This window comes from Heterodontus francisci, chromosome 29 (genome assembly GCF_036365525.1).
Source record: "Heterodontus francisci isolate sHetFra1 chromosome 29, sHetFra1.hap1, whole genome shotgun sequence".
In the NCBI taxonomy this organism is placed as follows: domain Eukaryota; kingdom Metazoa; phylum Chordata; class Chondrichthyes; order Heterodontiformes; family Heterodontidae; genus Heterodontus; species Heterodontus francisci.
The window spans coordinates 35097008-35168783 of NC_090399.1; the positions used below are offsets into that span (position 1 = coordinate 35097008).

The 71776-nt window shown below is 46.7% G+C and overlaps 2 protein-coding genes across 2 annotated transcripts; both read left to right on the forward strand.

The window, feature by feature from the left end:
- Positions 1-36085: 36085 nt before the first annotated feature.
- On the forward strand, positions 36086-37774 carry LOC137345748 (probable G-protein coupled receptor 139). Its single transcript, XM_068009007.1, has 3 exons — positions 36086-36161; positions 36585-37438; positions 37595-37774. Exons 1-3 carry the CDS (start codon positions 36086-36088, stop codon positions 37772-37774), a joined length of 1110 nt encoding a protein of 369 aa, XP_067865108.1.
- A 13106-nt stretch (positions 37775-50880) lies between these two features.
- On the forward strand, positions 50881-58954 carry LOC137345749 (probable G-protein coupled receptor 139). Its single transcript, XM_068009008.1, has 5 exons — positions 50881-50954; positions 52052-52063; positions 52999-53120; positions 56685-57529; positions 58931-58954. The coding sequence occupies exons 1-5, from the start codon at positions 50881-50883 to the stop codon at positions 58952-58954; spliced, it is 1077 nt and encodes a 358-aa protein (XP_067865109.1).
- Positions 58955-71776: the final 12822 nt, after the last annotated feature.

Consider the following 71776-nt stretch of genomic DNA (forward strand, 5'->3'; position numbering starts at 1 on the left):
TCTCAGCTTCCTCCTGAGGTCCTCAGCATCACAGATGCCAGTCTTCAGCCAATCTGATTCACTCCATATCATATCAAGAAATGGCTGAAGGAGCTGGATACTGCAAAGGCTATGGGTCCTGACAACATCCCAGCTATAGTACTGAAGACTTGTGTTGCTGAACTCGCTACACCCCAAGCCAAGCTGTTCCAATATAAACAAACAAACTTTCCCCCTCTGTATTGCTTAATGTATCCAATTTTATAAATTACTGCAACTCTCTTAACCTGTGCATTAGGTATCACGTCCAATTGAACATTAAACTGTAACTTCATCCTCCTGCATTACTTATTTGGATCAATCTAACAATTAACTGTGACTTTATTCCATTGTGTATTGGTCACCAAGCCCAATTCAACAACCATGTGTAACTTTATTCCCCGTGAATGAGTTAACAAGCACAATCTAACAATAACTGTAAAATTATTCCATGGTGTACTGATTAGCAAGCTCAATATAACAATTATCTGTAACATTAGTCCCTTTTGTATGAGTTGACAAGCACAATTGTATACCTAGCTGTAACTTTATTCCACTGAGCATCAGTTATCAATGCCAATCAACTAATTTTATTAGGCAGTGTGTTTTTAATATTCAATTTACAATTAGCTGTAACTTTATTCCCTGTCCTGCTGCTTGCATGGTAACATTTAACAATTGCCAGTAACTATATTATTATTTGCTTTAGTTAGTGTGTTAACTTAGTTTTCCTCTATGCATTACATACAATGCTTTATTTTGGAATTAACTGAAACAGTCTACATCTGTGAATTAGTTACCATGCTCATTTTAGCAATTTAGTGTATCAATGTATCCCATGTACTGGTTTTCAAAATCACTTAAACAGTTAACTACTTTTATTAAGCAGTGTATTTGTCATATTCAATTGAACAAATAACTGGTGCATTAGTCTTCTGCCGAATGCTTTTTGGGTCAATTTACTCATTAATAGTAACGTTATTGTGCTTTGTATTGGTGTTTACATCCGTTTAAACTATACCTGCAACTTTATTCCACTGTGCATAAGTTGCCAACCTCTAATAAACAATTGCCAGTAACCTTATTGCCCTGTGTACTGTTATCAAGCCCAACATCACAGTTAATTGTAACTTTATTCCACTACGCATTAGTTCCCAAATGCAATAAACAATTAAACATAAATTGATATACTGTATATTAGTTTTCAGGTCCAATTGAACAATTAACTGTAACATTATTTAGTTGTGCATTTATCATGTCCAATTAAACAATTAACTGTAACATTATTCTCCTGCATACTACTTGTCTGGCAAAATTTAGCAATTAACAGTCAACTATTCCTCTGTGTGTTGATTATGTTTAGTTTAGTTTTAGTTTAGAGATACAGCACTGAAACAGGCCCTTCGGCCCACCGAGTCTGTGCCGACCATCAACCACCCATTTATACTAATCCTACACTAATCCCATATTCCTACCACATCCCCACCTGTCCCTATATTTACCTACCACCTACCTATACTCGGGGCAATTTATAATGGCCAATTTACCTACCAACCTGCAAGTCTTTTGGCTGTGGGAGGAAACCGGAGCACCCAGAGAAAACCCACGCAGACACAGGGAGAACTTGCAAACTCCACACAGGCAGTACCCAGAATTGAACCCGGGTCGCTGGAGCTGTGAGGCTGCGGTGCTAACCACTGCGCCACTGTGCCGCCCAAATTAGCATTTCCAATTTAACCCTAACTGTAAATTAATTCCACAGTGGAGTTGTTATCAGGCCCAAAATAACAATTAACAAAATCTGATTCCCCTGAAACCCTCGGCATCAGGTGGCAGAACCGTATCTCCAATGCAGGAGACCTTGAGGCGGCCAACATCCCCAGCATATACATCCTACTGAGCCAGCAGTGCTTGTGATGGGTTGGCCATGTAATTGGTATCAGACCCACTGGCCGTCCATGTCTCTGCTTCAAAGACGTCTGCAAATGTGACATGAAGTCATGTGACATTGACCACAAGCCGTGGGAGTCAGTTGTCAGTGATTGCTAGAGCTGGCAGGCAGCCATAAAGGCGGGGCTAAAGAGTGGTGAGTCAAAGAGTCTTAGCAGTTGGCAGGAAAAAAGACAGAAGTGCAAGGAGAGAGCCAACTGTGTTGCAGCCCCGACAACCAATTTTATCTGCAGCGCCTGTGGAAGATCCTGTAACTCTAGAATTGGCCTTTATAGCCACTCCAGGCATTGCTCCACAAACCACTGACCACCTCTAGGTGCTTACCCATTGTCTCTCAAGGCAAGGAGGGCAAAGAAAGAAAAAAATAAAGATTCCCCTGTGCATGGTTATAAGTTCAATTTAACAATTAACAGTAACTTATTAGCTGTGCATTAAGTGTCAAACTCAATAGACAATTTATTATGCCCTTATTCCCTTGTTTAGCATGCCCAACCTATCAATTAACTGTACCTTTGCACCCATGTGCACTCATTATAATGAACAATTTAATAATTAACTCATTTTATTTTTAATTGTATCAATAATTAACCAATTAACTGTAACTTTATTTCCCTAAGTATTGTTTATTGTAATCTATTATGACAATTAACTGTAATGTCAGCCGACCCAGGAAAAGAACCCACTCCTGATTGGAAGACTGGACTCTGGACTCTGCAGTCAGATGTTCCAATCACTATTTAGATCAACATCCTTGCAGCCTTTCTTTCTGTTCCACCACTCAGCCATCTATCCTCTCCTTTTCCTTTACCTTTCCACCCATATCCTTCTCCGCTGCCACCCCATCATAGAGTTCAAAGTTTAAAGAAAACTGTCTTTTCCTTTGTTTGTGAGGGGTGGGCATGGCTCTTCGAACTCATGGCCAGCCCTTCATCACCGATGGCGGGGCCTTCTCACATGTATGTTGCTGTGGCTGCTGTGGCTGCTTCAGCTACTGCAGCTGCACCTGTTGCGCCGTCACCATTCGAACTAATAACATCAAAGCATGGGGTCAAGAGACACGTCCACCTGAATATGTCAATAGAGACATATGTAAAAATAATGGACGAGGTTGTCAGCCCCTCAGTCATTGTTGCTGCCTCTAAAATGTATGGGAAGGCTGTATTTTTCCTGAAGACTGAGCGGGCAGTACCCTTGGACCTGAGCAAGGGGCTCACCGTGGGCAGGACCTTTCTGCCAATCGACCCCCTGAAGGCCACTGCACAGTAGGTCACTCTGTTGAATGTCCTGACCTTCATTCCTGGTGAGCTCCTCCTCCCCCCATCTGCACCATCTTGGTGAGGTAAAGAGAGGGCTCACCCCCGACCTGCTCGGTCTTCAGGAGAATGGTCTCTGGAATGTATACTCCTTCCGCTGACAGCTCTTTATGTATTGGGAGGAGGTATTGGAGGGCCACTTTAATGTGAAGTTCTGGGAGTGGTCTTTTGCATCTTCTGGACCTTGGATGGGGTGTGTGCCATGCCCGTTCGGGGGTCAGGGATGTATGGAGGAGCTGCCCAACATACAGGTTGCCAACGCCACCTCAGGCGGTTCTGGAGGCCATGATTTTGACGGAAGGGGACACCTGTCCATGTGGAAGGACGGTGCAGTGCAAGTCAAAACACTCGAAGGCGCGCCCCCTGGATGCGAGAAAATGTCCTGAGCCTAAGTGAAGCCCTGTGCCAGACCCTGGGGAACCCACCTGCCCCACAGCTGAGCTCTGGTCAAAGGAATCTGGGTAGGTGGGTACGGAGGTAGAACTACTGAGATGGAGGTCTCTGAGTCTCCATGCACCTCCCAGAATAGGAGGAGGAGGCACCCTTCCTCTGAAGAGGGCCATGAGTCACAGGGTCTGTCTCCTGCTGAGGGGGGGGGCGGGGGGTGGGAGTGTCCTGGAGCTTCCCCACCACTGGCACCATCAGGGCCTCGTGCCCTGAGCGGGCTCCCACTATTCCTCAAGATGGAGTTGGGAAGGGACCCACCTGTGATGGGGGAGCTTGTGGACCCCCCAGGGCAAATCATTCCATCTGCCAGTGGGTCGGCTTTCCCAGCTGGAGGTGAGGGCGGGGTCTGTGAGGGTCAATTCTCCCAGCCACCTGTTACTGCCGCCTGGGATGTAACCGAACCAAAAGGCGTTTTGAGCACTGTGACGAGTGTAAATAGTGCCCCTTGCACTGGTAAGGCTGGAGATGACTTTCTCTCACCCCCTCCGGTCCCATCTCCGGCTGGATTTCCAGAGACGGGGAAACTGCCTCCCCTGGCTGCTCACTGGCCCAGGGACAGAGATGGAGGAGGACCACTGGCATTCATAGCCTCAGCATCCAAAGAAGAACCCATAGAGGACTCCTCTGCCATCGATCCTGGCGGTGGGATCGAGATGGAGGCAAGACCAGCTAATGTGACCGGGTTGTCCATCCCACAGTGTGTGATGGGTGTGTCAGCTGCTGGCAATGGCGACCCGGAGGAGGATGGGGGCTCGGTGTGGGGCATGGTGGGCAATCTTAAATCCATTGTCAGTGAGGCGGTGGAATCTCTCGCAAGTCCTACCGAGTCTCCTCTCATCCCCACCGCGGAACTCCAAGACTTGCTTGCTGCCTGCAGAGGTTGCTGCAATAAAGTTCAACTGGCCCTCGACCAGTGGTTCAATCTGGCGTTGATCATCCAGTCCGTCCGTGCAGCCCTCAAGAAGTGAGGGAAGTGAAGAGGAACCATTTCAATGCGTTTCTCAATGGGTTGCTGGGGGAGTGGAAGGCGAGATGCACTTCCACTCCTCCCCTCTCAGTGAGGTGATGGTGATGGGATCAAAGTACTTTTGACATGAAGATAACCATAGTCAGCTCAACATCAACAGCAGCAGCAGCAGGGGGTCGCTCCATAGATTTCACAATCTCTCATTCCTCAGGAAAGCTTTCTGCAGGAATCACACACTGTTCTGGGAGACGAAGTCAACTGGCTCCTGGAGTGGCAGTGTGGGGGTCCACATGAGTCATTTCACCCATATTTCTAGTGGAGTGGCTATCTTGGTGGTCCCAACATTTCAGCCAGAAATCTTGGGGGTCAAGGAGCTTGTGCCGGGCCGTTTGCTCCACCTTAACGTTCGCCTGGGTGAAGTTTCGTTCCACTTGTGAACGGAAACGCGCCCAGGCCCAGCACGTTGCAAGCGCACTTCTTTAAAGAAGTTCCTGTTCTCTTGAGCTCTATTGATAGCGGCGAGTGCATCATCCTCGGGGGAGCTTAGAACTGTACCATCAAGGTGAGGAGTCACTCTGGTCCCCAGTGTGGCCAAGCATCGGTGAAGAGGTTGAGGGAACTGATCAGCTCCCCTGAGTTGGGAGACGTCTGGTGGAATCTCCATCCCAACTTGGGCGCTTTCACCTGGAGGATGGAGGAGGAGGGTCCCGAATCGATCACCTCTATTTTTCGCAGGCGTACATCCCCTGTGTCTTGGCAGCTTCCATGTGGCTGGTGCCAAGCTCAGACCACCACCTGGTGTGGGCAGCATTCACTTCATTCTGTACCCGGTCGGGATCCGCGTACAGGCACTTTAACAACTGGCTGCTGGAGCATGAACTATTCAGAGACTTATTCCGTCGATTCTGGGCTGACTTCTGGCAACAAAACGAGCTGCCCTTTCTGGCTCGTACCATCCTGACTTGGAACTATATCACTGTCGCTGGGTCAAAATCCTGGAACTCCCTTCCTAACAGCACTGTGGGTGCACCTACCCCACATGGACTGCAGCGGTTCAAGAAGGCAGCTCACCACCACCTTCTCAAGGGCAATTAGGGATGGACAATAAATGCTGGCCTGGCCAGCGACGCCCACATCCCATGAATGAATAAGAAAAAATCTGCAGCCTTTCCTTTACAGATTGTTTTTCAGCCTCTAGCTTTTCCTTTGCAAGCTTCTCAATTTTCAGTTGTTCGCAGACCGCCTTCAATTGATCCTTTGCACTTGTTAGGTCGCGATCACATTTGGCTTGTCGCATAATCTCATTGCGCTGCCGAATCTGTCCCATTCCGGCTAGGGACCATTGGGTCCGTTCTTTATCCTTTAAACGGGTTGTTTTTCCCCACACTCTCTTTATATCTTCTCGGGACCACTGTCCTGTGGAGGCGCCATATTTTTGCCCAATTTCAGTGTACGTTTTAGCCAGATTAAACTGTTGCTCTATATATTCTTTCAACTGCCGAAGTATTTCATCTTCGGGAACGTCAGGTGGGGCCCACCCCCCTTTGACGGTAGTTGGTAACTGTCGGTTGCCTTCGTCTGTCATTTTATCCATTCAGGTAGGGAAGTAGGTCTCGAGCCGTCAGGCTTTTCCACCAAGTAGGTATTTCGTCAAATGCTGCCAAGTTAGACGTCTAGAAAGGGGGTCTCGAGCCGCACAAGAAAGGGTATTTCCGTCAAATACCGCCAAGTTCGGGATCGCATGGCAGGGAACCGAAATTTAGACAACGACCAAGGACATTTAACATAAAGAGGAGTCCTTACCTCTGGGGCGCCTATATAGGTCCGATGTCTGTGACTTCGGTCTTAATTCTCCAGCGATCCTGCCGACTACGTCAAGTTGTTGGATCCCATTAGTTACACAAAGAGAGACGAAGTCCGACTGTAGCTTTAAGAAACTTTATTGCAGTATGAAATGGTTACATCATCAGCAAAGGAAACAACAACAACACCTGGGCTCTTCTCTCCTCTCCTTCTCTCTCCTGCCCTCTGCTGCCTGAGCAGGGAAATTAAGACTTTTCTTATAGTTCTTCATGCACATCAGTGACACCCCCTTTATGTTGACAATTGGTGAACACACTTTGCAGTTTCTTGGTGTCTGGGCCTGATTGGGGTACTGCCTTGTCACCTTCCCCTCGAGCAGTTTCTCATCCCCCCGATCTCCTTGGATCGTTAGGCTGATTGCTATACAATAGGCTACTATGAAGCAGCTTGCAGCTGTCCTGTTAGTTTTTGCTTGTTAGTCTACTTCTTTTGATAAGCTGTCTCTGCAGCTCCGAGGTTAGTTTGTTAGTAGTACATGATTCATTAATTATTTCACCTGAAATGTCCCCATATTATTCTGTCCCCACAGTAAAGAACAAGAACAAAGAACAGTACAGCACAGGAATAGGCCATTCGGCCCTCGATGCCTGCGCCAAACTTGATGCCTGCCTAAACTAACACCTTCTGCACTTCCGGGGACCGTATCCCTCTATTCTCATCCTATTCATGTATTGTCAAGATGCCTCTTAAACGTCATTATTGTACCTGATTCCACCATCTCCCCCGGCAGCAAGTTCCAGGCACTCACCACCCTCTGTGTAAAGAACTTGCCTCGCACATCCCCTCTAAACTTTGCCCCTCTCACCTTAAATCTATCTCCCCTAGTAACTGAATCTTCCACCCTGGGAAAAAGCTTCTGACTATCCACTCTGTCCATGCCGCTCATAACTTTGAAAACCTCTATCATGTCGCCCCTCCACCTCCGTCGTTCCAGTGAAAACAATCTGAGTTTATCCAACCTCTCCTCATAGTTAATGCCCTCCAGACCAGGCAACATCCTGGTAAAACTCTTCTGTCTGTCTCCAAAGCCTCCACGTCCTTCTGGTAGTGTGGCGACCAGAATTGCATGCAATATTCTAAGTGTGGCCTAACTAAAGTTCTGTACAGCAGCAGCATGACTTGCCAAATTTTATATTCTATGCCCGACCGATGAAGGCAAGCATGCCGTATGCCTTCTTGACTACCTTATCCACCTGCGTTGCCACTTTCAGTGACCTGTGGACCTGTACACCCAGATCTCTCTGCCTGTCAATACTCCTAAGGGTTCTGCCATTTACTGTATAATTCCCACCTGTATTAGACCTTCCAAAATGCATTACCTCACATTTGTCCGGATTAAACTCCATCTGCCATTTCTCCGCCCAAGTCTCCAACCGATCTATATCCTGCTGTATCCTCTGACAATCCTCATTATTGGCCGCAACTCCACCAACCTTTGTGTCGTCCGCAAACTTATTAATCAGACCAGCTACATTTTCCTCTAAATCATTTATATTTACTACAAACAGCAAAAGATCCAGCACTGATCCCTGTAGAACACTACTAGTCACATCCCTCCATTCAGAAAAGCACCCTTCCACTGCTACCCTCTGTCTTCTGTGACTGAGCCAGTTCTGTATCCATCTTGCCAGCTCGCCTCTGATCCCGTGTGACTTCACCTTTTGTACCAGTCTGCCATGAGGGACCTTGTCAAAGGCTTCACTGAAGTCCATAAGGATAACATCCACTGCCCTTCCTTCATCAATCATCTTTGTCACTTCCTCAAAAAACTCAATCAAATTAGTGAGACACGACCTCCCCTTCACAAAACCATGCTGCCTCTCGCTAATAAGTTTGTTTGTTTCCAAATGGGAGTAAATCCTGTCCCGAAGAATCCTCTCTAATAATTTCCCTCCCACTGACGTAAGGCTCACTGGCCTATAATTTCCTGGATTATCCTTGCTACCCTTCTTAAACAAAGGAACAACATTGGCTATTCTCCAGTCCTCTGGGACCTCACCTGTAGCCAATGAGGATGCAAAGATTTCTGTCAAGGCCCCAGCAATTTGTTCCCTTGCCTCCCTCAGTATTCTGGGGTAGATCCCATCAGGCCCCGGGACTTATCTACCTTAATGCTTTGCAAGACACCCAACACCTCCTCCTTTTTGATAATGAGATGACTGAGACTATCGACACTCCCTTCCCTCGGCTCATCATCCACCACGTCCTTCTCTTTGGTGAATACTGATGCAAAGTGCTCATTTAGTACCTCACCCATTTCCTCTGGCTCCACACATAGATTCCCTTCTCTATCCTTGAGTGGGCCAACCCTTTCCCTAGTTACCCTCTTGCTCTTTATATATGTATAAAAATCCTTGGGATTTTCCTTAATCTTGTTTGACAATGACTTTTCATGACCCCTTTTAGCCCTCCTGACTCCTTGCTTAAGTTCCTTCCTACTGTCTTTATATCCCTCAAGGGATTTCTCTGTTCCTAGTCTTCTAGCCCTTACGAATGCTTCCTTTTTCTTTTTGACTAGGCTCACAATATCCCGCGTTTTCCAAGGTTTCCGAAACTTGCCAAACTTATCCTTCTTCCTCACAGGAACATGCTGGTCCTGGATTCTAATCAACTGACATTTAAAAGACTCCCAAATGTCAGATGTTGATTTACCCTCAAACAGCCGCCCCCAATCTAAATTCTTCAGTTCCTGCCTAATATTATTATAATTAGTCTTCCCCCAATTTATTACCTTCACCCGAGGACTACTCTTATCCTTATCCACAAGTACCTTAAAACTAATGGAATTATGGTCACTGTTCCCGAAATACTCCCCGACTGAAACGTCAACCACCTGGCCGGGCTCATTCCCCAATACCAGGTCCAGAATGGCCCCATCCCTAGTTGGACTATCTACATATTGTTTCAAGAAGCCCTCCTGGATGCTTCTTACAAATTCTGCCCCATCCAAGCCCCAAGCACTAAGTGAGCCCCAGTCAATATTGGGGAAGTTAAAATCACCCACCACTACAACCCTGTTACCTTTACATCTTTCCAAAATCTGCCCACATATCTGCTCCTCTATCTCCCACTGGCTGTTGGGAGGCCTGCAGAGAACCCCCAACATCGTGACTGCACCCTTCCTATTCCTGAGCTCCACCCATATTGCCTCGCTGCATGACCCATCCAAGGTGTCCTCCCGCAGTACAGCTGTGATATTCTCCTTAACAAATAATGCAACTCCCCCACCCCTTTTACATCTCCCTCTATCCCGCCTGAAGCTTCTAAATCCTGGAACATTTAGCTGACAATCTTGTCCTTCCCTCAACCAACTCTCTGTAATAGCAACAACATCATAGTTCCAAGTACTAATCCAAGCTCTATGTTCATCTGCCTTACCTGTTATACTGCTCACATTGAAACAAATGCACTTCAGACCACCAGTCCCGCTGTGCTCCACAACATCTCCCTGCCTGCTCTTCCTCTCAGTTTTACTGGCCTTATTTACTAGTTCCCCCTCATTTATTTCATTTGCTGTCCTACTGCTCTGGTTCCCACCCCCCTGCCACACTAGTTTAAACCCTCCCGAGTGACACTAGCAAACTTCGCAGCCAGGATATTTGTGCCCCTCCAGTTTAGATGCAACCCGTCCTTCTTGTACAGGTCCCATCTGTCCCTGAAGAGATCCCAATGGTCCAGATATCTGAAACCCTCCCCTCTACACCAGCTGTTCAGCCACGTGTTTAGCTGCACTATCTTCCTATTTCTAGCCTCACTGGCATGTGGCACAGGGAGTAATCCCAAGATTACAACCCGAGAGGCCCTGTCTTTTAACTTTCTACCTAACTTCCTAAACTCCCCCTGGAGGACCTCGTCACTCTTCCTGCTTACGTCCTTGGTCCCGATGTGTACCACGTCTGGCTGTTCACCCTCCCCCTTCAGAATGCCCCCTGTCTGTTCAGAGACTCCCTTGACCCTGGCACCAGGGAGGCAACATACCATTCTGGAGTCTCTTTCACATCCACAAAAGCGCCTATCTGTGCCCCGACTATAGAGTCCCCTATAACTATTGCTCTTCTGCGCTTTGTCCCTCCCTGCTGAACAACAGTGCCAACTGTGGTGCCACTGCTCTGGCTGCTGCTGTTTTCCCCTGATAGGCCATCCCCCCCAACAGTATCCAAAATGGTATAATTGTTAGAGAGGGGGATAGCCACAGGGGATTCCTGCACTGAATGCCTGCCCCTTTTAGCGGTCACCCATCCATCTGCCTGCACCTTGGGGGTAACCACTTCTCTAAAACTCCTGTCTATGACGCTTTCCTCCACCTGCATGCTCCTAAGTGCATCCAGTTGCCGCTCCAACCGATCCATGCGGTCTGTGAGGAGCTGCAACTGGGTACACTTCCTGCAGATGTAGTCGCCCGGAACGCTGGAAGCGTCACGGACCTCCCACATCTCACAGGTAAAGCACTTCACCTCTCTTACTGACATTTCTAGCACTAATTAAATTAATTTAAGATAAATAAATACTTATTAAATCCTTACTAAATTGTTATAATAACTGTCTGGTCCCTAGTGCTAGATTCCCACTATAAATATTAAATACTAACTAAATACAGTAATCTCCTCCCTCTGGTTTAGTTACTCTACTTATTAATTAGTTAATTAGGGTTTTAATCAATTTTTATCAATGTTGTATTTTCAAATTCGGTGCCCCAGAGCCCAGAGGTGGTCTCTCCATGTAGGGGTCCTCCCCCTTTACATCAGGGAACTGGGGTGGAGGGTGCTGTACAGGGCAGGTAGGTTCACTGACTCCCAGGCCGCCTGTAATTTCTGCAGCCTGGACAAGTCCGTGTTCCATGTATATATGGAGTCTGTGAGGTTGCAGCTGCTCTTTGAGTATTTAAGAGGGCTGCTTCTCAAGTTTTGGTTGCACTTCAGCCCCACACTCCTGATCTTTGAGCACCCGGTGCAGTGGGGGGTGGGCCAGGAGGAGGATCTCCTCGTCGGTCTACTCCTGGACCAGGCCATGGTGACAGTTCACAAGTCCAGGCTGCGGGCTGTCAAGGGGTCCATCCACCCTGATTTCCTGCCCCTCTTCCAAGGTTACATTCACGTCCGGGTGTCCTTGGAGAAGGAGCATGCTGTGTCCGGCAATTCGCTTGAGGCCTTCTGTCGCCAGTGGGCACTGCAGGGGCTGAAGTGCATCATAGATGCTGAAAATTGCATTTTACATCTATGTTCTGCCCCAGGTGATATTGAAAGGTTACAAGGTTTACCGTGGATAGTAATCTGTACGGCGGGACTGTGACCATCAACATGGGGAAGTTATTCCTCATTGCAGGTGCTGTGGGACTGTGAGACCGTGCATGGAGTGAGAGTTTTCATAATTCGTCCAGTGCACGTGTGGGTTTGGTGATTCTGAAGACATTCTCTGCTCGAAGGAGAACAATCCCAGCTTCTCCAGTCTCTCCACATTAACTGAACTCCCTCATCCCTGGTCCCATTCGAGTAAATCTCCTCTGCACCCTCTCCAAGGCCCTGACATCCTTCCTAAAGTGTGGAGCCCACAATTGGACACAATGCTCCAGTTGGGGTCTAACCAGTGTTTTATTAAGGTTTTGTATAATTTCCATGCTTTTGTAGGATTCACCTCAATTCTTAAATCCCAGAATCCAGTGCACATTTCGAATCATCCCTCTCGATCTGTCCTGCCACCTCCAAAGCATTGTGTCCAAACATCCCCGGTTTCAAATTTATTGACAGAGGGTCAGTGCTCAGGGAGTGCTGCACGGTCGGAGAGTCAGTACTGAGGGAGTGCTGCCCTGTCAGAGTGTCAGTACTGAGGGTGTGCTGCACTGTCAGAGGGTCAGTACTGAGGGAGCGCTGCACTGTCAGATGGTCAGTAACAAGGGAGTGCTGCACTGTCAGAGGGGCAGTAATGAGGGAGTGCTGCACTGTCAGAGGGGCAGCACTGAGGGAGTGCTGCACTGTCGGAGGGTCAGTACTGAGGGAGTGCTGCCCTGTCAGAGTGTCAGTACTGAGGGTGTGCTGCACTGTCAGAGGGTCAGTACTGAGGGAGCGCTGCGATATCGGAGGGTCAGTAATGAGGGAGTGCTGCACTGTCAGAGGGTCAGTAACAAGGGAGTGCTGCACTGTCAGAGGGGCAGTAATGAGGGAGTGCTGCACTGTCAGAGGGGCAGCACTGAGGGAGTGCTGCACTGTCAGAGGGTTAGTACTGAGGGAGCGCTGCAATGTCGGAGGGTCAGTAATGAGGGAGTGCTGCACTGTCAGATGGTCAGTAACAAGGGAGTGCTGCACTGTCAGAGGGGCAGTAATGAGGGAGTGCTGCACTGTCAGAGGGGCAGCACTGAGGGAGTGCTGCACTGTCGGAGGGTCAGTACTGAGGGAGTGCTGCCCTGTCAGAGTGTCAGTACTGAGGGTGTGCTGCACTGTCAGAGGGTCAGTACTGAGGGAGCGCTGCGATGTCGGAGGGTCAGTAATGAGGGAGTGCTGCACTGTCAGAGGGTCAGTAACAAGGGAGTGCTGCACTGTCGGAGGGTCAGTACTGAGGGAGTGCTGCACTGTCAGAGGGGCAGTAATGAGGGAGTGCTGCACTGTCAGAGGGGCAGCACTGAGGGAGTGCTGCACTGTCAGAGGGTCAGTAACAAGGGAGTGCTGCACTGTCAGAGGGGCAGTAATGAGGGAGTGCTGCACTGTCAGAGGGGCAGCACTGAGGGAGTGCTGCACTGTCGGAGGGTCAGTACTGAGGGAGCGCTGCAATGTCGGAGGGTCAGTAATGAGGGAGTGCTGCACTGTCAGATGGTCAGTAACAAGGGAGTGCTGCACTGTCAGAGGGGCAGTAATGAGGGAGTGCTGCACTGTCAGAGGGGCAGCACTGAGGGAGTGCTGCACTGTCGGAGGGTCAGTACTGAGGGAGTGCTGCCCTGTCAGAGTGTCAGTACTGAGGGTGTGCTGCACTGTCAGAGGGTCAGTACTGAGGGAGCGCTGCGATGTCGGAGGGTCAGTAATGAGGGAGTGCTGCACTGTCAGAGGGTCAGTAACAAGGGAGTGCTGCACTGTCAGAGGGGCAGTAATGAGGGAGTGCTGCACTGTCAGAGGGGCAGCACTGAGGGAGTGCTGCACTGTCGGAGGGTCAGTACTGAGGGAGTGCTGCACAGTCAGAGGGGCAGTACTGAGGGAGTGCTGCACTGTCAGAGCGGCAGTACTGAGGGAGTGCTACACTGTCAGAGGGGCATTACTGAGGGAGTGCTACACTGTCAGAGAGTCAGTAATGAGGGAGTGCTGCACTGTCAGAGTGTCAGTACTGAGGGTGTGCTGCACTGTCAGAGGGTCAATACTGAGGGAGCGCTGCGATGTCGGAGGGTCAGTAATGAGGGAGTGCTGCACTGTCAGAGGGTCAGTAACAAGGGAGTGCTGCACTGTCGGAGGGTCAGTACTGAGGGAGTGCTGCACTGTCAGAGGGGCAGTAATGAGGGAGTGCTGCACTGTCAGAGGGGCAGCACTGAGGGAGTGCTGCACTGTCAGAGGGTCAGTAACAAGGGAGTGCTGCACTGTCAGAGGGGCAGTAATGAGGGAGTGCTGCACTGTCAGAGGGGCAGCACTGAGGGAGTGCTGCACTGTCGGAGGGTCAGTACTGAGGGAGCGCTGCAATGTCGGAGGGTCAGTAATGAGGGAGTGCTGCACTGTCAGATGGTCAGTAACAAGGGAGTGCTGCACTGTCAGAGGGGCAGTAATGAGGGAGTGCTGCACTGTCAGAGGGGCAGCACTGAGGGAGTGCTGCACTGTCGGAGGGTCAGTACTGAGGGAGTGCTGCCCTGTCAGAGTGTCAGTACTGAGGGTGTGCTGCACTGTCAGAGGGTCAGTACTGAGGGAGCGCTGCGATGTCGGAGGGTCAGTAATGAGGGAGTGCTGCACTGTCAGAGGGTCAGTAACAAGGGAGTGCTGCACTGTCAGAGGGGCAGTAATGAGGGAGTGCTGCACTGTCAGAGGGGCAGCACTGAGGGAGTGCTGCACTGTCGGAGGGTCAGTACTGAGGGAGTGCTGCACTGTCAGAGGGGCAGTACTGAGGGAGTGCTGCACTGTCAGAGCGGCAGTACTGAGGGAGTGCTACACTGTCAGAGGGGCATTACTGAGGGAGTGCTACACTGTCAGAGAGTCAGTAATGAGGGAGTGCTGCACTGTCAGAGGGTCAGTACTGAGGGAGCGCTGCACTGTCAGAGGGGCAGTAGTGAGGGAGTGCTGCATTGTCAGACGGTCAGTACTGAGTGAGTGCTGCACTGTCAGTGGGGCAGTGCTGAAGGAGTGCTGCACTGTCGGAGGTGCCGTTATTTGTAAGAGACACCTACTGTCTCAGATGGAGGGAAAAGATTCCACGGCCCCGCCTCCCAGCTGACAGACCCTCTGTCAGTTTAAAACTCTCATCTATTCCCCAATTTCCTGTAGGCACACCCAAAACCTCCATTAAAAATCAGAACATGCTTGAGGGGCTGAATAGCCTCCTCCTGTTCCTGTTTATCAGGCTCGAGGGGCTGAATGGCCTCCTACTGTTCCTCTATTTACTCTGATTGGTCAGCCATGGTGTGGGGCAGTGAATCTCTCTCTGGTTAACCCTGTCCTTGTCCTGTGTCTCCTCCCCACTCTCCCCTCCCCAGGAACAGCTGAAGACGCTTGCCAGTGAGATGGTGAAGGACTCCCCAGAGTTTCAATGCCTGCAGTCCCAGTTCTCTGTGCTTTACAATGAGAGCCTGCAGCTCAAGGCCCAGATGGACAATGGCCGCAATCTGCTCTTCACCACCCGAACCACAGTCGAGTGAAGGACATCACTGAAACAACATGAGATCTAGAGATGGGACTGATGGTGTTTGAAAGAACAACCTCATTGCTGGGAGAATACAGCTTCCAATTTTCATGAGTTAATTAATGTGATCAGAATTGTCCAGTCTTTGGAGTTTTCCAATTCAATCTCAGAAATTAATATATTCTATCACAACACGAACGAAACTCGATGTTGTAATCTCTTTGTTCAATTTAAAAACAGTTTGAACAATGTTGCAACCTCAATATCCCCGTGGAGATCCCACAGGGTATAAATTACAGGCTCTGGCAATGTGTCACCTCAGAGTTTAATACAGAGAGATTACCTGCGGTACGAAGGGACACATCACTTCACACAGAAAATGCATCTTCCAATCGACAGTGTCTTGAAAATATATTACCCAATCCTCTCTGTCATTGGTGTTCCTGGTAAGTGACTATAAGCATTGAAGTTGTGTAAATCTGTGTGTGAGCTGGTCTCTTGTTTACTCTGTGACTGATAATGTTAAATGCTGATCTAGTGGTCACTGTTATACAGACACCCGATCAGTGATATCATTTCCTTACATCAAATATCCTGAATTAACTCTGCAGTTTTGTACCATTCTCTCAGCTGATAATAATCCTCTGTTTGCAACTAACAGGCTCTCTGAATTATCAAGTTATTGCATTTAGTGGAATATTGTGTCATGCAGAATTAGACCTCAGTGAAGGCAACTCTCTGAGTGAAGGTATTAGTGGGAGCATCAGTCAGTGTAAAATCAAATTGACTGTGGGTCACTAACCGAAGTGGAACACCTGATCCCAGTGACCATTGTTACGACCAGGTGAGAAACGTGTCTGGGGGTCTGTTATTATCCTCACCTGGTCATATTGTAACACGGTTGAATTTTATTAAACCTTAAACTTAAACTCTAATACGGCTAACGCCTCAGGATATACGATGCGTCCACGCTAGCATGCACATGTGATACACACATGCAAATACGGAGACAGAAAAGAGCAGAAGAAACAATAAAGTAAAATGTTTGAGGCAATCTCTGGATAAGGGTATTTACTGTGCTTCGAGATCACTGGAATGCTTGATTGTAGGTAGTCTTGCCTTTGGTTGGGGCCCAGTATTCTTCTTAAATCCTGTTCACTGACGAGACTTTTCTCAATATACTGTTCATATGTCTTCAATGGCTTATGATGCTGGTGTGAGTGCGATGAGAGCAGACAGAAGGTAAATCTTATCAGTCCAGGAGAAAAGTACGTTCTGATTTCAAGTACTGTTTTCTCAAATTTAAAACTCTCAATTCAAACCTCTGCAAGAACCAGTTAGTCATGTGACTATAACCAGTCTGACCACTTCTTCTGTGTCGTGAGACAGTAACAACTGGATCCCCTTTGTTCCAACACTGTCTGTTACTATGCAAATATATTTCCAGTCAGGGGCTTGCAATTTTTAACTTTTAATGTTCATGTGGTGAAATAATATGCGCCTCAGTCTTGGCAGGTGGAGGGTTTGCCTGACATCTCCAGACCCAGGGAAATGAAATGCAATTTGAGGAAAACCGGTGCATTTTATTACAAGGTTTGTGAGAAATATAAGATACAGAAAGAAATAACATGCATTTCTCTCATTCATTTCCATTCATTCACCAATCATAAAGCCTATTAAAAATGGTCCACTCTGGACTGTTTTAATTTCCCCCTCTTTTTCCTCAGGGGAGTTGGTCGTGGGCGGGTCAGTTCTGAGCCCTCTGAGCCATGCAAAGGCTTCTGAATTGAGGGGATGGGTGGTTCCCTTTTCCTCGGACTGTGGGGGAGGAGTCTTTGTTAAACTCCCCTTTGTTCTCTGGGGCACTCCTACCTGTAGGTATTTGTGCAGACTTGGCTGAACAATTCAACTAGGTGAGGCATCACTCTCGTGGTTTATCTGCCCCCTAGAGGTCTCTCTTTGTCTCTACATGTTCCTGAAAATGCTGTAAACAACTCTGGTGGGGTGTTTCTAGAGTCTGCATTTACATAGGAGGATGTGGGGTCTAACTTTTCACATTTTTCGGGGTTAGTTGACCAGACAGTAGGGGTTTTCATCTGGGATTCTTCCCGGACTTCCTCTAATGTGTCCTCTTGGTCATTTTTTCCAGCCATGTGCCTGCCTGTCCTCTTTGTTCTATTTATTTATTTATTTAGAGATACAGCACTGAAACAGGCCCTTCGGCCCACCGAGTCTGTGCCAACCAACAACCACCCATTTATACTAACCCTACAGTAATCCCATATTCCCTACCACCTACCTACACTAGGGGCAATTTACAACAGCCAATTTACATATCACCTGCAAGTCTTTGGCAGTGGGAGGAAACCGGAGCACCCGGAGAAAACCCACATGGTCACAGGGAGAACTTGCAAACTCCGCACAGGCAGTACCCAGAATCGAACTTTGGTCCCTGGAGCTGTGAGGCTGCGGTGCTAACCACTGCGTCACTGTGCCGCCCTTGGCGGGTATCCCTTACAGTTCAGCAACCCTCTGCTGGAGGGTCTTCCTAACACTGGTAAAGAACTTAGGGGTGCAGGTTTCATTGCAGGTTGGGGTTTCCCCTCAATGTGGCACATGTGACAACTTCTGCTGTACTCCACCACACTTTTGTGGCTTTTTGGCCAGTCAAACTGCTGATTTATGTGGGCTTTGGTCTTTCATATACTGGTATGTACAGCTATTGTATTCTCGTGGACCCTTCTTAATATTTCTTCCCAGTACCTCTGTGGCACCACTAACTGGTGAACTACTGTCCACTATTTGCCCTCAGGTCTGTGAGGAGAACTCCATTTCCTCATCAGTACCACATTCTTTAAATAGTAGTAATCAGGGACTCCCTCTGCTTCACTTTCAGACTGGGCAGCCTGTGCTAACTCTCGCTATACTGTGTCGACTCGTTGAGCCTCACCTAGGTAAAATCCATTAAATTAATTCCTTGGGTCTCTAAACTTTCCAAAGAAAGTCTCGGACAGGCAGACCTCATGGTTATTTACCTACAGTGCCAATGCATTCTCCTCTGGGGGAGGTGGTTTGATCATGGCCAGATCCATGGGAATCCATTCAGGGACACATTCAGAGAAACTGCAGGGGACTGTCTCCTGCTTCCGCCCTGTCCCTCTGACCTCCTGCAGTCTTTCTTTCACTACTGGGGGTCTACCACCTTCATCCCCACCAGATCATCACCTAGGAGCAGGTCAACCCCATCCACAGACAAACTAGGGACAATCCCTACCGTCACTGGTTCCAAAACCACGGCGCGCTCTAGGTGCACCGGGTATACAGGTACAGGCATACACTGCCCTTCAATACCTTTCACCACCATTTTGGTTTCACTGCACTCTCCGGGGGAAAGGTCAGGCCTTTTCCCAGTAAAAGGGATCTGGTGGTCCCTGTGTCCCTGAGAATTACTATGGGATTGCTTGCCCCACTCAAGGGATATCGGGTTACTTTCCCTTCAAATACAAAATGCTGATAACCTTCAGGAATTCTATTAACTTTTCCTGCACTGACCGTAGTAAGCTTCCTGGGTTGAACTCTTATTGCAGTTAAAGCTACAGCTTGTTCTGTGTGTTCCATCAGGGTCCCATCTGCACTGAGCGGGTGTGCCAAGATTAACCCTACCGGTGTTCCCTTTAGTTTCCAGCAGTCAGCTTTTAAATGCCCTGCCTTATTACAATGGAAGCACACAGGTCTCTGGGTCTCGCTATTGCTCACAGCACCTTCCTCTTTGGCTGGAAGAGGGCTCCCTGTGTCTCCTGCTTTCCTTTCTCTTCCAGGTCTGCCTGGGCAGATATCACCTTCCCGCCCGTTGTCTTTTTCGGATTGGTGGGGATGATTAGGAAAGGTTCTCCCCTGGGAAACCGATTTATAAATTAAAGCAAACTCATCAGCCAGAATGGCCGCTTGCCGGGCTCCCTGAATCCACTGCTTCTCTCACATGGGTCTTTATTGAAAAAGGGAGAGAGTTTTTAAATTCCTCTAACAGGATTACTTCTCTGAGAGTCTCATAGCTGAGCTGTATTTTTAAAGCCCTCACTCACTGGTCAAAAGCCAGCTGCTTGCTTCTTTCTAACTCCAGATAAGTTTGATGGGTTTGCTTTTTGAGGGTTCTAAACATTTGGCGATAGACTTCGGGTACTAATTCATATGCCCCGAGGATAGAATTTTTGGTCAGTTCACAATTTGATGAACTCTCATCTGGCAACAAGAAATAAACCTCATGGGCTTTTCCGGCTCGTTTGTTTTGCAATAAGAGACACCATGTCTCAGCTGGCCATTTTAGCTGCCTTGCCAGTTTCTCAAATGACACAAAAACGTTTCCACATCTTCCTCATTGAATTTTGGAATTAATTGAGCGACTTTTAGCAAACACGTTTCCAGCCCTGAATTGCACTCCTCAATATTGGCCATGCTTTCACTGGGGTTACTCTGTCGTCCCCTAGTTAACTCGAGCCACCTCAGCTCTCTCTCTTTGGATTCTTTCCAGAATATTATTTCTCTCTCTCTCTCCTGCCTTTCTTTCTCTTCAAGTTCCTTTTGGAAGGCTCTCTCTTTCTCCCTCTCCTGCCTCTCTCTCTCCTTTTACCCTGTCTCTCTTTCTCTTTTTCCTCTAATTCAAGTTTCCTTTGCTCCAATTGTAACTTTGGTAGCAGTACCCTGTCAGGGTCTGCTTCTAACACTGCTTCTGCTTCTTCAGATTAAAGGGAAAAATGGTTGGCCACAAGCTTTAGGAGTTCAGACTTCCTAGCTCACCTACAGTGATCCCACACTGCTCAGCCATTTTCCTCAACTCCTCCACAGACAGTGCTTTTAACTTATTCCCAAGTTACTTCACCCTGGCTTGAAGAGCTGCTCGTTTCAGTTGCAGACATGTTAGTAATAAATCATACACAACCACAAGAAGGCCTGTATTAAAACCTTGCTCTTTTTGATTGGGAACAAGTTGGCTTCCCACTTCCAATTTCACTCGCTTGTCTGTGGGTAAAATTCCAGGCACAAGCATCCAAATTTCTGTTATGAACATGTGAGAAAGATGTCTAGGGGTCTTTTGCTATCTTCACCTGGTCTTATTGTAACACGCTTTAATTTTAAATACACTGGGTTTTGAGCTCCCCTTTTGTGAATCCTGGTTCACAGCTTTCCAATTATAAGACAAAGAAATGAGCATAAACAGGCTTTCTTCCATTTAGAGAAGAAAAATGAAATTTATTAAACCTTAAACTTAAACTCTCATACGGTTAACGCCTACGGATATACGACGTGCCCACGCTAGCATGCACACACAATACACGTATGTAAATATGGAGACAGAAAAGCGAAGAATAAATAAAGTAAAAAGTTTGAGGCAATCTCTGAAGAGGGGTTTTTACTGGGCTTCGAGCTCGCTGTAATACTTGCTGAAAGGTAGTCTTGCTTTTGATTGGGCCCTGTATTCTTCTTAAATCCTGTTCACTGAGGAGACTTTTCTCTCTTAGTGTTCATATGTCTTCAATGGCTTCTGATGCTGGTGTGGGTGAGATGAGAACAGACAGGAGGGAGGTCTTATCAGTCCAGGAGAAAAGTGCTTTCTGATTTCAAGTACTGTTTTCTCAAATTTAATACCCTCAATTCAGACCTCTGCAAGAACCAGTTAGTCATGTGACTAAAACTGATCTGACCACTTCTCCTGTGTACTGGGGAAGCAACAACTGGGTCCCCATTGTTCCAACACTGCCTGTTACTATGCAAATGTCTCTCCAGTCAGGGGCTTGCAATTTTTAAGTTTTAATGTTCATGTGGCAAAATCATGTGTGCCTCAGTCTTGCCAGGTGGAGGGTTTGCCTGACACCATGTATTACTGGGAGTATCTGTCACTGTGGAATTGTACTGATGTGGGTCACTAACCGGAGTGGAACATCTGTTTCAGTGACCATGTATTACTGGGAGGATCTGTCACTGTGGAATTGTATTGCATGCAATTGTACAACCCAGTTCAATTTTGAAATCATTGTTTCAGGTATTTGATCTCTCCACTGCATGAAGTTACCTCTGTGTTTTAAAAATGTAATTGATTGCGAAGTGTTTTTTGCTGATGTTTGGTAATAAGTGGATAAAGTGAAATGTTTTGATATTGCTCTGTCTCCTATTGAACTGCTCCAACAGAAACAGATGTTAACTACTTGCTGACAGTTAGGGACAACACTGTTACAGCATCTTAATCTCTGTATAATGACATTTCTTACACTTAACTAGCCTCAGAACATAATGTCTATCTCTTCCCTTCGTTTTATAGTTTGTCTGGATGCAATGCATCCAAACCAGAGAGTTTACCATCTCTTTTATTCTCAAATATCTCCCCACTTTCTGACTTAAATGTCTGTTACTGACAGGATTGAGAGAGAACTGAAACCCCAGTTCACTTCCCTTTACTTTCGTAATCAGTGTGTTTTTGGCAAGGAAGTTTCTGTGTTTCTTAACCCTCTAGTGTATGGCCAACTTGAATAATCAGTAGCACGCTTTTTGTAGGTTCAGATAAACAGGATTAATTTTATTCACATGTGCATCCAGAAACTCCAACGCAATGTCACTCACTCACCGCCCACACACCCGAGAAAGAAAGTCATTAAAGAGGATAATGCACTTTTACAAATTGCCAACAAAGAAATAGTTTGTAAGTCATGTGATTTGTCTCCTCTTGGGGAAAAGGGGTGCGTTATGGTCCTGGTGATGAAGGCGTTGTTAATCCTGAAATGCAGTTATGTGGATTTGATAGCCGGAGTAGTAAATCAAAGTTATTGCCGGATTTTCTCAATGAGGTGGATTTTCAACAGGTCATGAAGTTAGTTGCTTGTAGTCTCATCACTCAGAGGTCAGTTTTCTGGACTGGTGAACTTGAAAAGTGACAGGCTTGGAGACCTTAGGATGTTTTAAGTGAAAGGGGATCTGCCTTTGTTGTTGTCTCTCCAACTGTTGTTCGCAGAATGACCAGTTTCTCCCTGGTGCTTGGAGTAATAAGATTCATTATTTGTGATGAGTTTCAGTCAGGCGGCCACCTGATCAATGTTTCTATTGTCCACCCAGAATGATTTGAAGGTCGAAGCCATTTCTACACAATGGGGATGGACGGTGACCATTCACAACTACTTATGATTTAACTGTTTTCTTATCGCTCTCTTTGTTAAGTTTTGAGCTCGGAGACAGTAAGTTCATAGATATTGAGTTTTGGGTCAGACCTCAAACAATCGGAGGTGTGAATTCCACAAATGGTTTTGTCTTTTTTATGTCCATTAAAGGGAGGCACTCTACCCATGGCCATTCAATTAGGAACTTTCTGGAGGATGGATATAACTCCGAGTCCGGGCTGAAATTGCAAAAGTCACCTGACCCTTGGCAGCCATCTTGTGTAGCCTTTTTATGTCCATTGTGGTTCATTGAAAAGAAAATTCAGTTCCAGAAGGTTCTATGTGGAATCCAGTTCATGTTTAAATGTATGAATAGGCCATACCTTTACTGGACATGACATACCTCTGCCACATGAAAAAACAATGGACACTGTTTTCCCAATAAAACAAGAGAAATATGAACACACTTTCTGTACACACATTACAACATCCACACCATGAACTGTCAGTGAGGAACATCTCGGTTGGTCACTAGACACTTCTTTAAACTCCCTGTGCAGGCTGGTTATATCTTCCTTCTGGTCGTCAGATAAATAGGTCATCATGGTGTTTAAACCATCCAAAATATTGTCTTTTCCAGTCTTACCGTCGGGGGTTTTAACCTGTGAGTTTTCTCCTCCCTATTCCTCGTCTATCCGTCCTTGCTGACACTGCTGTCCTCTCCTATCTCGACCTTCTGACAAACACTGACTGGTTGGCTGGGTTCTCAGCTATAATATCTTTATAACATGTACAGGTGGTATAACGAGTGTTTTTATCTTCCGTCTGGGGTATGAATCAGATAATTTACCTCATTGATCCTTTTGATCACACCATCCAGGACACTAAATTTTGCACCAAGACCTGATCTCCTGGCTGGAGAGTTTCAGTCTCAGTCTGTCTGCTTACCTGCTTCTTCATGATTTGCTGTGAATCTTTTAAATGCTCTTTGGCCACAGACAGGCGTTAAAGAGCCAATCACGAAATGTGGACAGGTATCTAATAGTGAGGCTTCCTCTCGTAGCTCCAGAAATTTATCTTTTACTGGCTTCAGGGGGCCTCGCACTTCATGTCTATAAATTAATTTGAATGGGCTGAAGCCTGTGGATTCATTAGGTGAATCTCTCGTGGTGAACAGCAAGAATCCTAATCCCTTATCCCAGTCATGAGGGTATTCAAGGCAGTATGTTCAGATCATGGTTCTGAGGGTCTGATGATACCGTTCTAACACTCCTTGGGCCTGTGGGTGGAAGGCTGTGGATTTTAACTATATTATACCTCGGCAGTGGACAACCTCCTGGAACACATGGGACATGAAATTCATTCCCTGGTCCGATTGGATCTCTCTTGACAGGCCATACAGGGTAAAGAACTGAATCAGACCCTCAGTCACGTGTTTGGTTGTGATTTTTTTGAAGGTGGGAGGTGGCCTCAGGGTATCAGGTGACCAGGTCCATTATACTGAGGAGGGATTGATAACCCGACCTGGTTCTGGGTGAGGGTGCTAAACAGTTTATCAGGATTCTGTTAAAGGGTTCAGTAAACACCAGTGTGGGTTTGATTGGGGCAGGTTTAATTGTGGACTGTGACTTTCTCGCAGACTAACAAGTGTGACAGGTCTTGCAGAATTCGGCCACATCAGATCGTAACTGAGGCCAGTAAAAATGGCTGCTTATTCGGGCTGGGGTCTTGTGCCCCCTTGCCCAACCCCCTTGTCCAGTCATTAGAAGGACATGGGCAATTTGATAGATTTCCTTACAGTACTCTGGAGGCACAACAATCTGGTCACCACTGTCCACTCCTCTTCTACCAGTCTCCAAGGGAATCTTCACTTCTGCATTACTATCCCATCTCTCAGGTACCTGGGACCTGGATGGATTCTGCCTCAGAGCAGGCAGTCTGCGCTATATACTTTAGGGTGGGGTCTGTCTGCTGAGTCTTAGCTAAGGAGGCCCGGCTGAGCAGCTCCTCTCCTTCATTCAGGTTCCCAAAGAAGCTCTCAGACAGCCAGACCTCTGGCTCATCTAACTGAGGTCCTGGCTTCTCATTATTTAAACTTGCCTGCCTGGTTTGGTATTGGCTCACTACACAGTCTAGGAAGATCCCCAGGACTTCCTCCTGTAACTGCTCTGTTTCTCTCTTCTCACTTGGCTGGTCTAGGATTATGGGGGATGTTACCACCTTACTGCCAGCCAAATTATTACGCAGCAGGAAATCTATCCCAGCCACCGACAGCTCAGGGACAATCCCTACAGTGACTGGTCTAGAGACTAGGTCACATTGAAAGTGAAACCAATAGAGGGGAATGGACATGTATCCACCTCCAATCCCATTGATTAGGGTCTTGACATTCACGGAGCTTTCTGGGAGAAGTGTCAGGTCTTTACCCAACATCAGGAAGTGAGTGTCCCTGGTATCCCTGAGCAGTACGATGGACGTGTTCATTTCCATAGGGGGATATGGGGATACTGTTCCCTGGAGGACAAAACTCCAGTAACTTTCAGGGATTTTGTTCAGTTCTACCATGCACAGGGCGGTACTGATAGAGGGGTCAATTTCAGGAGGTAGGGCCATGGTCTGATCTGCTACACCACCCACAGGGGTATCCTTCTCAGGGCTGCTTTTGTGGATCCCTATTAAGCTGACGGGCTTCCCCTTGAGTTTCCAGCAGTCTGACCTTGTGTATCCTGTTTTACTGCAATGGAACACACAGGTCTTCAGGTGTCATTCCTGCTCCCTGTGCCTTCTCTTCTGGCTTGGGCGGGATACATCTCACACCCTCATTCCTAGCTTCTTTCTCCTGGCTCTGCCATCTCCTATCGTATTCCCCTTTTCTGTCTTTTCTGAATTTCTGGGGGTTATTAGGTAAAGGTTTGCCTGTGCTCCTGGGTCTATGTGTGAGCTCAGAGTCATCAGTGAGGGTTGCAGTATTCCTGGTTGTTCGAACCCTCTGCTTTTCCACATGAGTCTTCAGGCTGTACGGAAGATAGATTTTGGAATCCTCTAACAGGATTTTTTTTTACTCGTTCATGGGTGTGGGCGTCGCTGGCTAGGCCAGCATATATTACCCATCCCTATTTGCCCTTGAACTGAGTGTCTTGCAACACCATCTCAGAGGGCATTTAAGAGTCAACCACATTGCTGTGGATCTGCAGTGATGTGTAGGCCAGACCAGGTTACCTATTTTAATCCCTTGTGGTTAATTTTGAACTCTCGCACCCACTGCTAACTTTTGGTGATATGCTTCTGGTGTTAATTCATAAACTCTCAGGATAGTATTTTTCATTTGCAGCTGATCAAAGCTTCTATTGTCCACCCAGAATGATTTGAAGGTCTACGTCATTGCTACAAAATGGGGATGGATGGTAACCATTCACACCTACTGATGATTTAACTGTTTTCTTACAGCTCTCTTTGTTACGTTTCGAGCTCGGAGACAGTGGGAGACATTGGGCTGCATTTTACCAGCTCACCGCCGATCTTGAGTGCTGCGGCTCAATAACATATGCATGATGTGCAGCCCCTTCCCCCCACCCCCCAACACACCAAGAGACGTGGAGGGGGTGGGATTTCCAGTGCTGTGATTGGTGTTGGGTTATATGATAAACAGGTGCTGGGGCCTATTTAAAGGGCAGCCAGTCCTGCCATAGTTTGAAAACCTAAAAAAAGAACCTTGCCGCCAGAAGTTCGAGCAGTTACATTGCGGAATAACCTGTGCATTTAAAGGACCAGACAAAAATACAAAGATGGCAGAGGGGCGCTCCAGGGTGGTCCCACAGTTCAGCGAAGTCTCCCTGCTCACTCTCCTCCAGGCTGTGCGGGCAAGGTGGGAGGTCCTTTTCCCCAGCGATGGTAAGAAGAGGCCCTCCCGCCCGATCAAGGCCGCCTGGCTGGAGGTGGCAGAGGAGGTCAGTAGCCATGAGGTCATCCGGTGTGACTGGTTTCAGTGTCAATAGAGGATCAACGATCATCTCCACTCCGCACAAGTAAGTGGCACTTTGTATCATGCCTCCACTGAACCTGGGTGTCCCCCTCACAAAGTGACACATGTGTGTCACTGCCATGCCGAAGACAGTGAGTTTGGGCAGGGAGGAATGACGTGATATAAATGGATGAATGTATTGTCATTCCTGCCCCCACCTGCCAAGAAAGGGGCACATTGATTTTGTCAGGAACATTGATTTTAAACTGTTACTGGAGTTTAAAGAGGACTTGTTGAGCAGATCAGTCGTGGCTGGAAAATATATTTGCATATTAACAGACAGTGTTTGAAAGGACAAAGCAGCCATTTTCTGACATTCAACCCACAATGGTCTTTTGATCACAAGACGTTGAAGGTGGGCAAGCTCGCATTCCAGGTTGACTGCAAAGATGACCGAATACACAAACAAACATGCTCAAACCAGCTAGTCACATGACTAACCTGCTGGGCAACCTGAGATTTTTGAATTTTTACAAAGGGTTTGGACAGAAAGCTGTTTGCTCCTGGACTGAGAGTTCTCTCTCCTGTCTGCTCCCATCTCTTTCTCACAAGCCTCTCAATCCACTGACGACACATGAACCCCAAGAGAGAAAAGCCTCCAATGGAGAACAAGGTTTAAGGAGAATACTGGACCCCAATGAAAAGCCAGATCTATCTACATTCAAGGACTCGACAGTGAGCTTGAAAAACCGCAACAACTCTTCAGATATCGCATCAAAGTTTTCCAGTTTAATTTTCTTCTGCTCTTTTCTGTCTCTATTTGCATGTGTGTATTGCGTACGCATGCTAGTGTGGTGCTCGGCATGTATCCATAGGTGTTAACCGAATTATAGTTTAAGTTTAATAAATTTCAACTTTTCTTCTTTAAACCTAAGAAAGCCTGTTTGTGCTGGTTTCTTTGCCTTATAATTGGAAAGCGGTGAACAAGGATTCACCAAGGGGGAGCTAAAAACACGGTATGTTTTAAATTAAACCCTGTTACATCAAGACCAGGTGAAGGCTGAAAGGGAACCCTAGACCTCTTTCTCACCTGATCGTAACAAAAATTTGGGTGCCATTGTCCGGAATTGACCCACAGGCAAAGGAGTGAAATTGGAAGTGGGAAGTCAAATTGTTCCCAATCAAAAAAGAGCATGATTTTAGTACTGGTTTTCTTGTGTTTGTGTGTGCTTGAATACTAACATGTCTGTGATTGAAGCTAGTAGCTCTCCAAGCCAGGGTGAAGTAACTTGGGATAAGTTCAAAGCACTGTCTATGGCTGAGTTAAGGAAAATGGCTGAGCAAAGTGGGATCACTGTACGTGGCAAAGCTAGGAAGTCTGAAATCCTAAGGCTAGTGGTAAACCATTTCTCCCTTGAATCTGAAGAAGCAGAAACAGTGTTAGAAGCAGACCCAGACAGGGTACTGCCAGGAAAGATAAAACTGGAACAAAATAAATTTGTATCAGAAGACAGGGAAAGAGAAAGAGAGAGAGACAGGAGAGGGAGAAAGAGAGACCTTTCCAAAAGGAACGTGAAGAAAAAGAGAGAAAAGAAAGAAAGACAGGAGAAGGAATGAGAGAGACAGGAGGGAGAGAGTGAAAGAATATTCCAGAAAGAATGTGAAGAAAGAGAGCTGAGGTGGCTTGAGTTAACTTGGGGGTGTCAGAGTAACCCCAGTGAAAGCATGGCCAAGATGGTGGAGTGCAATTCAGGGCAGGGGACAGAATTGTTAAAACTAGCTCAATTAATTCCAAAATTCAATGAGGAAGATGTAGAAAAATTTTGGGGTCCTTTGGGAAACTAGCAAGGCAGTTAAAATGACCAGCTGAGACCTGGCCTCTTTTACTGCAAAGCAAGCTAACTGAAAAAGCCCATGAGGTTCATTCCCTGTATCTAGATGAGAGTTCACCAAATTATGAACTGACAAAAAAAGTACCCGAAGATATCGCCAAAAGCAAACTAATCAAACTTATCTGGAGTTTGAAAGAAGTAAGCAGCTGGCTACTGACCAGTGGCTGATCGTTCTTAACATACAGCTCAGCTACGAGAATCTCAGAGAATTAGTTCTGTTAGAGGAATTTAAACACTCTCGCACTCTCGATAAAGACCTATGTAGAGGAGCGGCGGGTTCAGAGAGCCCGGCAAGTGGCTGTTCTGGCCGTTGCATTTGCTTTAATTTATAAGTTCTTTTCACCCCCACAAATCCGAAAGGACAAAGGGTGGGAAGATGATATTTGTCCAAGCAGTCCTGGGAGAGAAAGGAAAGCAGGAGACACAGGGGCCACTCCTCTAGCCAAAAAGGAAGTGCTGTAAGCAAGAGTGAGACCCGGAGACCTGTGTGCTTCCATTGTAATAAAGCAGGGCATTTAAAAGCTGACTGCTGGAAACTAAAGGGAAAACCTGTAGGATTAATCAGGGCACACCACTCAGTGCTGATGGAACCCTGATGGAAAGCACAGCAGAACAAGCTGTGGCTTTAACTACAGTAAGAGGGAGTCACAGGAAGGTTAGGGCTGCAAGTGCAGGAACATTTAATAGGATTCCTGAAGGTTAAGAGGGTTTTGTGTCTGAAAGGAAAGTAACCCCATATCCCTCGAGTAGGGCAAGCAAGCACATAGTGATTCTCAGGGTCACAGGGGTCACTAGATCCCTTTTACTGGGAAAAGGCCTGACCTTTCCCCCAGAGAGTGCAGTGGACACTAAAATGGTAGTGAATGGTATTGGAGAACAGTGTATGCCTGTACTGGTACACTGTGTACACCGAGAGTGCGACCTAGTTTTGGGACCAGCGACCGTAGGGATTGTCCTTAGTTTGCCTGTGGATGGGGTTGACTTGCTCCTAGGTAATGATCTGATGGGTGTGAAGGTGGTAGCCCACCAGTAGTGAAAAAAAGAACACAGCACGTCAGAGAGACAGGGCAGTGGCAGGAGACGGACCCCTGCAGTTTCCCTGAATGTGTAGTGGATCTGGCCTTGATCCAAGCAGCTCTGCCAGAGGAGACTGAATTAGCACTGTAGACAGATGACCATGAGGTCTGCCTGTCCGTGGCTTTCTTTGGAAAGTTAGGAGACCCAGGGAATGAATGAAATGGATTTTCCCTAGCTGAGGCTCAGCGAGCTGACCCAGTATTGTAAGAGTTAGCACAGGCTGCCCAGTCTGAAAGTGAAGCAGAGGGAGTCCCTGATGGCTACTATTTAAAGAATAAGGTACTGATGAGGAAATGGAGTTCTCCTCACAGATCTGAGCGCAAGCAGTGGGCAGTACTTCACCAGTAAGTGGTACCAGAGAGAAATATTAAGAAGGGCCCATGAGACTACAGAGGCTGCACATGCCAGTATATTCAAGACCAAAGCCCGTATAAGACAACAGTTTGACTGGCCAAAGCTCCACAAAGATGTGGTGAAGTACTGCAGAAGTTGCCACATGTGCCAAGTTGAGGGAAAACGCCAACCAACAGTGAAACCTGCAGTCCTAAGTTCTGATGAACGGTCACTGACCTGAAACATTAAATCTGCTTCTCTCTCCACAAATGCTGCCAGACTTGCTGAGTATTTCCAGCATTTCTTGGTCTTATTTCCCCTAAATCCTGTACCGGTGTTAGGAGGACCGTCCAGCAGAGGGCTAGTGAACTGTAAGGGACCCCCGCAGAGAACAAAAATGAACAGGCAGGCACAAGGCTGGCAAGCGGTTAGACAGAGAAGGGGGAAAAAGTGACCAAGAGGAAATCCAGGAGGAATCCCAGATGAAAACCCCTACTGTCTGGTCAGCCAAATCCGGAAAATGTGGAAAATTAGACCTCACATCCTCCTACGTAAATGCAGACACTAGAAGCATCCCACCAGAGTTGCTAACAGCATTTACAGGATGCTGCAGAGACAAAGAAAGACCTCTGTGGGGGGGGCGGGGGGCGCAGAGAAACAATGAGGATGATGCCTCGCCTAGTCCAAGTGCCACAAATACCTGTAGGCAGGAGTGTCCTGTGGGACAAAGGGGAGATTAGCAAAGAATCCTCCCCACAGTCAGAAAAAAAGCCAACCACTCATCTCCTGAAGTCAAAAGCCTTTACATGACTCAGCAAAACACTGAAAGAGAGTTCAGGATAGAACCACCCTCTCTTTAGAAATAAAATTACCTTAGCAGGAACAAAGACCCGAGGCAGACATGGAAATGGGCAAATGGAAGAGAAACTTCTCAAAAATAAAAGAACCACATGTTTATTGGGATGCCAAAAAGGGGACAATAGCATTGACATCAAGAGAAGACAGTTTTAATAAGTTTTAGGATTTATGAATGAATGGGAATGAATGAGAGAAATGTATGGGTTTTTCTGTATCTTACATTTCTCGACCCTTTTAATGAAATGTGCTTTTCTCAAATTGCATTTCATTCCACTGGGTGTGGAGTTGTTGTGCTCGGCCCCCATCTGCCAAGAACAGGGCACATTGATTTTGTTATGAACATTGATTTTAAACTGTTACTGGAGTTAAGCAGTACTTGTTGAACAGATCAACCATGGCTGGAAAAGACATTTGCATATTATCAAATGGTGTCTGGAAAGACAAACCATTCCCTGACATTCAACCCACAATGGTCTTTTGATCACCAGACGTTGAAGGTGGGGGAGCTCGCATTCCAAGTTGACTGCTAAGATGGCAGAATACACAAACGGACATGGTTAAACCAGCTAGTCACATGACTAACCTGCTGGGCAACCTGAGTTTTTTGAATTTGTAAAATGGTTTGGGGAGAAAGCTGATTGTTTCTGGACTGAGAGATCTCTCTCCTGTCTGCTCCCATCTCTTTCTCACAAGCCTCTGAATCCACTTAAGACACATGAAACCCAAGAGAGAAAAGTCTCCGACAGCGAACAAGATTTAAGAAGAATACTGGTCTCCAATGAAAAGCCAGATCTACCTACAATCAAGGACTCTACAGTGAGCTCGAAGAAACGTAACAACAACTCTTCAGATATTGCCTCAAACCTTTCTACTATTTTACTTCTGTTCTCTTCCGTCTCTATTTGCATGTGTGATCACGTATTCATGCTAGTGTGGGGCGCAGCATGTATCCATAGGTGTTAACCGGATTAGAGTTTAAGTTTATGTTTAATAAATTTCAACTTTTCTTCTTTAAACCTAAGAAAGCCTGTTTGTGCTGGTTTCTTTACCTTATAACTGGAAAGCAGTGAACAGGGATTCACCAAAGGGGAGCTAAAAACACGGTGTGTTTAAAATTAAACCCTGTTACAGTAAGACCAGGTGAAGGCTGAAAGGGAACCCTGGACCTTTTTCCCACCTGGTTGTAACAGAATGAAAGAACTCACCCCTGTCTGCTGCTCAGAGCATGGCATCTACATGGGTGGTTCACTCAGTAGTACACACCGAGCATCAGCCATGTGACATGTGTCATCTTGTTGATCTATCATTCTTAATATCTACCTCCTTGCTCCACCAGGCAAAGAGATCCCACAATGCTCGGGAGGCGAGTCGGATTGGTGGAGGAGTGCCGGATCTGCGGACGCTGACACAGGCTGAGGAGGAGGCCCTGGAACTGGCAGTGATACGTGTGAACTGTGCAGTCGGTGACATTGAGCTCAGGGTCCTGTGTGAACACACAGCCATTTGATAGACACAATGATCACTGTGAAAATCATACTGATTGAGACAATGCAGTCATAATAGTTAGATAAGCACCATAAAGAATAACAGTGTACTATTCTCATTGTATTGTGCAGGTCATCGCCTTGGTGGCCCAGGACATCTCCTGTACCTCAGAGGAAGAGACACCCTCTGAGGAAGCAGCATCCCATGACACTCCTGCACCTTCCACCAGCGCAGATACTGTCACCTAGTCTGGGTCACAAGCTGGTGCATACACGCCTATGTAGCTGACTGAGGCTGAGAAAGCCGAGGCCCCTGACAGTCGGAGGGCTGTGAGTGGTCGGGCCCATGCTGAGCCCCAGGTTACTGATGACCCTCTGTTGTGGACAGCACAGGGCATCCTGGAGCTGCAGCAGCAGTCGTGGCAACATCTGGTGGAGATGTCACAGGTCGTGCGCAGTCTTGAGCGCATGATGGGGAAGTCCATCCAGACCATGACAGCTGCCATGTCCCAGGCATTTGAGCACATGGCATCATCCATGGAGAGGACGATGGCCCTCCTGGAGAACCAGATTCCATTGATTCACACTGACCTGCTATCCCTTGCCAAGGACATCAGATCCTCAAATCAGTGGCAAGATGAGAGGTGGAGCAGGGTCATGGAGACTGTCCCTGTCCCTGGTCCTTCCCAGGAGAGCAGAGGGGTTCAAACAAGCCCTGAGATGGAGGAGGCGAACCTGCACACCATATCTGGGGTCCCCCCTCAAGGTGATTCCAATGTGGACACCGGCCCATCTGCCCCTCCGCTGGTGAGTCAAGCTCCAGCAGCCACAATGTCTGAGGGGTGTTCTGCACGGACACAGGATTCTCCCAGCCAGCTGGGGCCCTCCAGGCCTCGTGCACACAAAGAACGATCACCAAAGTCATCCACAGCCAAAGGGCAATCAGATCAGCTGCCTTCCTCCAGTCAGGCTGTCAGTGCAGAGATGGCACCGCGAAGGAGTACCCACAAATGTTTAAAAAAACACACAATGGCGCAAATGGGTGAGACTACACTGTAAAAAGTTCAGTCACTAAATGTTCTTCACTAATGTGTGTCATTTTTACTGTGTGCATGAAGTGTGCCAGCATGTACCGATCATGTCTCCTCCCTTTACATCATTGGCCTTTCAGAACTGCCAATGTATAGAATAACATCATTGCCATGTCAGTATTACTCATGTGTGTCTCCACAGATGCAGTAACATTGACAATAGCTCAGTCTGCTGCTGCCAGTAATGGTGGAGACAAAGATGTTGCAGATGTTGATTACTGCACAACAGGTGAAGGAGGGTGCTGTGTGGCTTACAGAGCACATGGTGGTCTTTATGGGGTGGAGAACCTTTAATCAATAAGGCATTGCCGTACATCCCATGCTCTCTGCTCGTCCTGCATACAGCACCTGGATGCTCTCTGTCCTCCCAGGCACCTTTCCTGCTGTAAGTCTTCAGTGTCCTCATCGTCCGAGAATGAGTCCTGCTGACATCTCTCCTCATCCTGCAAGGCCTCCCCGCTACTGAATGTGTAGCTGTGCAGAGCGAAGAAAACTCCAATCCGCAAGACTAACCTTCACAGGCTCTGAGCACTGCAACTTCTGTCCCGCCGGTTTTTATCAGTTGGGAATGGGACGGTAAGCGAGAGACACCCGTTTGCTGGAATTTGCAAAATTGTTGACAAAGAGGTAGCTGGATGCAGAATGCACCAGGGTAAGCAACGCTTTGAATATTGAAATTAGGCTCCCGTCGCCGAGCGGCGCGGGCACCTGCCTGAGGCCTCACCACTGCTGGTAATATAGGCCCAGGCCTTCCCAGCATCGGGGACTGTGCCTGGCTAATCCCAGAGGAATTTTCCAGGATCACCCCCACTGCCAGTGAGTCTAGGAGTCCATAGGGTCAGACCACAAACAATAGGAGGTGTGAATTCCACAAATAGTTTCCTCTTGGTTTTGTCTCTTCAGGTGAAGCACTTCACTCATGGTCATTCAATTAGGAACTTTCCAAAGGTGTGAGATAATTCTGAGTCCGGGCCAAAATTGCGAAAGTCACCTGAACGTCAGCAGCCATCATATGGAGCCTTTTTATGTCCATTGTGGTTCATTTAAAAAGAAAATTCAGTTCCAGAAGATTCTGAATACAGTCTATGTTTAAAGTTATGAACAGGACAGAACCTTACTGGACATGGCAGTCTTGAAGTTTTTCATTGAATTTATTCATTATTATTTGACAGTTTAGTTCCTCCCCTCAGAGATCTCACTCTCCCTTCTTCAGGATCTGAATCCTCATCCACTGGGTCATTCTGGCCCCGACTGTCCCACAACACACAAGACTTCCTTCCTTCTGAGCTTGGAGCTGTGCTGCAGAATTCCATTTACATTTCTGTCCATGTCAGTCTGATCCTCTCTGCTCCAAAGTCCAGTAAACCCGAGCTCTCCTTAAACTCACAGTGGATGGGATCTTGTCTGACAGACACCATGAGGCCAGTTTCCTTCCACCATCTCCTGCTGGGATGTTCCGAGGGCCCCATTTGGAATTGAGTAATTTTTTTTCATTCACTCGCTATTCCCGCTGGAACTCCTCTCTTCCTCACTGGCTCTGGTCTGGGAATGAAAACCCTCACAGATTGCTGATCCTGATCCCTGTGCAGGGATCCTGTTGTAAAGTATTGGTGTGAGGACCTCAGGTGTAAACATTGGGATATTCCACACTCTAATGTTGTCACTATGGGAGCTGTGTGGGTCCTAGCTATGCTGCCTTTGTGTAGGACACATGGACCATTCTTTGTTTCAATCCTATTCAGCTCCCCTCCTTCACATACTTTTCCGATACTTTGATGACTGTGCTGGTGTCATTTCCTTCTTTTGCCTTGAACTGGAAAATTACATCAACTTTGCTTCTAATTTCCACCCCTCTCTCGTCGTCACATGGTCCATCTCTGACACTTCCCTTCCCTTCCTTGACTTCTCTATCTCCACTTCAGGGGATTGGCTGTCCACCAATATCTACTATAATCCCACCGACTCCCACAGTTACCTTGATTATACTTCCTCCCACCCAGCTTCCTGGAAAGACTCTGTTCCATTCTCCCAGTTTCTCCACCTCCGTTCCATCTGTTCTGATGATGCTACCTTCCATGTCAGTGCTTCTGAAATGTCTTCATTATTCCTCAGCCAAGGATTCCCCTCCACTGTGGTTAACAGGGCCCTCGACCGTGTCCATCCCATTTCCCATGTTACTGCCTTCACCCCTTCCCTCCCTGCCAGAACCATGATAATGTTCCCCGAGTCCTCACCTTCCATCCCACCAGCCTCCACACTCAACACATCATCCTCCAACAGTTCTGCCACATCTAGCTAAGTCCAACACAGTGACGCAGTGGTTAGCACCATAGCCTCACAGCTCCAGTGACCCGGGTTCAATTCTGGGTACTGCCTGTGTGGAGTTTGCAAGTTCTCCCTGTGTCTGCGTGGGTTTCCTCCGGGTGCTCCGGTTTCCTCCCACATGCCAAAGACTTGCAGGTTGGTAGGTTAATTGGCTATTATAAATTGCCCCTAGTATAGGTAGGTGGTAGGGAAATATAGGGACAGGTGGGGATGTGGTAAGAATATGGAATTAGTGTAGGATTAGTATAAATGGGTGGTTGATGATCGGCACAGACTCAGTGGGCCGAAGGGCCTGTTTCAGTGCTGTATAACTGAAACTAAACTAAAACATATATTCTGCTCCCCTCCCTTCCCCCCACTCATTGTGACACCGTGATTCGCTCCTCAATCACCCTCAACATCAGCTCCTCTTCCCCAGGAATCTTACCGTGCAAGCACAGGAGATGTAACACTTGCCCATTTACCTCCTCCCTTCCCACTGTCCAAGGCCCCAAACACTCCTTCCACATGAAACAGTGATTTACTTGGACTTCTTTCAATTGATTAACAGTATTCGCTGCTCACAATGGAATTTCCTGGACGTTGGGAGAGGAGCAAACACAGATTGAGTGATTGCTTTGCTGAACTCCTCCATTCAGTCGGCAAGTGTGACCCTGAACTTCTGATCACTTGTCATATTAATTCTACATCCCACTCCCAGTCTGACCTCTCTATATCCGACCTCCAACACTCTTCCACTGAAGTTCAATAAGGAACAGCACTGGATTGTTCAATTCAGCATTTCATTACCTCTCAGACTCAACACTGAGATTAAAAGCTTCGATTATAACCATTGCTCCCACTTTCTGGTTGTCTGTCCGTCCCCTTTCCCGACTTCGTTAAACCAGGAAGTAGGCAGGTCAGAGGTCAGCTGGGGTCAGGGTTGAGATTTTTACAAGTTAACCTCTGACCCACCCTCAACTCCCCTGTTTTTGGTGCTAAATTCCTGCCCTTACTGTCTGAGTCAGACACGGAAAATGTTTGATCAGTAATTTCCAGTCTCCTTTCCCTTCACTCTCTTACAGTTAATTTACTGGCGATTGTGATCCTGTCCCGGGGAAAGTGCGGCCTCTCCACCTGCACCACTCGTTACCTGGTGGCCATGGCAACGGCAGATCTACTGGTTATTATCACTGAGGTCATACTGCTCAATATCAATCATTATTATTTCCCAGTGTGCTTCCTGGACATCACGCCTGTGTGTAGTGTTATCAATGTCCTGATTCGTGCAGCCATAGACTGTTCTGTCTGGTTCACCGTCATTTTCACCTTTGATCGATTTGTGGCCATTTGTTGCCAGAAGCTGAAAACTAAATATTGCACCAAGAAAACTGCTGCTGTGGTTCTAGCAACAACCTGCATTCTGCTCTGTTCAAAAAACATCCCCATCTACTTTAGATATGAACCTGGAGAGATAATCGACAATGTACCGTGGCGCTGTTACATAAAGCGAAGCTATTATACTGAGCCCGGATGGGTGGGATTTCGCAAGTTTGATAAGGTTTTAACCCCAGTGATCCCATTTGCTTTAATCCTGTTGCTCAATGTTCTGACAGTCAGACACATTTTAGTGACCAGTCGAGTCCGTAAGGGACTGAGGGGTCAGAGCAAGGGAGAGAATCGCAGTGACCCAGAGATGGAGAGTAGAAGGAAGTCTGTGATTTTACTCTTCACCATATCTGGCAACTTCATACTTCTGTGGTTGGTGTATGTTTTATATTACTTTCGAGTCGCATATCACTTTGATTCTGATTCTAATTATACATTTAAAGAAGTCGGATGGATGCTTTCGAATTTAAGTTGCTGCACAAATACATTTATTTATGTGGTGACTCAGTCCAAGTTCAGAGAGCAGGTCAAGAGTGCGGTGAAATATCCGGTTACATCAATTATTCAATTGATAAATAAACAAAACAACTGAGAGCAGCCCAGAGGCGGGTCCCAGTGTTTCCAGTCCATGAATGGAATATTTATCCCCAGACTTCCATCAACTGAATAACAGCAGGAATCACTGGGAATGTGAAAATACCCCCAGTGGTGGGAGTCGGGGCTGGAAGAGACTAACACCACCCCCTGCAGGACAGGAGGTGAAAAAGCAGCCACAGTCTCTCCTCCACCTCCACTGGTTCGATTCTCAGCTCCTCACATCTGCTCAGAAAACAAAAATGCTCTTACGAAAGCCAAAACGCTGAAGATGCAGGAAATCTTCTCATGAGAATTCATTTTTTTCTGGAGACACTTTATTGAGTCCGTCTCCCTTCCATTCCCCCGCCTGGTCACTGCCTTCTCTCTTTCTCCCTCTCTCTCCGAGTCAGCCGACCTTGTGATCGGGGGTATTTCCGTCAGGAAAAGCCCAGCTAAGGGACTAGAATAGGGATTCAGGACCCGGGGTGAGCGAACGGTGTCAGGCTGGGCACAGGAGTCGGCAGCCCCGGGGACTCAGCTTCACGGTGCTCAGATAGACGGAGCTGAGTCCCTTCCAGGCTCCCATGTTAGCTGATATTGTTAACGGTTCCCTCTCGTCAGGTTCTGTCCATCTTTCTTTCAAATATTCAGTTATCACTCTTCCCCTGGAAAAAAAACCTTGACTCGCTCCCTCCTTTTAAACTAACACCCCATCTCCAAACTCCTTTTCCTCTTCAAAGTCCTTGAACTTGTCATCTCCCAAATCCATGGTCATCTTTCCCAGAACACCATGTTTGAATCCTCCAATCAGGTTTTCACCCTGTCACCGTACTGAAACAGCTCTTATCAAAGTCACAAATGACATCCTATGTCACTGTGACAAAGGTAAACTTTCCCTCCTCGTCCTTCTCGACCTGTCTGCAGCCTTTGACATGGTTGACCACACCATCCTCCTCCAACACCTCTGCACTGTCGTCCAGCTGGGTGGGACTGCTCTCACCTGGTTCCATGTTTATCTATCTAATTGTAGTCAGAGAAACACTTGCAATGTCTTCTCTTCCTGCTCTCACACCGTTACCTCTGGTGTCCCCCAAGGATCTATCCTTGACCCCCTCCTATTTCTCATCTACATGCTGCCCCTCAGTCACATCATCTGAAAACACACTGTTAATTTTCACATGTACACTGACAACATCCAGCTCTACCTCACCACCACCTCTCTCAACTCCTCCACTGTTGATAAATTATTAAACTGTTTATCTGACATCCAGCACTGGGAGGGCAGAAATTTCCTCCATTTAAGTATCGGGAAGGCAGAAGCCATTCTCTTCGGCACTGCTACAAGCTCTGTTCTCGAGCCACTGACTCCATCCATCTCCCTGGCAACTGTTTGAGGCTCAACCAGACTGTTCACAACTGAGATGAGCTTCCGAGCACATATTCACTCCATCACTAAGACCGTCTATTTCAACCTCTGTAACATCTCCCGACTCCACCCCTGCCTCAGCTCAGCTGCTGCTGAAACCCTCATCCATTCCTTTGTTACCTCTAGATTCGACTATTCTAATGCATTCCTGGCTGGTCTCCCACATTCTACCCTCCTCAAACTTGAGGTCATTGACAACTCTGCTGCCCATGTCTTAACTTGCACCAAACCCCATTCACCCATCACCCCCTGTGTTCACTGCTGTACATTGGCTCCCGGTCCAGCAACGCCTCGATTTTAAAATTCTCAGCCTTGTTTTTAAATTCCTCCATTGCCTCACGTCTCCCGATCTCTAAAACCTCCTCGAATGCCCACATCCCTCCATATCTCTGTAACCTTCTTCAGCCCTACACGCCTCTCTATCTCTGTACCCTCCTCCAGCCCCTGCACCTCCTCAATCCCAGTATTGATCCACTGAACCTCTCCAAATACTTCTACACCATCTCTAATCTGGAAATCCAGGTGCGGTGATTGTTCCTCTCTGTCTCCCTTTCCCTGCCTCTGCCTTGTTGTCTCTCTCTTCGTCTCTCTCTCTCTCTTTCTGTCTTTAGCTCTCACTTTCTCTTTCAGTCTTACTGTTACTCTCAATCTCTCATTTCTCAACTCCCTCTACCCTCCCAACATCTCTCCAACACTCTTTCTCTCTCCCCCTCCCCTCTGTCTAAACCTCTCTCTCTCCCCCTCCCTTCTCTCCAACCCTCTCTGTCGCCCACTCTCCTCTCTCAGTTATACTCTCACTTGCCTTTTCTGTCACCCTCTTTCTCTCTGTTTGTCTCTCTACCCCCTCTCCAGACTCTCTCTCTCCCCCTCCCCTCTCCCGCCCACACCCTCTCCCCATCTTCCCATCCCTCTCCCCTTTCTCGCCTCCCTCCCCTCTCTCTCCGACTTCCTCACACCCTCCAGCCTCAATCCCCCAGTCCCTCTCCCCCAGTCTCCCTCTATCTCACCCTCTACCTCCTCTTACTCTACTCAATCCATCTCTCACCCTCACTCACCACCCTCCCTCACCATCTCCCCCATCCCAATCCCTGTCCCACTCACTCTCTCTCCCCCTCCCATTCCCTCTGCCTCCCTCCCTCTCTCACCCCTCCCTCTCTGTCTGTCCGTCCCTCCTCACTGTTATTGTCAGGAAAGTGTACAAGGAGCTCTCTTTTTGTTTTTATTTTGTTGTACCTGTGCTGGGAATGTTTGATCAGAGATTGCACAGGGAGCTTCAATCTGTGTCTGACCTTTGTTTTATGTGTCGAGGAGGCCTTTATTCCCCTGGCCTCAGTTATCTGTATTTTAAATAACCAACTTTATTATAACAGGGAAAAATAAACAACACTTAAATTACAACCCTATTATCCACATTGATAATGGTCTCCAGCCCCTGTGATGCTCATCAATCGGGGAAGGTCTCGAGTGATTTTATCAGTCTATTAAGAGCAACATATTTTAATTTTGTGAAGGTACCACATTGTAAACTCATGATTGAAGTCATAACATGTGGAATGAGGGGGAAAGCAGCAGAATGGATCACAAGTTGACAAAGAAACATTCAACAGAGAGTAGAGGTTAAAGGCAGTTAGACTGGCAAAAGGTGGGAAGTGATGTTCCACAAAGATTGATGTTGGGTCACTGCCGGGCAAGATAAAGGAAAATCCTAATGCATTTTATAAGTCTATTAATGGCAAGAAGATAACCAGGGAAAGAGTAGGGCCCATTCGGGACCAAAGTGGCACTCTGCGTGTGGAGCCTGAGGATATAGGTGAGGTTTTAAATGACTCATTTGCATCGGCATTCACTACGGAGAAGGATGATGTAGGTGTAGAGATCAGGGAGGGGGATTGTGATACACTTTGACATATTAATATTGAAAGGAAGGAAGTATTAGCTGTCTTAGCGAGCTTAAAAGTGGATAAATCCCCAAGCCCAGATGAGATTTTTCCCAGGCTGTTATGTGAGGCAAGGGAGGAGATAGCAGGGGCTCTGACACAAATTTTCAAATCCTCTCTGGTCTCAGGAGAGGTGCCAGAGGACTGGAGGACAGCAAATGTAGCACCATCATTCAAGAAGAGCAGCAGGGATAAACCAGGTAATTACAGGCCGGTGAATCTATCATCAGTGGTTGGGAAACAATTGGAAAAAATTCTGAGGGACAGGATTAATCTCCACTTGGAGAGACAGGGATTAATCAGGGATAGTCAGCATGGCTTTGTCAGGAGGAGATCGTGTCTAACAAACTTGATTGAATTTTACAAGGAGGTAATTAGATGTGTAGATGAGGGTAAGGCAGCTGATGTAGTCTACATGGACTTCAGTAAGGCTTTAGATACGGTCCTGCATGGGAGATTGGTTGAAAAGGTTAGAGCCCATGGGATCCAGGGCAATTTGGCAAATTGGATCCAAAATTAGCTTAGTGGCAGGAGGCAGAGGGTGATGGTCGAGGGTTGTTTCTGCGAGGGGAAACCTGTGACCAGTGTTGTTCCACAGGGATCGGTGCTGGGACCCTTGCTTTTTGTAGTGTACATTAATGATTTAGACATGAATATAGGAGGTATGATCAGTAAGTTTGCAGACGACAGGAAAATGGGTGGTGTCATAAATAGTGAGGAGGAAAGCCTTAGATTACAGGATGATATAGATGGGCTGGTAAGATGAGTGGAGCAGTGGCAAAGGGTATTTAATACTGAGAAGTGTGAGGTTATGCAGTTTGGGAGGACGAACAAGGCAAGGGAATATACAATGGATGCTAGGACCCTCGGAAATACAGAAGGTTAGAGGGACCTTGGTGTACTTATCCACAGCTCATTGAAGGCAGCAACACAGATAGATAAGGTGGTTAGGAAGGCATATGGGATACTTGCCTTTATTAGCCGAGGCATAGAATATAAGAGCAGGGAGGTTATGATGGAGCTGTATGAAATGCTAGTTAGGCCACAGCTGGAGTACTGTGGACAATTCTGGTCACCACACTATAGGACGGATGTGATTGCACTGGAGAAGGTGCAGAGGAGATTGACCAGGATGTTGCCTGGGCTGGAGCATTTCTCTATGAAGAGAGACTGAGAAGGCTAGGTTTGTTTTCCTTTGAGCAAAGAAGGGACATTTATTTATTTAGAGATACAGCACTGAAACAGGCCCTTCGGCCCACCAAGTCTGTGCTGACCAACAACCACCCATTTATACTAATCCTACATTAGCCCCATATTCCCAACCACATCCCGACCATTTTCCTTCCACCAACCTACACTAGGGGCAATTTACAATGGCCAATTTACCTATCAACCTACAAGTCTTTGGCTGTGGGAGGAAACCGGAGCACCGGCGGAAACCCACGCAGTCACAGGAAGAACTTGCAAACTCCGCACAGGCAGTACCCAGAACTGAACCCAGGTCGCTGGAGCTGTGAGGCTGCAGTGCTAACCACTGCGCCACTGTGCCGCCCCATTTTTGAGGGATACAAAATTATGAGGGGCAGTGAAGACAAGAAACGTTTTCCCTTAGCGGACGGGTCAATAACCGAGGGGCATAGATTTAAGGTAAGGGTCAGGAAGTTTGGAGGGGATTTAAGGAAAAATGTTTTCACCCAGAGGGTGGCTGGAATCTGGAATGCACTGTCTGTCGAGGTGGTAGAGGCAGGAACCCTCACAAAATTTAAGAAGTATTTAGATGAGCATTTGAAACGCCATAGCATACAAAGCTATTAGTCAGGTGCTGGAAAATGGGATTAGAATAGTTAGATGCTTGATAGCCGGCACAGACACAATGGGCCGAAGGGCCTGTTTCTGTGTTGTATGACTCTTTGACTATGACACTGTCAGAGGGTCAGTACTGAGGGAGTGCTGCACTGTCGGAAGATCAGTTCTGAGGGAGTGCTGCACTGGTGGAGGGTCATACTGGGGGAGTATTGCACTGTCAGAGGGTCAGTACTGAGGGAGTGTTGCACTGTCAGAGGGTCAGTACTGAGGGAGTGTTGCACTGACAGAGAGTCAGTTCTGAGGGAGTGTTGCACTGTTGGCGAGTCAGTACTGAGGGAGTGTTGCACTGTCAGAGAGTCAGTACTGAGGGAGTGTTGCACTGTTGGCGAGTCAGTTCTGAGGGAGTGTTGCACTGTTGGCGAGTCAGTACTGAGGGAGTGTTGCACTGTTGGCGAGTCAGTTCTGAGGGAGTGTTGCACTGTCGGCGAGTCAGTACTGAGGGAGTGTTGCACTGTTGGCGAGTCAGTACTGAGGGAGTGTTGCACTGTTGGCGAGTCAGTACTGAGGGAGTGTTGCACTGTCAGAGAGTCAGTACTGAGGGAGTGTTGCACTGTTGGCGAGTCAGTTCTGAGGGAGTGTTGCACTGTTGGCGAGTCAGTACTGAGGGAGTGTTGCACTGTTGGCGAGTCAGTACTGAGGGAGTGTTGCACTGTCAGAGAGTCAGTACTGAGGGAGTGTTGCACTGTTGGCGAGTCAGTTCTGAGGGAGTGTTGCACTGTCAGAGAGTCAGTACTGAGGGAGTGTTGCACTGTTGGCGAGTCAGTTCTGAGGGAGTGTTGCACTGTTGGCGAGTCAGTACTGAGGGAGTGTTGCACTGTTGGCGAGTCAGTACTGAGGGAGTGTTGCACTGTCAGAGGGTCAGTACTGAGGGAGTGTTGCACTGTCAGAGGGTCATACTGGGGGAGTGTTGCACTGTCAGAGGGTCATACTGGGGGAGTGTTGCACTGTCAGAGGGTCATACTGGGGGAGTGTTGCACTGTCAGAAGGTCAGTACTGCGGGAGCACTGCACTGTCAGAGGGTCAGTACTGAGGGAGTGTTGCACTGTCAGAGGGTCAGTTCTGAGAGAGTGTTGCACTGTCAGAGAGTCAGTTCTGAGGGAGTGTTGCACTGTCAGAGAGTCAGTTCTGAGGGAGTGTTGCACTGTTGGCGAGTCAGTACTGAGGGAGTGTTGCACTGTCAGAGAGTCAGTACTGAGGGAGTGTTGCACTGTTGGCGAGTCAGTTCTGAGGGAGTGTTGCACTGTTGGCGAGTCAGTACTGAGGGAGTGTTGCACTGTTGGCGAGTCAGTTCTGAGGGAGTGTTGCACTGTCGGCGAGTCAGTACTGAGGGAGTGTTGCACTGTTGGCGAGTCAGTACTGAGGGAGTGTTGCACTGTTGGCGAGTCAGTACTGAGGGAGTGTTGCACTGTCAGAGAGTCAGTACTGAGGGAGTGTTGCACTGTTGGCGAGTCAGTTCTGAGGGAGTGTTGCACTGTTGGCGAGTCAGTACTGAGGGAGTGTTGCACTGTTGGCGAGTCAGTACTGAGGGAGTGTTGCACTGTCAGAGAGTCAGTACTGAGGGAGTGTTGCACTGTTGGCGAGTCAGTTCTGAGGGAGTGTTGCACTGTTGGCGAGTCAGTACTGAGGGAGTGTTGCACTGTTGGCGAGTCAGTTCTGAGGGAGTGTTGCACTGTTGGCGAGTCAGTACTGAGGGAGTGTTGCACTGTCAGAGAGTCAGTACTGAGGGAGTGTTGCACTGTTGGCGAGTCAGTACTGAGGGAGTGTTGCACTGTCAGAGAGTCAGTACTGAGGGAGTGTTGCACTGTTGGCGAGTCAGTTCTGAGGGAGTGTTGCACTGTCAGAGAGTCAGTACTGAGGGAGTGTTGCACTGTTGGCGAGTCAGTTCTGAGGGAGTGTTGCACTGTCAGAGAGTCAGTACTGAGGGAGTGTTGCACTGTTGGAGGGTCGGTACTGAGGGAGTGTTGCACTGTCAGAGGGTCAATACTGAGGGAGTGTTGCACTGTCAGAGAGTCAGTTCTGAGGGAGTGTTGCACTGTCAGAGACTCAGTACTGAGGGAATGTTGCACTGTCAGAGAGTCAATACTGAGGGAGTGTTGCACTGTTGGAGGGTCAGTACTGAGGGAGTGTTGCACTGTCAGATGGTCAATACTGAGCGAGTGTTGCACTGTTGGAGGGTCAGTACTGAGGGAGTGTTGCACTGTCAGAGAGTCAGTTCTGAGGGAATGTTGCACTGTCAGAGAGTCAGTACTGAGGGAGTGTTGCACTGTCAGAGAGTCAGTACTGAGGGAGTGTTGCACTGTTGGCGAGTCAGTTCTGAGGGAGTGTTGCACTGTCAGAGAGTCAGTACTGAGGGAGTGTTGCACTGTTGGAGGGTCAGTACTGAGGGAGTGTTGCACTGTCAGAGGGTCAATACTGAGGGAGTGTTGCACTGTCAGAGAGTCAGTTCTGAGGGAGTGTTGCACTGTCAGAGAGTCAGTACTGAGGGAGTGTTGCACTGTCAGAGGGTCAATACTGCGGGAGTGTTGCACTGTCAGAGAGTCAGTTCTGAGGGAGTGTTGCACTGTTGGAGAGTCAGTACTGAGGTAGTGGTGCACTTTCAGAGGGTCAGGATGGAGGGAATTCTGGAGCTTCGGACCCAGTCAGCTGAAGGTCCAGTTCCCACATGTTCCTGCTCCATTATCGCACTCCCGGTCAGTGTGGGGCTTTTTGGTCACTCTCTGTTCACACCTACACATGTTCCTCACTCACTCCCCTTTCACTCATACACCTGTTCCCCAACCAGTGAGGGACGAAGGAGTTTGAGGGGAATGGTTCGATCCCGATACAGAAATGGCCCTGGGTCAGCAGGTCACAGGTCAGAGAGTATAGGTCATTATTACGGTCACTGGTGACAGTCTCAGGGAGGCCTGGAGAGGGAAACAGAAACACAAAAAGTTAGAGAGACGTCTGATTAACAATCTTTATTAATAAACACACTAATACAACCCATCACATGGAGTGTTCATGGGATCCACCTCACTCAAACTCACAAACAATGATCTCATTGGGGATTCACATGCTGCATCCTCTGGGTGTTCACACCAGCTCAAGGTGAGACCAGGTCGAGTTACTAAAGTGCTCATGTAAGGTGAGTGTGAGGTTAGTGTGTAAGTACGTTCCCACTACGTGTGATTAATGTGTAAGTGAGCAGGGTTAATACGTAAGGGGGTCAGTAATCACATAGACCCCTCCCCCACTGCCCATTTGTGTCACTCTCTGTTTCCTGATCTCGGGACATTCCACACACAGCAATGACCACAGATATCCCTCACAATCTTCACTTCCTGATCTGCTTCAGATATTTATTACACAGAGGCTTATTCTCCTTTCACCCTGCCCAGCTGTTCCCCAGATGTTCATCCAGCTGTTAACATTCCATTCACACATCAGTCTCCACCTCACTGCTACCTCTGGATCTGTGTGTGTGTCCGAGTGAGATTTCATCACATTTAACCCAAACGACTATTCTAACCTCACCCTCTACATCATGTCAGCAATTCCACCTTGTTCACTGACTCTGACATTACACTGAGAGAGGCTTCAAAATCCTGAAGGGTTTTGATGGAGTAAATAAGGAGAAAGTGTTTCCAGTGGCAGGAGGGTCAGTGACCAGAGGACACAGATTGAAGAGAATTAGTAAAGACCCAGAGGGGGAGAGGAGGAGAATTTTATTTATACACAGCGAGTTGTTGTGATCTGGAATGTTCTGCCTGAAAGGGCAGTGGAAGCAGATTCAATGATAACTTTTTCAAAGGGAATTGAATAAATACTTGAAAAGGATGAATTTACAGGGTTATGGGGAAAGAGCAGGAGAGTGGGATTAATTGGATAGATCTTTCAAAGAGCTAGCACAGACACGATGGGCCAAATGTCCTCCTTCTGTGCTGTCTGATTCTCTGATTCTGTGTCTGTACAATCTCCCACTGTCAGTCTCTGTTTACGCATTAACACAATCACAAACATCCATTGGGTTGTATTTTGGAATCGATGCGTTGCTGGGAGTTACAATGAGAATGAAATATGAAGTGAATCTTCCGCCGGCACTGGGCCGGGCCGGAGAAGCGCTCGTTACTCACAGACATTGGCCGTCCCTTTGGGGATTGGGAGGTATGAGCCCGCTCTCCACCGTCGGCCTTGAAAACCTTTCTTACATCTCCCGCAGTCCGACCCCGTTGTGTTGTGTTCACACTCACAACTCAGCTTCCCCTTCTCCAAGATACAGTTGTTGGTGTGAAGATTGCACTTTCACATGGTAACAAACAACAACAAGCTGGTTTAAAATAACCTGATCAGCTCTGTTAGACAGCAGACTCTCCGCTCCGCGACTCCGTTCCCCCTTTACCAGCTTAGCTCTGGAAACTCCAACGTTTTTCTCCCCACTGATTCCAGTGTCAGTTCACCGGGAATTCCAGCTTCAGATCAGGTGAATGAGCAACATTCAGTGATAGAATGAGTGTGGTTTACAGAACAAACAACTCTCCTTTTCAACAGAAATCTCCAGGAAATGTGACAGGAAAACTGACAGGAGTGGATATCAGTGATTCAGGATAGAAAGAGGAAGCAGAGTGTGGGATTTGGGATCAGTTGGATAGATTGGGACACAGACACAGACTGGGAAAAGGCAGGTTTGGGACTGAAGTCAGGGACAACCTGCTGGTGAAAGTTTTTTTAATATAATATTTTTTAATATAACGGACACCTTTGCATCACTAACATCGACTGAGAATCCAACACTCCAGTGATGGCGGCCGTGCCTTCAGCTGCCTGGGCCCAAAGCTCTGGAATTCCCTCCCTAAACCTCTCCGTCTCTCTTCCTCTCTCTTCTCCTTTGAAACACTCCTTAAAACTGGCCTCTTTGACAAGCCTTTGGTCATCTGTCCGAATATCTCCTCATGTATCTCAGTGTCACAGTTTGTCTGATTTACTCTCCTGTGAAGCAGTTTGGGATGTTTTACTATGTTAATGGTGCTATATAAATACAAGTTGTTGTTGTTTCGTAAGTCTGATTTGGAAAGGCCCAAAGTGTTGGTCCGGTCTCTCTGCCAAGAAGCGTGAGAACGCTGCTCTCGGTGACTCTGTGTTAACAACATCGAGCCACTGTTTAACTCACTGCGAAGGAGAAGCTTCAAAATCTGCAGATTGGATGTTGCACAGTTTGCAAATTCACAGTTCTGGGAAAGTATTACTAAAGTAAGCAACACACTCGAGCCTGAATTATGAGGAATCATTTCATTGAGTTTCAAGGACTTCCTAACACTGTGTAACAGACTTGAGAGACTGAATAGCCTCCTCCTGTTCCTGTGTTTACTCTGATTTGTCAGACATGGTGTGAGACAATGAATCTCTCTATCTGGTGAACCCTGTTCTGGTTACGTATGATGGAATATAGGTGTATTCGGCTTGATTAAGTAGAATTTGGAAATAGTGTATTCTGCCTTTCGAGTTAAAGATTGAATAAATGGTTAGTTTTCAGAGCTCACTGAAGTTCCCCTTGAAGATGGTAGAGTTAATCATTTCAAGGTCTCTGTTAGAATAGAATTGCTGTTACCAGGGATTTGGGAGATAAACACACACATTGAAATATCCTGTGTGACCTCAGTAAGAGGTAGCAATAAAACTTAATTGGTTTATTGGGTTGTTGTTCAGACAGGTCGGCTCCGGTGGTTGCTGTGGGTACAATGGAAAGGGTAATGGACAATAAATGGAATGTACACACAGGAACAAGAGAGGTCAAGTGAACACAATTATGAACATTTTGACTTGATAAAAGCTCACAAACTTCAAATTCCAGTCAAATATTAAAGTTAAGATATTGATTTTGAAAGGAACACAGGAAGGTCACATCAAATACAAAAGTCATGTGACACCTTCGAAATAGTATAAAAATACAAGGTTCTGAAGCAAACAGTTAGGAGTGTTGAATCCTCAAACAACATTTCTCATCCCATGCCTAATTCGGGGATTTAAGGTACAAGTTTACTTTAAATTTTGATGGCTATTCTAAGATAATTTTGCTGTAACATTAGCAAGGTTAGACTTGTGGATTCTATGTTAAAAATAAGAATATGTATTACATCACTCTGTAATGTTTCATATTGTGATATACTTATCCACTTAAGTTTATTACATGTTAAATTCTTTAATAAATATATAAAAGTTAATAAAGCGTCTCATGTAGTATTCTGTATACAACCACAAGAACCCCCTCTCTGTGTCTCTTTAAGTGGAAATATACTTATTGAAGACAGTTTCCCAGATCCCAGATCCAGATCCCAGGCGGCACAGTGGCGCAGTGGTTAGCACCGCAGCCTCACAGCTCCAGGGACCTGGGTTCGATTCCGGGTACTGCCTGTGTGGAGTTTGCAAGTTCTCCCTGTGTCTGCGTGGGTTTTCTCTGGGCGCTCCGGTTTCCTCCCACAAGCCAAAAGACTTGCAGGTTGATAGGTAAATTGGCCATTATAAATTGTCACTATTATAGGTAGGTGGTCGGGAAATATAGAGACAGGTGGGGATGTTTGGTAGGAATATGGGATTAGTGTAGGATTGGTATAAATGGGTGGTTGATGTTCGGCGTGGACTCGGTGGGCCGAAGGGCCTGTTTCAGTGCTGTATCTCTAATCTAATCTAATCCTTATAATATCTGAGATATTTATGACTTAGCCATAAGAATATTAAAAGTTGGCCATCCAAGAGATGGTAAAAATCTCTGTTGGTTTTCTTTCTTTGAGGAAAAGCGAGTGCATTCTTTAGATCCAAATAAGTGTCTGAGAATGTGTTTGGTTTGAACTTGATTAAGGGACATTCGTGGGGATATGTTCCTGATTTGGTTTAGTTCCTAAAAGGGGTTAAAGTTATAAATCACTTCATATGCTTGGTGGCTGTATATAGTATGTATATCTGATTTATCTCAGAGGAATGCAGATATCACACTTATATTAGCAGTGTATTTTCTTTTGCTGCAGAGCCTTCTAGTTTCAGTTTTTCCTCTTAAGCTCCACCCATAGGCTTAAACAATCAAAGACAGTGAATACAGATAAGTGGACAGACTAATACAATCAAACCCAGAACAAGCAAACACTACATTTTCCCCTTTTGACAAAAGACATTATTTTGAATTAAAGTATTCTAAATAACAAACATACATAAATCAATTTATTTCTTAGTGTTTAACTTGTATATTTTCTCTAAGTACGGAAATAGTCTTTGAGATAGGAAGGTCTCTTTGGTCTTTGATTAGATATACGAATTTGAGGTTGTGGATCTGTCTGATCAGCTTGATGAGGTGGATGATCACTATCATTCCTAGGAAAAGGAAATGTATCCACATAATCACTATCCTGAAAATATCCTGGTCTGCTCCCTATAAAACGCCTCGCATTCCACTTGCTGTTGTCATCCAACAGATAAGCATGTGTACCGAGCAAACATTTAATCTACTTTGGACCTAATACTGAGGAAGCAAGTTTGTGGTTGCAATTTGCCATTTGATTTGAACCCAATCTCCAACTTTAAACTGTGGTTCCCTTGCACCTTTATGTTTGTCAAAGTATGCTTTTGTTTTACCTTGTCGCTTTGTGATTGCATCTGCTTTTACTCTGACATCCTCGTTAACTGGTGGTGATGGTTTAAGAATAGGCAATGGCATGTGAAAGTTATGACCTATCATAAGTTCGGCTGGTGGTCAGAGAGGGTTTAGATTTTACTCCAGCTGCTGTCACTCTGTAACTGTAAAGTCAATCTCGGGTGCTGGAAATATGCATTTGTCCTTGTTGAGCATCAAATTATATTTTACAAGTTGAGTGAGCACTGTTGATAACTATGAACATAAGAAATAGGAGCAGGAGTAGGCCATTCAGCCCCTCAAGCCTGCCCTCCATTCAATAAGATCATGACTGATCTGTCCCAGGCCTCAACTCCTCTTTTGGCCTGCTCCGTATAACCCAGAGATTTCAAAAATCTATCTACCACCTCCCTAAATACATTTAGTGACCTAGCCTGCACAACTCTCTCAGATAGAGAGTTCCAGAGATTCACCACCTTCTGAGAGAAGAAATTCCTTTGCATCTCAGTTATAAGAATTGTTGATCATGCTCAGCTATCTCCCTTCCCTGGACAACAACGTTGTCAAGTAGGTTGAGCGTCCCCTCAATGTCGAACAAGACTGAAGAAACAATCTTCTGGAATGCACTAGGTGCTGAACTCAGTCCATCAGGCATTCTGCGGTACTGAAACACACCTTCATGGGTAACAAAAGCTGTAAGATATCTGCTTTGTTCTGCTAGAGGTCATTGAAGATAACTCCATCGCATATCAAGCTTTGTGAAGCCTGTGGAGTCATGAAATGATGCTGACAGTTCTTGAATTGCAGGAAGTGGATATTTTTCCGGAATGATAGCTTTGTTGACTGCCTTTAGGTCAATGCATAGTCTAAGTTCACCATTTTTTCATCGTGCAATGACTAGATTTGATATCCACGGCTATGAATCGGATTTGTTCAATGATACCGACTGCTTCCGGTCATTTCAGCTCCTGTGACACTTCAGCACAGATTGTAAATGGCAACCGCTGCAAATTTTGTGAAAACATTTTTTGAATTGATGCATCAATGCAAGGAGCATGACCGTACCACTTAATCTCCGCAAAACCCAGTGAATAAGTGAATACTAGTGTGTATAATCTGCATTATCAATCCCATTAATCTGTGCTCCGGTGGGGTCAGCGACTTTAAATCCAAGCCTATCGAAAAGATTTACCCCCATAAGGCTTCAGCCTTTAGCTAGAAAGTGAAGCTGTCTCGGGTGACATTTTTGTAGTGTACTGGAACTGTGATCATCCCCGAAACTGGAATGATAGTGTCATCATAAACTTGAACCAGATCAGAGCTGACCTTCTACCTCAATGCCATTTTCCCACACTATCCCCACATCCCTTGATATCTTTAATATCTAAAAATCCATCGATTTCTGTCTTAAACATACTCGATGACTGAGCCTCCACAGCCCTCTGGGGTTGAGAATTCCAAAGATTTATCACCCTCTGAGTGAAGCAATTCCTCCTCATCTCAGTCCTAAATGGCCTACCTCTTATTCTGAGACTGTGACCCGTGCTTTTAGAACCCCAACCCCCTCCAGCCAGGAGAAGCATCCTTCCTGCATCAACCCTTTTGAGCCCTGTACAAATTTTATATGCTTCAATGAGATCAGATCGCATTCTTTTAAACTCTAGAAAATACAGGCCCAGTCTCCTCAAACTCTCCTCAAAAGACAATCCCACCGTCCATGGATCAGTCTGGTGAGCCTCCTTTGCCCTCCTCTCTTAGGTCCTTACTTAGGTAAGGAGAGCAAAACTGCACATAATACTCTAGGTGTGTTCTCACCAAGTCTCGATCAAATTGCAGCAATACTTGTTTATTCCTGCACTGACGTCCTCGTGCAATAAAGGCCAACATTTGCCTTCCAAATTTCATGCAGCACCTGCATGTTAGCTTTCAATGACTTTTGAACAAGGACACCCAGGCCCTTTTGGACATCAATACTTCCCAATCTCTCACCATTTAAGAAGTGCATGGAGTTATAATGATACTCACGATAGTGTTATTAGCATTGGTGTCTGAGTAATAATATTGTATTTGGACAACACACTCAAGCCTGAATCATGAGGAATCCTTTAATTGTGTTCCAAAGGATTTTCTAACACTGTGTAACAGGCAGGCTCGAGGGGCTGAATGGCCTCCTCCTGTTCCTGTGTTTATTCTGATTGGTCAGTCATGGTGTGGGGCAGTGAATCTCCCTCAGGTTAACCCTGCCCTTGTCCTGTGTCTCCTCCCCACTCTCCCCTCCCCAGGAACAGCTGAAGACTCTTGCCAGTGAGATGGTGAAGGACTCCCCAGAGTTTCACTGCCTGCAGTCCCAGTTCTCTGCTTTACAATGAGAGCCTGCAGCTCAAGACCCAGATGGACGATGGCCGCAATCTGCTCTTCACCACCCGAACCACAGTCGAGTGAAAGAACAACCTCATTGCTGGGAGAATACATCTTTGAATTTTCATTAATTGAAGTTTATTACTGCCGTCAGAATTGTTCAGTTTATGGAGCTTTCCAATTCAAACTCAGAAATAAATATATTCCAGCACAACGTGGACTGAACTCGATGTCGTAATCTGTTTGTTAAACTTTTTTAAAAAATTGAACAATGCAACAATCTCAATATCCCCGGGGAGATCCCACAGGGTATAAATTACAGGCTTTGGCAATGTGTCACCTTACAGTTTAATACAAAGAGATTGCCTGCAGCACGAAGGGACGCATCACCTCACACACAAAATGGATCAACCAATTGACAGTATCGGGAAAGTATATTACCCCTTCCTTGCTGTTATTGGTGTTCCTGGTAAGTGACTATAACCATTGAAGTTGTGTAAATCTGTGTGTGAGCTGGTCTCTGGATTTACTCTGTGACTGATAATGTTAAATGCTGATCTAGTGGTCACTGTTATACAGACACCCGATCAGTGATATCATTTCCTTATGTCAAATATCCTGAATTATCTCTGCAGTTTTATTCCATTGTCTCAGCTGATAATAAACCTCTGTTTGTAACTGACAGGCTCTCTAAATTATCAGGTTATTGTATTTAGTGAAATATCGTGTCATCGAGTCATGGAGTCATAGAGTTAGACAGCACAGAAACAGGTGCTTCGGCCCATCGTGTCTGTGCCGCCATCAAGCACCTAACTATTCTAATCCCATTTTCCAGCACTTGGCCCATAACCTTGTGTGCTATGACATTTCATGTGCTCATCTGAAATGCTGAATTAGACCTCAGTGAAGGCAACTCTCTGAGTGAAGGTATTAATGGGAGCATCAGTCTGTGGAAAATCAAATTGAGTGTGAGTCACTAACCAGAGTAGAACACCTGATCCCAGTGACCATGTATTCCAAGGAGTATCTCTTACTGCAGAAATGTACTGATTGTGTGTCACTAACTGGAATGAACAAGCTGTTTTTTATTTTTAAATTGCTGTTTTACATGACTGGCATCTCCTCTCCATGGAGCTTTCGCTGTGTTTAACGAAAGTTATATGAGGCAAAAGGGAATATTTTTCTTGTTAATTGAAGATGTTTGGTAATAATTGTATTCAGTGAAATGTATTGATATTGCTCTGTCTCCTATTGAACTGCTCCAACAGAAACAGATGAAAGGTCACTGACCTGAAATGTTAACTCTGCTTCTCTCTCCACAGATGCTGCCAGACCTGCTGAGTATTTCCAGAATATTTTGTTTTTATATTAGAAACAGATGTTAACTACTTACTGTCAGGACAGCATTCTAATCCTCTGGATAATGATTTTTCGTACTCCAAGTACAGTTACTGTAAACACTTTAATTATTTTAGTGATGATTAATCCCCTTCCCCCAACATGGTCCTGAGAATCTGTGGGTCATGAGTGGTGAATTTTATTATCTGTCTATTACACAGGATGAATATTAGGCTGTGTTTATTGAATCGTCCACTTCTGTAACTGATTATGGTTTGATAGATCAGTTCTTTGTTTAGGATATATGGACCATTGTTTGTTCCAATCCTACTCAGCTCCCCTCCTGCACATATTTTTCCAACACTTTCACTGTGCTGGTGTAATATCCTTCTTTTGTCTTGAGCTGGAAAAACAGATCAACTTTGCTTCTAATTTCCACCTCTCCCTCGACTTCACATTTTCGGTCTCTGGCACCTCCCTTCCCTTCCCTGACTTCTCGACCTCCATTTCAGGGGATTGGCTGTCCACCAAAATCTACTAAGATCCCACCGACTCCCACAGCTACCTTGATTATACTTCCTCCCACCCGGCTTCTGGGAAAGACTCCATTCTCCCAGTTTCTCCACCACTGTTCCATCTGTTCTGACGATGCCACCTTCCACACCAGTGCTTCTGAAATGTCTTCATTATTCCTCAGCGAGGATTCCCCTCCAATGTGGTTAACGGGGCCCTCGACCATGTCCATCCCATTTCCCACATTACTGCCTTCACCCCTTCCCTCCCTGCCAGAACCACGATACGGTTCCCCTTGTCCTTGCCTTCCACCACTATTATTTACGATAATTGCACTGACTCCTACAGCTCCCACCTGGATGGCCTGTGCTGGTTATGGAGGATAGCTATGCCAGAGTCACTGGGAGTGGAAGGGGTGTGGGTTGGTGCTTGGGGTGGGGATTCCCTATTGGTACACAGCTGGCAGGCTGCTCCACACCCTTGGGGTCTACCCACCATTCTCCATCACTTTTCCGGGCCACTGGAGCCTTCTCCTCTTTGCCAGGTTTTCCATTCTCCCCGCTCCCTCTGTTATTCTGCTGTAACCATTTACACCTCCTCTGGACCCATCCTCTGTTTCTTTAATTGTCCCATTCACCTTGCACCATCATCCCTTTTATCATTAAATCACTCCTGCCCTCCACCCGATCACAGACCTTCCCTTTTGTTCTTTCCTCCCCCTATACCTCACTTTCCACTGACTACATGATTATTTTAAAACTGTTAATCTCTAATATCTTCCAGTTCTAATGAAAGCCTATCAGCCTGAAACATTAACTCTGTTTCTCTCTCCACAGATGCTGCCTGACCTGCTGAGTGTTTTCAACATTCTCCTATTTTTATCAGATTTACAGCAGTTTCAGTATTTTGTTTTGACTCCAACGTTTATTCCTGGATATTAACAGGGGTGAGTGACATAGGTGGGGAGCGGAGTTTCAGAGTTTTAACTCCACAGACTGCCTCTTTTATCCTTGACAGGTTCCCCGCCCTGAAGTCAGCCTGATTGACAGGCTTGGCTTCCAGTCGGGTAGGACGGACACTGGAGCAGGCCTCAGGACCAGGGCGGTCCAAATGCTGACCCCGGTGTTTTGGGGGAGATGCCTGATATTGGGGGGGTGTCCAATCACCATCTCCAGAGGGGGAGACAATGCATGATGTCTCCGATCACTGGTCTGTCCATCCTCAACCCGGGGGAGGGGTCTCCTATCCTGCAGTGTGGTCCGTGATCTGGGAGGAGGAGCGGGAAGGGAGGGAAAGGCAAGTGTCTGATCCTCAACCCCGGGGAGGGGTCTCCTTTCTTGGAGATTGGTCCCAGTCCGGTTAGGGGGAACAGGCAGAGGGAGTGTCTGATTCAAGATACGATGGTGGACCTGATTTTTCTGGGCTTTGAAACCCTGGAGGATGGTCTGATCCCGGGAGAGGAGATCTGAGCCTGTACAGGAACCCCATCCAGGGATGACAGTCTGATCCCAGGGTGCGGTGCAGGATCCTAGGGAAGGTGATGTCCTATCCCGCTGTCGGTGAAGTGCAATCCTTTGGGATGCGGTCTGACCTGGAGGAGTAGTGAGGTTCAAGCACAGGGTGGAAGGTGGAAGTCTAATTCCCGGGTGGTCCAATCCTAGAGGAGGTCCATTCCTGGGGGGTTCTTATTCTGGGGGTGAAATCTGATTGGTGCCCAATCAGTTCGATCCTGGGGAATGGTGATGTCCAATTGGGGGGAAGGTGGGGTGCAGTTCTAGGGTGGGGAGATGATCCCAAGGGGGCGGTCCGAACCTGGAATGGGGACTATTCCAATTGCCAATCCCGAGTGTCTTTGTATGTGGTATGGAGTATAACAGGGAAACCCGGCCAGACAGAGTTAAACCTGTAAAGCAGATTAAATCAGAGACTTCCAGCCGATTCAAATTACCAACCCGCCTCCTGGGAGCGATTGTCTGTCCATCCCCTTTACCAACTCCGTTAAACCGGGAGTTGGCAGGTCGGTGGTCAGTTGGGGTTGGGTTGAGATTTTTAAATTTTAACCTCTGACCAACCCCCAACCCCCCTGTTTTTGGTGCTAAAATCCTGCCCTTATTGTCTGGGTCAGACACGGAGAATGTTTGATCAGTAATTTCCAGTCTCTTTTCCCTTCACTCTCTTACAGTTAATTTACTGGCGATTGTGATCCTGTCCCGGGGAAAGTGCGGCCTCTCCACCTGCACCACTCGCTACCTGGTGGCCATGGCAACGGCGGATCTACTGGTCATTATCATTGCGGTCATACTGTGGCAAATCAGTTATTATTATTTCCCGGTGTCTTTCATAAACATCACCCCTGTGTGTAGTGTTAATTTTGTCCTGGTTTGTGCTATCTTGGACTGTTCTGTCTGGTTCACTGTCACTTTCACCTTTGATCGATTTGTGGCCATTTGTTGCCAGAAGCTGAAAACAAAATATTGCACCGAGAAAACTGCATCTGTGGTTCTAACAACAACCTGCATTCTGTTCTGTTCAAAAAACATTCCCTTCTACTTTGCACTTGAACCTCAATTAATAATCGACAATGTACGGTGGGGCTGTTATCTTAAGCCAAGCTATTCTACTGATCCCGGATGGGTGGGATTTGACTGGTTTGATAAGGTTTTCAGCCCATTGATCCCATTTGCTTTAATTCTGTTGCTCAACGCTCTGACAGTCAGACACATTTTCGAGGCCAGTCGAGTCCGTAAGAGACTGAGGGGTCAGGGCAAGGTAGAGAATCACAGTGACCCAGAGATGGAGAGCAGAAGGAGGTCTGTGATTTTACTCTTCACCATATCTGGCAACTTTATACTTCTGTGGTTGTTGCATGTTATGGAATTTTTATATTATAACATTACAGGAACAGATCAGAGGGATTACATCGATTCTGAATATATATTTCAACAGGTCGGATGGATGCTGCTTATTTTAAATTGCTGCACAAACACATTTATTTATGTGGTGACTCAGTCCAAGTTCAGAGAGCAGGTCAAGAGTGCAGTGAAATATCCGTTTTTTTAGGTTTTTTTTAGTTTTTAGAGATACAGCACTGAAACAGGCCCTTCGGCCCACCGAGTCTGTGCCAACCATCAACCACCCATTTATACTAATCCTACACTAATCCCATATTCCTTCCACATCCCCACCTGTCCCTATATTTCCCTACCACCTACCTATACTTGGGGCAATTTATAATGGCCAATTTACCTATCAACCTGCAAGTCTTTGGCATGTGGGAGGAAACCGGAGCACCCGGAGGAAACCCACGCAGACACAGGGAGAACTTGCAAACTCCACACAGGCAGTACCCAGAATTGAACCCGGGTCGCTGGAGCCGTGAGGCTGCGGTGCTAACCACTGCGTTACATCAGGGTTGTCCAACATACGGCCTGTGGCCCAGGATTTGGCTTGCCAAAGGTTTCCATCCGTCTCACCAATGTAAATTGTACCCGGGACCGTACCTCATTCTCGCCAAGGCTCCATGACTGGAGATGGGAAATTTCCCTTTGACTTCTTCTTGCAGACCGGCCATGTTAAAAACATCACACTGTCAGTTTCATAGCTGACAGCTGCTGAAGCAGGAACACGTTTCCCAACTTCAGACAGTGGGCTTTGAAAAAAAGAGAGGGGGATCATGGCGGTGGAACAAAGAGAGAGAGAGAGGGGAAACAAAGAGAGGGGAAACAAAGAGAGGGGAAACAGAGAGAGGGGGAACAGACAGAGAGAGAGAGAGAGGAAGGCAGACAGAGAGAGAGGGAGAGAGAGAGGGAGGCAGACAGAGAGAGAGAGGGGGGGCAGACAGAGAGAGGGAGAGAGGCAGACAGAGAGACAGAGAGAGAGAGACAGAGAGAGAGAGAGAGGGAGGCAGACAGAGAGATAGAGAGAGAGGGAGAGAGAGAGAGAGGGAGGCAGACAGAGAGAGAGAGAGAGAGAGAGAGAGAAAAAGGGAGGCAGACAGAGAGAGAGAGACTGAGAGAGATAGAGAGAGGGGGACACTAGAGAAAAGGGGAACAGAGAGGGGGAGAAATACACAGAGAGGGGGAACACAGGAACAGAGAGACAGAGACAGAAAGAGAGATCCAGATCACTCCTGACAGATGGATATATATCCGGAATACTCCACATCACTACAGCAAATGTGCGGGCAGGCACTGACTACCTGTGCAAGCAAACAAATGACAGGTATCTCACTAAATCAGTGTCTAACACAGTGATGAGAAAGTAAGTAAATAAATTAATCTTGTCATTTAAAACTTCTTCACAAAAAAGCACATTTGTTGTTGTTTGATTAATAATAAGATAACTTTTTAATGCCTTTATCTTTCTGAAATTGTTTCACCGGTACTCCCTGTAAGACAAAAATTGTAATCTGGCCTCCCACCCGAAAAGGTTGGACAACCCTCAGTGACATGAATTAATCAATAAACAAAATAACTGAGAGCAGCCCAGAAGTGGGTCCCACTGTTTCCAGTCCATGAATGGAATATTTATCCCCAATGGGAAAGAGATGACTGAAAGGTGGATAACCCGAAATAATCGGGCTGGGGCTGGGGCTGGGGCTGGAGTTCACAGGCCAAAGAGCAGCAGGCAAGAGATGACCGACAACTGGATGATCCAAAATACACTGGCGGAGGCAGTGGAGTCAAGTATGGCAAAGAGCAGCGAGATGCAGGCAAGAGGTGACCTTTGGAGGAGTGGACATGAAGGTGGGTGGGGGGCCGGGGGGGGGGGGGGGGGTGCGGGTGCGAAGGAGAATCAGAGGGTCACCTGCTGGAGAGGAGGGGAATCAGCAGCCACAGTGTCTCCACCACCTCCATTGGTTCTTTTCTATTTCCTGACATCTACTCAGAAAACAAAACTTGTTATTACAAAATCAAAATGCAACAAAAGCTAGAAATCTTGTGTTAGCTGATTGTAATGACTTGTTTTATTTTTGGAGATATTTTATTGAGTCCATCTACCTTCGATTCCTCCACTGCCATCTCTCTTTCACTCACTCTCAATACCTGCAGTCACATGGTGGTGTTGATGGGGGTTGTTGGGGGATTCTGAAGATGCCGGAATTAGAGAATTGCGGAGATCTCAGAGGGTTGTAGGGGCTAGAGATGGTTACAGAGTTAGGGAAGGGTGTAGGGGCTGGGGAAGGTTATAAGGATCGGTAGGGGTGTTGGGGCAGAACGTGATTACAGAGATAGGGAGGGGTGTAGGGCTGGAGGAAGTTACAGAAATAGGAAGAGGGTAGTGGCTGCAGGACATTACAGAGGTAGGGAGGTGTATAGCGCTGGAGGAGGTTCCAGAGATAGCGAGGGGTTATGGGCTGGAGGAGGTTCCAGAGATAGCGAGGGGTTATGGGCTGGAGGAGGTTACAGAGTTAGGAAGGGGTGTAGGGTTGGAAGAGGTTTAATTTTATTCATTCATGCGATATGGATGTCGCTGGCTAGACCTCCAAAAAACCCATTGAAGATACATGAATCCCAAGGGAGAAAAGTTTCCCACTGTGAACAAAGTTTAAGAAGAATACTGGGCCCCAACTAAAAGCAAGATCTACCTGCAAGCAAGGACTCTACAGTGAGCTTGAACACCCGTAACAAAAAGTCTTCAGATATTACCTCAAACTATTCCACTTTATTTCTTCTGTTCTTTTCTGTCCCTATCTGCATGTGTGTTTCATGCATGCATGCTAGTGTGGGCGCGTCGTGTATCTGTAGGCCTTAACCGGATTAGAGTTTAAGTTTAATAACATTTCACTTTTCTTCTTTAAACCTAAGAAAAACTGTGTGTGTGCAGAGTTCCTTGCCTTATAATTGGAAAGCGGTGAACAAGGATTCACCAAGGGGGAGCTACAAACATGGTGTTTGTAAAATTAATCCCTGTTACAGTAAGACCAGGTGAAGGCTGAAAGGGAACTCTAGACCACTTTCTCACCTGGTCGTATTAGAGTGCTCACTGATTCAATTAGCGAGATGGGTTTTGTCAATAGTGATGATCAAAACACATCTACAGCCTCTGACTTTGAAAGAAACAAAATTTCATCCCCCACCGAGTATGTCTGGAAGGCTCTGAAATCCAACAACTCTCCAAGAAGTTGCTGTTTCAAACAAAGAGAGGGTCACATGACTTACCTGCTGGTAAGACAGGGGCTTTTGAATTCTGCCTCAGAAAGGAAACAAACTGCACTGGACTGGCAGAACAAAAGTATTTCACTCTCTGTCTCTCTCCCTTCAGCAAAGTCCCAGGGAACGCACGGTGGCAGCTTAAACTTCAAGACTACAGGCAAAGTCCCTCTTCAGCCTTCTGGTACCAGAGAAGCAATCCTGAAATTGTGCATCGGGCCCCAGTGAGGACTCCAAGACCTTCACCTCAGTCAAGGACACTAAGAACTGTATCTATATTCCATATATTATGAACTCCACTTCAATCCACACCCCACCTCCCCGCCCCCCCCCAAAATTTTTTCTCCCCCTCTGTATCTATTTGTGCGTGTATGCCTCTGATATGCATGTCCGCATGGGTGCGTCATGTATTTTAGTGATTTTAACTAGGTTCGAGTGATAAGGTTAATAAACTTACATCTTTCTTATTTAAACTGAAGAAAGCCTGTATGATTGGTTCATTTGCAATTACAATTAAAGTGCAGTGAGCCAGGGCTCACTGAGGTGGTAAGCTAAAATCACTGTGTTTTAAAAGATAATCCCTGTTACAGCAAAACCAGGAAAGGGAGGAAAGGGGAGCCTGAGACCCCTTCCTCACCCAGTCATAACAGACCTTTAATAAATGATACTTCACATAATAATATAGAATTCATTTTGAGATCGTTCTCTCTCTCTCTTATTTAGAAAGATTCTACAGCAGGCAGCTAGGACAGCACAGGCCTGTTATCACTGCCAAGGACATGAATCTAGCACAGGTTCTGAAACAAGACATTCCTAAAGCTGATGAGATGAATCCTCGTACCCTCTCAAGACAAGTGTCTGGCAGAAGTTTAAAAATAAAACCAAGCACGTGATAAAGTGAAAGGTGACTTCGGGGGGTACAGAGTTATGCACAAGTGGGAGGTGACCACCCTGACACCTCGGGTACCTGTCACATATTCATTGGTTAGAAGGGTTCAAACAGCTGATTGACAGAGGATAAACTACCAGCCCTCAATAATAAGGTTTATCAATGGATCCTATGAGCAGCAGAGACAGCAGATACTGTCTGGCAGAAGATAGAGAGCTTCCTAACACCTCGGCTAACTGGAGGAGGTGAAAAGACAGAGACACAGAGAGAGAGAGAGAGAGAGAAGACTGCCCTTCCAGCTGCAGAGATCGGCTGCAAAATCATCCGTCACGGGTCGTATATTTCTTCTGTCGATTTAGCTTATGCATCATATCTAAAATGCTGCTTTTTAATAGATTATATTATATATTAATACGATAATTTTAAAATTACTTATGAGTTCATGACCACATTTTTTTTAATTCATTCATGGGATGTGGACATTGCTGGCAAGGCCAGCATTTATTGCCCATCCCTAATTGCCTTGAGAAGGTGGTAGTGAGCTGCCTTCTTGAACCACTGGAGTCCATGTGGAGTAGGTACACCCACAGTGCTGTTAGGAAGGGGGTTCCAGATTTTTGACCCAGCGACAGTGAAGGAACGGCGATATAGTTCCAAGTCAGGATGGTGTGTGACTTGGAGGGGAACTTGCAGGACATCAGTGAACCAGATGGGTATTTACAACAATCGACAATGGTTTCATGGCCATCATTAGACCAGCTTTTAAGTCCAGATTTATTAATTGAATTTAAATTCCACCTTCTGCTGTGGTGGGATTCGAACCCTTGTCCCCAGAGCAATACCTGGGTCTCTGTGTTTCTAGGCCAGTGACAATACCACCATGCCACCTACTCCTGAAACTAAATCTTACTCTGTGTAACAGGCATGAGGGGCTGAATGGCCTCCTCCTGTTCCTGTCTAACAGACTCCTGAAGGCTGAATGGCCTCCTCCTGTTCCTGTCTAACAGGCTCCCAGAGGCTGAATGGCCTCCTCCTGTTCCTGTGTATTAGAATTTGCCTGAGATCCAAAGTTAATCTGATTATCAGAATTTGGATTTGTGTTAACAGAGAATAGTCAGAACAATGTAAGTAGCAACTATAGCAGAGATGTTGTCTACATCCCATATCAACGTGCAAGTATCGGATATTAGCCAGAACAATGGAAGCACCCAAGCAGTATCACTTAACTATTTGGGATTGTCTAGATCATCCTGGTCTTTCTGTAAAATTAACTGCTCAAGAGTTAAGCCATCAAGACAGCCATTATCCAAGTCTGTAGGTTGGGTGAGTAGGAATTCACTTCAATTCACATTCTGAGCATCATGTGATAGAACTCACAAAGAAAAGTACAGAAATATCAGGAGACAGCCTTTTCTTGGGGGGAGAGCACACAGGACAGCTGGAGGGTCAACATTTACAAGTTTTATCAACTTGGATTTGTAAGAAACAGGTAAGTGTTGAAAGAAACACAAGGTGTATTGTTAGGCATGGTTCCGACGGGAGGGATATGGGTTGCAAATAAATGAAATAAGTTTGTGGACGGTCTCTCAGTCTCAGTTACCAGTTGAGTACAGGAGGTAGGTGCCATGGTAGAAGAGTTAGTCAGTACTATTCAGAAATATGTGGACAAGAAGCTAGGAGCAGGTAAATCATCAGTGCCTGAGGTAAACAGTCTGGGACAGGGGTCAGAACGACATCAAAGGTTACAGAAGGAAAAGAAAATAAAGCAGCATGATTGGAACACCATGATTATTCTGTGATAAAGGCAGAAAATAAGCAAATTAAAAGATGAATTAGAAGGGCAAAAGAGAGTGGTGGAGATGAACCAGAGTCGGTTGAGTGAGGTTAAGAAGCAGTTAGAAGACAAAAAGCAGCGTTGTGAGTCTCTGTCCGGATCACTTTCTTATTTAAAGATTGAGATTGATGATAAGATCAGAAAATTGATGCAGTGTGAGGCAGAGCTGGGAGTAAAGAGAGGGCTGGTGGAACAATACCAAAGGAAAACCCATGAGCTTAGTGCTGTCCTAAGGGGTGTTCTTAGGCAACGTGTGGAGGAGCAGAAAATTACTGGAAAGGGAGACAATCATGTTGTTTGTCAAAAACAGATTCGGGAGTTGAAGGATAAGTTGGAGCAACAGCGGAGTCTAATGTTCACTGTATCGGGACGACAGGTTGGGGAACAGGAAGGTTCCTTGGGTGAAATAGAGTGCAATGATCTCACATGGTCAACATGGGAATATGAATGTAGAAGGGAAGAACAGGGTGATCTGAATGTGAGTTATGATAAGAATGGCTCAGCGGGAAAAGGGGTGATGATGCCCTTGAGGTAACAAAGAGGGGAGGATGTGGGAATCACCACAATACTGTTTAGTATCTGTCCCCAGTGTTACGAAGGATGGGTCTGGTCACATTGCCGCGGAACGCTCCATCCAGTTGGACCGTGCTTTACCACCTATCCTTTGTGGGAAAGTTTCTGCAGGAAAACACCTTTGACCACCAATCCATCAGGCAGTGGTCTGCATGGAATGTCCTCAAGGCCGTAACGGAAAAGGAGATGGTGGATCCGGTCGGTTGGTTCCCCGAGCAGACTGCCAAAGTCATTTGGCAGAATGCCTCATCACCAGACCTTTCAAACAAGCACCAAGACATAGCTTGGCTGGTGGTGAGAAGGGCCCTCCTTGTCAGATCCTTCCTGCATGCCCGAAGTATCGCCTCCTCCACACGCTGCCCTCGAGGGGCCTGCAGTGGGGAAGAGACAGTTGCCCACCTCCTCCTGGAATGTGTCTTTGCAAAGCAGGTGTGGAAAGAGATGCAGTGGTTTTTGTCGACGTTCATCCCAAGCAGCTCTGTAACACTACACTCTGTGCTCTACGGGCTGTTCCCAGGGACATACACCGAGATAAACATCAACTGCTGCTGGAGGACCATCAGTTCGGTGAAAGACGCTCTTTGGTCTGCCTGAAACTTGCTGGTCTTCCAGCGCAAAGAGTTGTCCAAGACCGAGTGTTGTAGACTGGCACATTCCAAGGTCCAGAACTATGTGCTGACGGATGCACTAAAGCTTGGGGCATCCACTGCAAAGGCTCAGTGGGGAAAGACCACTGTGTAAGGTCCTCCCACCAAAGTGAACTGAGGGGCTGGACCCATGGGAAACCCCTCAGGCTGTAGACACCAGATATGGGTTTGCTGTAAAATGTACATGGCATGTATAATGGAATGGAAGGGTTGTGAGGCAACTCAATCCTGTATCAAAGAAAACTGATTTTCTTTGCACTTTTTGGAATGTCAACTTGGTGCTATTTTGGAGTGCATTTTTTACAAAGTTTTATGAATAAAGTATATTTTGGGGGAAATAAAACACAGTATTTTTTGATGCTCTGCAGTTAAATGAGAAAGCTCAGAACATCCCACAGATTAGATGCAGGGAGGATCCGACTCCCAGTAAAACAGCAATAGAGCAAGTAGCTGACTTTCATAATTGTGATGAGGGAGAGAGGGTGAAATTGGTACTGCATGTGTGCCATCCAGATGTGTATAAGTCTCTTCCTACCTCGATTAAGAAAGGCACTGGGACCTGGAGAGGGGTGAAAGAGACAGTGTGGAAAGCCACAGGTCATGGGTCAGTATCTGATCACAGCTCCCTACAGGACCTGCTGGAATGCAATCAGGAGGCTAGCGAGTTGCCGAATGTGTTTACAGACTGATTATGGAATCACTATCAGGCAGCCTTTCCCAGGCACGATCGTGATAGTGATGACCCGTTCGAAGTAAAGCAGTGGATTCAATACCTGATTGGGGCTGTGTATGAAAGATATAATGTGATTAATAATGGTTATGATCCCTCCAATAAAAACCACAATGAGGAGTGGGTAAGGGAGTGGATAAACAAGAAGTGGGAACAAGTAAAATCCCAAAAAGCAAAGATCCATGTGATTCAGCCCCCGGGCGTACGTTCCACAGCACCCCCATGGAGGAACGAGGGGAGCCCACAGTATGGGCCCCCTGCCCGGCACTCCCCTAAAACCCAGACTCGGTCAGCTCCAGAGTGTTGGAACTGTGGCCAAAGGGGCCATTTTTCCAGGCAATATCCAAATAGGAAAGCTAGCAGGGCTGGATAGGATGTGGGACCAATGAGGTGGACTGTTTGCGGAAAGAGTTTGAGGAATTGAAACAACTGATGAGGGAATCCGGGAAGGTGGGGCAGGTGTACGTCACAAGCCCCGGGCCAAGTAATGCTCCAAGTCCACTATGACTATTGGTGGCTACTCCGGTACAGGGATCTGTGAGTGAGTTACATTCAGACCCCTACGGCAGGCCCCATGGAACCATAACAGTAGGGGGTATCTCCCGAATGTTGTTGGTCAATACCGGGGCAACTCACACGTGTTTATGGAGAGAAATATCACAGACATTCGATTGTAAAGGAGTGATAGAATTAGGAGGCTTTGGGGGAGGAATGGACTGCTGTCAGTTAGTAGAAACCAGCCTGACCGTGGGCACCTTGACCACCCGTCACCCAGTAGTTTGGACAAAGAGACACAGCGAGGAATCAGATGGCAGATTAGGGCTGGATTGACTCTGAAAACATGATATTGTGCTAGGCATGATTAATCAATGTCTGTGCAGAGGGAATATGGACACGGGAGAGAAGGTAGTAGTTCGACTCGTAGGGATAATTTGGTCTGTGGGAGTTAGGCTTGAATCCTGCCTCGACCAACTTCTCAGAAACAATTTTCTGGAGGTTGATGTGGTGGCCAAGCAGGCTACATGATGGGCCAGACATAAAAACGAGTGTGGGGGGATGAAGCAGGTAGTTGATATACAAGGTCCAGATCCCTTCAGGCCCACTAGACAGTACCGGTTCCCGAAGGAAGCAGAGGAACCTGTGGCACAGGTCAACGAATCCTTGGTAACACAGGGAGTGTTACATAAGACGGTCAGTACCTGTAATTGCCCTGTCTGGCCGGTCCGGAATCCAGATGGGTCCTGGCGGTTGACAATTGATTACAGAGAAGTCAATCATCATTCCCCAGCCGTAGCGCCAATGGTCGCCTCTTCCCCAGAGGTTCAAATGTGTTACCTCAGACACATCAAAGGTCTTCACCATCCTGGACGTCTGAAATGGCTTTTGGTCCGTCCCCCTCACTGAATCATGTCAATATAAATTCATATTTACTCAATGTAACCTATCTGGACATTGTCCTATCGGGGGTGGAGGAGAATTGCTGAGGATAAGATAGACAATGTAAAGAGTACCCGATACCTCTTGATGTCCCATCATTGCGATGATTCCTCGGGTTTGTGGGATGCCATAGGATGTTTATTGAGAACTTTGCGGCCCGCACAGCCCATTTGTATGTGTTACATCAGAAAGGGCCTCCCTGGGAGTCGGGGCCTTGCAGGAACAAGCAGTGATACAGGATAAACAGGCCATCGCAGGGGCACCAGCATTAAAGACTCTGAAAACAGGGAAATCCTTCTCCCAGGAGGTAGCTACCAACGATGTCTCCCTGTCAGTGGTCCTGTTGCAGGAAAGACACAGGATACTGGTTCCTGTGCCATACACATCCCACAGCCGATCGCCTGTGGAACAGACATATAATGGATATGAGCGACACCTACTGGCTATGTATTGGGCCAGTGACAAGTTCCCATCCATTACTGGTTTGGAGGAGGTGGTCCTCCTCACTGCTCACACTCCCACTGAACTGTTACTGTCTGGATTGTTGGGGGATGGAACAGTATCCAGTAACAGAATTACATATTAGATGTTAGGTCTGCAAGAACACAACCTGATAGTCAAACATACTGCCACCCCCTTGTATTTAGCAGCTGGTCTTCTGATGTCAGGAAAATCGTACGAGTGCACTTTGGTGATACCAGAACCAGGTGAAGGGCCACTTGGCACCCAGCCTATACCTGACTGACTGCAGGTCTTTGTAGATGGGTCGAACATCCTTACACCAGAGGGACCTGTGTCAGGATTTGGAGTTTATGCAGCCAAGAAGGGAATAGAAAAATCAGTGACTTTGTTGGGAGGGTGATGGGCACAGCAAGCTGAACTGGCCACTGTGGACTAGGTCCTCCAAATGCCAGTAGGGGAAAAGTCTTTAACTATCTTCTTTGATAGTCACTTTACCTGCCTATCCCTAACTGATTATCCACCCAGCTGGGAAAAGAGAGGCTTTGCTGCCGTGGATGGTAAACCACCTCCTCACAGCTGGATTACTGCAATATGTCCTTAGCCAAGAGAGGGAGCGGCAACATCCCGTGGCCATAGTGAAGGTTAAAGTACATTGGAAGAACACCTCCTGGGCAGATGAGCACTGAAAGGCTAATGAATTGGGGAGGAATGGGCAGCCCTGAGTGTGATTAAGGCTTCCGTTAATCCACTGCAGGCCACCCGGCAGAACAACCCGACGTTGGTGGAAATGCAGAGCTAGGAGCCTTGGATTGTAGCAATCAGGCAAGTCATGAATGGCACAGAACCATGTCCCCCAAGGTGTCCTAAAAACAGGGAGGACGTCATGTTGGAACCAGACCAATTACTAGAGTTCCAAAATTGCTTGGTAATCCCAGAGCCTCTACAGGCTGAAATTGTCCAATGGACCCATGTGTCCAGTGGAGATCAGAGAGGAGAGGGACCAAACACAGAGAATAGCCCAAAATATGTGGTGGCCTAACAAAAGACAAATGGTGGATGAAGTGGTGGATCAGAGTATTGTCTGTACACAATATGATCCAGGCCTGAAAATCAAAGTCCCACCGACCCACGTAAAGACAACAAGTGGTCCATGGAAAACTCTCCAGATTGAGTATATTGGAGCCCTGCCTCACATCTCTAGAGGTAAAGAGTTTGTCCTGGTGGGAGGAGATTGCTTTTCAAAATGGGGAGAACTTTTCACAGTCAGCAAAGCTACTGCAAATCAAACCACAAGGATCCTGATTGAGCATATTTTCACCCAGGGGCGAGGGAGGGGATCTGCCAGAAAATATTGAATCTAATCGAGGTTCCCATTTCACAGGACAGGTGATGAAGGAAACCCTTAAATTGTTGGGGATTAAGTCACATTTTCACATCCTGTCTAATCCCCAAGCAGCAGGAATAGTGGAATGAATGAACTGAACCTTTAAAAATGGGTGAGTGAAATCCCCCACTGATTGAGGGAAGGAGTGGGACAGCCTGTTACCCCTCCTTCTAATGGCTATTTGGGGAACCCCCTCCAAGAGTACAGGGTTTAGTCCCCATGAAATGATGAGTGGGAGGAGAATGTGGCGACCAGAAATGTGGGTGGCTGCTTGTCTGTCCGGTCCACAGGTGGAGGGAGTCCACATGGATCAAAGAATGGAATTGTTCCAAAACCATGTGGAGCAGGTACAGTGGGTCCACAGCCTGTAACCTGGGTATGTCCAGAATAGGGGCCCCTGGGTGTTCATCAGCTGATTCTGAAGGTTATAAGGTGGGAGACCAGGTGATGGCCTGGGTCAATCGGCAAGAGGGGAAATGGAACCCAATGTTCCAGCATCCTTACCCGATCATTGACAAATTAAATCCACAAGTATATAAAATACACTGCCCAGGGTCCAAGTGGAAAAATGCAGACTAGTGGATCCATGTTAACCAGCTGAAACTGTATAAAGGTCCAGTACGTAAGGGGAAAGTAGACAGTTTAAAAATTATCATGCTGGATAATGCTGATGAATGGTGACCACATGATGAACCAATGGCCATTACTGACAGGGAGCTGTGGCCCCGTCCAACTACCCAGCCCGTGTGGGTACGGTCCGATGACTATACGGTCCTGGGGCCCTCTCCCTCACCCCAGTTATCCTCACACCCGCCAAAACAGGGCCGGAGGTGAGGCCAGAAGAAACAGTAAACAGACTGATAAGTTACCAGATACTGTGTTTGATCACTTCCCAGGTATGGTGAGAATCGTTGAGTGTAAGTGTGTGATAATCGAATTGACCCTGCTTCATATGTGCCACTCAGCAGTGATTAAGGGTTGGTGTCGGAGTGACCCTCAAGATGAACGATATAAATACAATCCGACCAGAGAAGAAGAAAGGATGAGAGAAATTGAGGAATGACTGAGTCGACAGTGGAACTGCCGCTGGGAGGTGGCAAGTCCTGGTTACATGGAGGAACTGTTGGATGGGAATCGAACTATTGGTACACGTACGGAGGAAGGGAATGGGTTTCGGGTAAAATGTATTTGTAACGGTAATGGAACAACGGTGGGGATTCGGTGGCGGTGATTTCAAGCCAATTCGCCATGTTTTCCTCTCCTGTCGGATATATGGGGAAAATGTCCGGACAATCTGATGGAAAGAATGGCTGTGTCAGGCAAGTCCCCCACCTGCCAAAAGTGAGGGAAATTAACTTTGCCACATGAACATTGATTTTAAACTGCTGATGGTGAAGAAAGAACTTGTTTAAAAAAAACAATTGGAGACGTTGGCTGGAGAGAGACATCAGCATATCCACAGTCAGTACTTGAAATGACAAAGGCGCTAGTCCCTGATCCAATTTAGTCCACAATGGACTTTTGATTACCAGACATTGAAGGTGGAAAGGCTAGCATTCCAGGTTAACTGCTAAGATGGCCAAATACACAAACAAATGTGGTCAGACTGGTTTGATCACATGGCTGGCTGACTGTTGAAGTTTTTTGAATTTGAACTTCCAACAACGAATTTGAAATCAGAAGGCTGTCAGCTCCTGGACTGAGAACACCTCTCCCCTGTCTGCTCTCATCTCGCTCTCAACAGCTTCAGAACCATTGAAGACATATGAACCCCAAGAGAGAAAAGTCTCCTACAGTGAGAAAGGTTTAAGAAGAATACTGAGTCCCAGTAAAAAGTAAGAGCTGTCTACAATCAAGGAGTCTATAGCAAGTTAGGAACACATAAACAGTAACAAGAAACCCCCTTTTAGAGACTGCCTCAAACCTCTACTTTTTATTTTTCTCTGTTCTTTTCTGTCCCTATTTGCATGTGTGTATCGCTTGTGCATGCTAACTTGGACGGGTCACAGATCCGTAGGCGTTCACCATATTAGAGTTTAAGTTCAAGGTTTAATAAATTTTACTTTTCTTCTTTAAACCTAAAGAAAGCCTGGTGTGGTCATTTCTTTGCCTTATAATTGGAAAGCTGTGAACAAGGATTCACAAAGCGGATTCTCCAAACTGTTGGAGTTTTTTGAATTTGGGCTTCCAACAAGGAATTTGAAATCAGAAGGCTGTTAGCTCCTGGACGGTTTTTAAAATTAAACCCTCTTACAATAAGACCAGGTGAAGACAGAAAATGACCCGTGGACACCTTTCTCACCTGGTCGTAACACCTGGTACTAATTCAAACATTAAACTGGTCCCAGTTCTGGAATAGACACAGTGGTAACGTCCGTTGTGAACCGGGTGATGACAGTGTCTATGTCAGCTCTCAGGTGAGGTTAGAGACCATTAGGAAACCAGGTCAAATCACTGCCGGAAGTCCGGCTCCCCCTTGTCCCATGTTACTCCCTAATCCACAAACAAATGGATTAGAAGTGATGGAATCAGGCGATTTGCTCGATAATAATGTGAACTTTGAAATTGTTCTGGTTGTTTTTAATTTAACCTCTCTGCATATGCCTGACGGATTGTGTCACAGTAACTACCTGAACTTGTTTCACCTCATGTTAAATGAAGTGTTCGGGGAGGTGCAGGTGAGGAATCACAGGACAGATTGGAGGAGCCCTGACTCAGACATGGGTGAAGGGCTGAAGACCCAACACAAATGAAGTTTAGCCGAATGGGTGGGGATAGGAGTCACCGCCGGTGTGGCCGGCCTGAATCATATAGATGTCGAGTCTATGTGGGAACATGATGAAGTCATGTGGAGGCAATTGAAGGGGCTTTTACCAAATTAAATGACCAAAGTGGGATAGAATCCATGAACAAGGTAAAACCCTGTTATCCATCCGAGAGATAGTAGTGGCCATGCAGTCCCTCTCGGATAAGGGCAATGAGATTATTGGGGAAAACAATGAAGAGTACACACAGCAGAACATCACCAAAGCAGTCACCTGTAGTCTGGATGGAAACTTTGTGCTTACCTTTACTACAAAAAGGATTGTCTGACCTCGAATCTAATCGTATTCCTGCCTTTGTCAAGAATCACCACTTGGCCACCTGGCTTGGGACCAATCAGACA

Coding starts and splice junctions, on each gene's coding strand:
- LOC137345748 (XM_068009007.1), top strand. CDS start 36,086: ATGGAATTTCCTGGACGTTGGGAGAGGAGCAAACACAGATTGAGTGAT. Junction 36,162..36,584: donor TGAACTCCTCCATTCAGTCG/GCAAGTGTGACC, acceptor ACTCTCTTACAG/TTAATTTACTGGCGATTGTG. Junction 37,439..37,594: donor AGAGTGCGGTGAAATATCCG/GTTACATCAATT, acceptor AAATACCCCCAG/TGGTGGGAGTCGGGGCTGGA.
- LOC137345749 (XM_068009008.1), top strand. CDS start 50,881: ATGTCGAACAAGACTGAAGAAACAATCTTCTGGAATGCACTAGGTGCT. Junction 53,121..56,684: donor TGCTGTTATTGGTGTTCCTG/GTAAGTGACTAT, acceptor ACTCTCTTACAG/TTAATTTACTGGCGATTGTG. Junction 57,530..58,930: donor AGTCCAAGTTCAGAGAGCAG/GTCAAGAGTGCA, acceptor CCACCCGAAAAG/GTTGGACAACCCTCAGTGAC.